Below are 57,557 nucleotides of genomic sequence, written 5' to 3' on the forward strand. Positions count from 1 at the left end.
TTTAAAAAAAGGCTTGGTTTGGCTTGGTTTTGTTTGGTTTCTTACATTTTAATTTTAAATTTCTAAAAGTAATAAATATAACTAATTCAAGACTTTTAACTCCAAAATGTCTCGACTTTCAATAAAAAAAAACGTCTAAAACTCAAAGTTAACAAGAAAACATATATAAAACGAGCAGCTAGAGTTTAAATTTGAATTTTAAAGTCAACACAAAATAGGAAAATTTCAAAAACTATAAAAAAAATACTTAATATATATATATATATATAATAAATAATTCAAGCAAAAACAAATCGAACCGATCGAGGCTTTGCTCGTGCTTGGTTTGTTTTCAAACCGGACCGAGCCAAACGACTAATTTCCAAACCGAGCTGAAATTGAACGAACATTTTTCGAGCAATTTTTAAGCGAGCGACGAGTAGTTTAGGCAGCCCTACGTAGGAAGGGTTTAGTGTGTTACATGTATTTACATGTCCTTAAGGGAGTATCCTGACGATGAAGTGTTATATCTTAGTAGTTTCAAATCCTGCACTTTACGGGTTTTAGTGAACTTATTCTAAAAAATTTAGAAATTGATGTTAAATAAATGTATATGTACGTGAGTTTAAGAACTAAGGTAATGAAGAAACACTAAGTGACCCGGTACAGATTATAGATAATCTGGGGGTTAAGTAATGTTTCCCACGGATGAGGTCTAACTGAGAAGGCTGTTCTTCAGGAGACCTGCAAAACAAACACCGTAAGCTCGTCACTGAGAAGGGGGGGAGTTCCTCCTTGTGACCACCCTCCGGCGTGAGAATCAGACTAGGTTGCTCTGAATATAAGTGTATATTAAGAGATTGCTAGATAACTGGATATCAGATGATCTTACCATTCCAAGATATTGGAGTATTTATAGCCGAAGGTAGGTTTCCTAGAAGGTACAGCCGGCTGAATAGTATTCCTGTTCAACCAACAGTGGACTATGCATAGGCCATACTGGTTGGTGGGTAGGTTACGGCCAACAGTAACAAAGTCGGCTGCACTATTCCACCAACTGTAGATTATGCACGTCCTACTTACTGTGGATTGTACGCAGGCCATGCTGGTTGGTGAATAGGTTACGGCCAACAGTAACACTATTCCACCAACTGTAGGCCGCGCATGCTCCTCAGTAAGGGTTGGTGAGTAGGCAGCGGCTAATAGTGACAAACAGTACTAGAGGGTGCTCCTCCTCGCCCTGTTGTCGATGAGCTGTCACCCTGTGATTGGCTCATGGGCTGTTCTGGTCAGATCGTCTGTCCTTTCCATACCTTGGTAGGTATGGTACAAAAGATCTTTCAGAATCAGACTGGCTCATTTAGGCGGGATTGTTCCCGCCTTGCTCATTCCTTCATGTGACTACTGAAGTAGCTAGTGTCTTGTGCGTGTAGCCCTGCTGTCTGCGGGTAGCCTTCCCTGATGGCTTGTATCCGCAACTGCGGGAACAGGCGGGGTACTTCACCATTGGGAGGCTTTCCCTGCGTGTTCAGCTTGTGTACTGCGCGTAAGATCCTATGAGCATGGTGGGTCCTGCGGGAGCAGATGGCCTTTGCGCAGACGTCCCTGTTCAAGGTGAGTCTTGCGGGACCAACTGATCTCTGCTGGGACCTACCTCTTCAAGTCCCCCCAGTCCAATGTTCTTCTCATGAATGTTTAATAAAGTGAGGTGAACTTTTGGACTAATGTCACTTGCAAAGGGGTTTTGAAAAGGGGTTTCTAGTTTTAAGGTTCTCCGTGGGGATTCTTCCCGCGGGTTTCCTAATGTCACTTGCAAAAATTCCCGATTTTTTTGCTTGATCTTTGGGTATGATGCGGGTAGGTATGTAACTTTCTCGCAAGTCAGGAGCGTTGAGTCTCACTTGTGTGGATTCTCCTTGAGGTTTTAGTGGTTTTGAACATAGTGATCAATTATGTTTAAACCACCAATTCCATCCTGGAGCCTCAAACAATGTATTTCTCGACGTTCCCGCTCTGCGGGGATGTTATTTCCGTTTCCACAAGCATTGACCAGAAGATCCTTCCTGGTTTCAATTCCCTGCCGGGCGCTAGGTATGTTAAGGGTTTTGCCTTAACACTGTACCCGCGCTCGTCTTACGGTTACTTTACTTTCAAGGTACTCCTGGCGTCAATTCCCTGCGGGTGCTAGATACGTGAAGGGTTTTGCCTTAACACTGTATCCGCACCCGTCTTATAGTTACTTTGTTGCCGGGGTATTCTTGGCTTCAATTCCCTGCGGGTGCTAGGTATGTGGAAGGTTTTGCCTTAACACTGTACCCGCATCCGTCTTATGGTTACTTGGTTGCCAAGGTAAGGGGTATTTTCCCGCTTACCTTTGAATCTTTTTGAATTTTGAATTTTGAAATTCGAAAGGTTGGTGAGGATAAGAACAGTCCAAACATCTGAAACGTCGTGTGACGGTTTCTTCTGACTGTGTCAGGACGTGCAGGAAGTTATGGTGACGTGACAGAACATGGTCGTTCCAGTCGCTTTTTCAGGCGCGTGGGCATGATTTTTCGGGCGCGTGGCCGCGAAATTACTGGCACACGTCCTTTCAGCAGCTGTTGCCATCTTGCTTTTTGCCACGTGTCATAGTTTCATTGCACCCTTGATTTCTCTCTCATCCGCATTAAATTCACCGCATTAATTGCGATTACTATATAAAGGGGGAGAGGGTTATTTGCAATTCACACTTTTCACTCTTCTTCTTAGTGATTTCCGGCAAATACTCCCCTTTTTCAGGCAAGCATTTTCCCGAAATCACTCTTCTTTCTGCAATAATGTCCTCTCGTGATGCTGAAGCTATAGCTGACGACAGGGGTACTGCTGGTGAGTGCCAGTGTGCTCTGCCCGGCGATCAGTACCGGTATGTTGTCAGGAAGTTCATGCTCGATCATCTCGAGCCTGAGTTTCCTGAATCCCACCAGACCGTGTACGATGCCCCCAGTGGCAAGATCGGGGTTTATGCTGCATTTTTTGTCTATGGGAATCTTAGATTCCCATTGACAAAATTTGTTTACCGTGTCCTTGAGAGGCACGGTGTCCATTTGACCGAGCTGCACCCCATGGCGATCGCCAAGATTCGCCATTTTGAGTGGGTGTGCCGGATTTTGGGCATCGAGCCCCATGTGGACCGCCTGATGACCTTCTATACCTGGAGGTGCATCCAAGGGTGGTACACCCTGACGACCCGTATTAAGGGTCTGAAGATTTGCGACACCGAGCGCAGTCTTCGCGCGTGGAAGCAGGAATTCTTCTACATTTCTGCCCGCGCCATCCCCCTTGCCATGAAGTTTAAAAATGGCCAAGCGATACCGAGCCTTCACGCCCCCAACTACCAGGAGGCGGAATGGTTTTCGAAGATATCCCGGATCCAATCTCCGGTTTACCGGTTTGCGGAGTCCGGGATGGTCATGTTAGGGATGAGCCGGGTGTGGAAAGATGCATCTCTGGTTCTCATCCTCCTCGAATACGGTTTGAACTCTATTCCCTATGGTATGTCTTGTTTTTCTTTTTTGATACAAGTTTGTCTTCTAACTGTTTCTTTTTTTTTTTTTTTTTTTTTTTCAGAGGGAAATGATTTGGAGTCGCTTCTGTTTCCGCGGGAAGCCGACGGTCCCGCGCGGATGGGTACTCGTGCTTTGGACGAGGGCGAGTTGCCCATCCTGGAGCAAACAGCGGATCGGTTTGTGGAGGTCTATCCGCTGGGCCACGAGATCCTGAGCCAACGGCGGCCAGGTAAGGCGATATTCCTTCCTCAACCCCTTAATGTTGTACCCGCTGTTGGAATTCTTGACCTGTCTTCTTCTGAGGAATCCTCAGATGCTCCTCCATTGGTGCGGAAGAAGAAAGCTGCTGCCGGCGGGAAAGGGAAGGAGAAGGCCTCCACGGCTGGTCCGGTGGTTCTATCTGACTCGGAGTCAGATAGTGAAGAGGTGGCGGGGAAGCCCGGTGGTGAGGAGACCACTGTTCCGGAGGCTACGACCGTTACCTCCGGAGAACCAACGAAGACGACGGTGACCGGGACCAAGAGGCCGGCTCCATCGGGTTCCTCCCCGCCCGTCCGTACGTTCAGGGTCAAGAAAACCCGTAAGTACAATCATAATGTCTTTGCAGATTTATTACTTCTTAAATTTAACATTGTGCAGGCGTGTATGTTGACGCATTCCGGGGTGAAGCGCAGGGGGGTACCTCCCCGCCAATGACGGTAGGCTCGGTCAGCCTTCCTGAGGCGTCGACCCAGGCGCCTGCATCCGTTGGTCCAGTTGCTCATTCATTTGGGCCAACTGTTCCGGTCGAGATGACGTCACCGCCGGCCGTGAGTGCGATTTTTACAGCATCCTTCACGGAGCCGGCGGTTACTGCTGCTGCTGATGAGGCGGCGACCGCGGCGGCGACCCCAACGGCGACCACGGCGGCTGCCACCATGCCCGCGCCACCGGCACCAATGGCCGGACCATCAGGTACGCGCAGGGCTTCCCGCCGATCTTTGCCACCTTCCCGTCTGCCTGACCTGTTGGATGGATTTCCTTTAGGTTCAGGTGATGGGTTTGGCGGTTATCGGCCTGTCATTGACCCTACAGGTGCGTAGGGTTCCTTTCTTTTTCCCTTATGTTTTTTATCATCTTTTCCTTACTGCCTTTGTTTCTTTTGCAGTGACGGATTCCAATGAAGTGTATGTTCCGCGATGGAACATACGCCGAGGAACAACCCTTCGCACACCTGTGGAGTGCGTGGACTGGGTTCGCCACGCTGCTCCCCCGGGTGCGTTGGGGGAAGCCATGGTTAGCTACCAGGAGGGTAGGCTAACCAATGAGCTTCGGGTTCTCCAGGCCCAGATGCAGCCGCGCGTCGAGCTGCTTTGTCGTGAAAACGACAAGTTGAAAGCAGCTCGCGCCAAGGACGTATCTGAGGCGCGTGCTCTTCGGGAGGAGAACCAACAGCTGGCGGCAGCTGCCGCCGACAAGGAGAAGGCCTTCAAGGCCCTCGAGGTTGAAGTTCAGGCGCGACTCGAGGCCCGCTCCAAGGCTGCCCAAGCTGTGAATGAACAGCTTCGGCTGGCCAGGGAGACTGCGCGAAACGCAACCGAGAGGGTTGCCCAGGCTGAAGCCGTTGCTGAGCCTCTGCGTGTGGAGAATGAGGAGCTGAAAGGCAAATTAGAGGCTCTCCAACGCGCTCATGATGCCTTGGCAATGGAAGATGCCAAGAAACTCCAGGAAATCCTGGACCAGAGGGGGGTGCTTGACCAGACCCAGCGGAAGCTTAAGGGCGTCGAAGAGGCTGCCGCAAAGGAAGTTTTACTTGCCAACCTTAACAAGAGCGAAGCCGAACGCGCCCATAACGAAGCTCAAGCTGCCCTCCAATGGCTTCTTCGAGAAGCGTTGCCTCAGGTATGTTTAACTTTGTCTTCACGCTTTTCTTTTGTAAGAAAAGGTTCTAACACTTGTATATTTTTTTTTTTGTAGGTTGTGCGTCGGGTCTTTTCAGAGACCTCTTACGATGATGCTATGACCGCAGCCCTCAACGCTTCTCATGAGGATGGGGAAAAGGCCGGCTTCCTGCTTGGTCTAGGGTTTGTTGAGAAAGGCGTCCCGCCTTCCAACTTCCCTTTGTTCGATGTGGATACCGAAGCCATTTATGACCAAGCATTGAACCAATACGCCGCCTTCCCGCATCCAGTGGTGGAAAAGGTGGACGAAGTAGCTGTTGCTGATGATGGGTTAGCTGTTCTCAAAGCGTTCCTCGAACCACCCCGTTCTTCTGACGGAGCGGGTCCAAGTGGAAGCGGCCCTGAAGCTTGATCCTGAAGATCCCTTTCCATTGCTAAGATAGACTTGTATAGATTTACTCTTTCAGGCGGGTAGTAACCCGGCCATTCTTGTAATATATCATTGAAATATAAATCTTTTTGCGGATAAGATTGTTATTTCCTTCTTTGGATTCCTTGCTTTATAAACTCATAACTTGCATACTTAGTTTTAGCAATTTTCCAAGTGTTTTAGAATAAGTTAACCTGTTGAACGTGGTTGATGATGGGTTAAAGTTTCGCTTCCTCCTTCGTGATTGTGCGGGTAGAACCGTCACTTGCACTTGGTAGGATGGCTAAATTTTAACTGTCATCTGACCTGCGTGTAGGTTTTCCTCATTTTTCCTCGAAATTTCTAAGTATTTAGGATAAGTTAACCTTTGAACGTGGTTGATAGTGGGTTAAAGTTTTGCTTCCTCTTTCGTGATTGTGCGGGTTGAACCGTCACTTGCACTTGGTAGGATGGCTAAACTTTACCCATACCTGACCTGCGTGTAGGTTTTCCTTATCCTTATTTCTAAGTATTATATATTTTTTTTTTTTTTTTTTTTTTTTAGGATAACCTTTGAACGTGGTAGATGATAGTTTGAAGTTTTGCTTCCTTATTTGTGATTGTGCGGATAAGACCGTCACTTGCACTTACAAAGATGGCTAAACTTTACTTACATCATACCTGCGTGTAGGTTTCCCCTATTTTTAACGTTGTGTTTATGCGGGTTTTGCCGCCTTCCACACGCAATGACTTACTTCTCCTCATTTATGCGGTAAATACCGGCACCAGTGGGGAGTTCATAAGGATAAAGGTAAACACATTATGAAAGGAGAATCATTTCCATTAGAAGTGGCTCTTGGCCTTTTCTTTACAAGTTTTGGAATTGATCTACATATAACATTTGCGTAATTGAGCTCCATTCCATGTTCTTGGGATGGGAGTGCCATCGAGCCTTTCGAGCCGGTATGCGCCCTTTCCCAGAACCTGTTTGATAACGTATGGCCCTTCCCAGATCGGGGCCAACTTTCCTGGGCGTTCTTGGTTCGAAGCCTCGTTGTTACGCAGTATGTAGTCTCCTTCCTTGAAGTTGCAGAGTTTTACCCGCGTGTTGTAGTACTTTTGCATTTGTCGTTTGTAGTTCTCTTCACGCACTGCGGCTAAGTCTCTGCGTTCCTCGGTTAGCATAAGATCCAACCGTCTTTCCGCATCATTGTCTTCTGGCTGACTCAAGACCCTTGGTGAGGGTAGACCAATTTCGACCGGGACCATGGCTTCAGTGCCATAAGTGAGGCTGAACGGGGTTTCTCCCGTACTGGCCTTCTTCAACGTTCTGTTTGCCCAAAGGACGTGCGGAAGCTCGTCCACCCAGCCGGATCTGTGTTTCAAGAGTCTTTTCTTTATGCCTTCAACGATGCTTTTATTTGCTCTTTCCACCTCACCATTTCCTTGCGGGTGTGCCACTGAGGTAAAGGTGTGGGTGATTTGAAGTTCTTTTAGCCATTGTTGTAGCTTTTTGTCAGCAAAGTTGGTGCCGTTATCGCTCACCAAATTCTGTGGAAGTCCAAAACGACAAATTATAAATTCCCAAATAAATTTTTTGATATGTTTTGCGGTTGTTTGGGCTAAAGGTTTTGCTTCTATCCACTTGGTGAAGTAGTCGATGGCTACCACTAGGAACTGAACATTTCCTGCTGCTGTAGGAAATGGGCCTGTCACATCGATGGCCCACTTCTGAAATGGCCATGAAGAAGTGACTGGAACCAGTTCGTTTTTCGGGCGATGCGTGTTAGGTGCGTAAAGCTGGCAAGACCTGCATTTTCTGATGTATGCCAGTGCATCCGTATGCATCCCCGGCCAAAAGTATCCCGCGTTGTTTAGCTTGGCTACAACAGCGCGGGGACCTGCGTGTACCCCACAGATGCCTTCGTGTACTTCCCTTAGGAGGTAGTTGGCATCTTGGTTGTCCACGCATCTCAAGAGTGGGCCAAGAAAGTTACGTCTGTAAAGGATGTCATTGACGAGTTGATAATTCAGTGCTTTACAGCGTAGTTTTCTTGCCTGTGTTTTTGACTCTGTTAGTATTCCAGCTGCAAGGTAATTTATTATTGGTGTCATCCACGTTTCTGTACTGGTTTGGATGACACAAATTTCCTTGTGCGGGACTGATGGCGCTTCGAGGAGTTCAATGCGGATGTCCTTTCCCAGGTGGGTGAAGGCTAGTGATGCAAGCTTGCTTAACGCATCCGCAGATTTGTTTTCGCTGCGCTTGACATGTATGACTTTACAATCACTAAAATCACGCATAAGGGTTTTTGCCTGGGCGAGGTACAGGGCCATGGTGTCGTTCACAGCCGTGTATGTTCCATTTATTTGGTTGGCCACCAGCATGGAATCCACATGGGCTTCCAAGTTTTTCACTCCCATCTTACGCGCAATTCTCAAACCGGCCAAGAATGCTTCATATTCGGCTTCGTTATTCGTACTTGGAAAGTCCAGCCGAATAGCGTAAGTATATTCTTGGCCCGCTGGGTTGGTTAATTTTAACCCTGCGCCTGAACCCTCGTTACTGGCTGCTCCATCAGTATAGAGTCGCCAGACATCATTGACGTCCTGTGCTGGGGAGGGTTGAGCCTCCTCCTGGCACTCTTTCTCCCGCGAAGCGGGGACTTCTGCAATAAAATCGGCCAGGACCTGGCCTTTTATGGCTGGTCTTGGCTTGTACTTAATTGCATATTCTCCCAATTCAATTGCCCATTTGGCTAGACGTCCCGATAATTCGGGTTTGCCTAGAACGTTTGAGAGTTTGAAGTTGGTGAGAATGGTGATTGGGTGGCCCTGGAAATATCGTCTTAACCTGCGTGAAGCATGTATAAGTGCTAAGACTAATTTTTCGAGGGTAGAGTACCGGGTTTCTACGTCTGTTAGTACACGGCTAACATAATAGATTGGCATCTGGACGCCCTTTCGTTCTACTAGCAGGACTGCCCCGGTTGCTCTATCTGTTGCGGAAAGGTATAGGATTAACTCCTCTCCCGCTTGTGGTGCTGTAAGTGTTGGGAGTTCGATCAGGCGTGACCGAATCTCCTGAAAAGCTGCTTCCGCTTCTGGTGTCCAGCGGAAGTGCGTTTTCTTCAAGCAGTTTCTCAATGTTGACACGAAAGGAAACGACTTATCTGCATGGTTTGCCAAGAAGCGATTAAGTGCGACTAGTCGTCCATTCAGTGTCTGAGCCTGTTTGATGGTGGTAGGTGATTCCATTTTAACAATGGCTTCAACCTTTTCAGGGTTCGCTCTAAAGCCATCTTTAGTAACAATGACTCCCAAGAACTTCCCTTCTTCCATCCCAAATGAACACTTGCTCGGGTTGAGCTTCATGTTTATCTTTCGGAGCGTGTTGAAAGTTTCTTCAATGTCTTTCAACATCGCCTCAGGCTCGAGGCTTTTGATGACCAAATCATCCATATAGACTTCCAAGTTTCTCCCGATTTGGGCATGAAACTCTTTGTCCATTAGTCGTTGGTACGTGGACCCTGCATTCTTAAGTCCGAATGGCATCATTTTATAACAAAATGTACCATCGGGCGTCCGAAATGCGGTTTTGTCCTGGTCATCAATGGCCATGTGGATTTGGTGGTACCCCTTATACGCATCCAAGAAGCATTTAAGGCGGAATGGTGCCAACGAATCCACTTTGAGATCAATTTCTGGTAACGGATAACAATCTTTGGGGCATGCTTTGTTCAAATCTTTGAAATCTATGCACATGCGCCATTGTTTGTCATTCTTCGGTACCATTACGGGATTTGCAACCCATGTTTGATATCTACTAACGCGTACGATGCCTGCGTCAAGGAGTTCCTTGACTTGGGTTCTACACGCGTTAGTTTGCTCAGGCCCCATCACTCTGCGCTTTTGTACGATCGGCGTAACAGCCGGATCGCATTTGAGTTTATGCTCCGCCTTACTTCGGGGTACACCAGTCATGTCAGCTGGTGCCCACGCAAAGATGTCAGCGTTTTTCTGCAGTAAGCGTTTGAGTAAGGTGCGGGTGGGATCAACGATTGTTGGTCCAATGGTAACGGCCTGGTCGGGGTATTTGCCATTGAAGGCCCATTTTTCTGGTTCAGTGATGGTTGGTTTAGCCTTTTTTGGTTTGGGTTTAGATGAAACAGATGCAATGCATACCTGGGGAATGCCAGAGATCATTGCTACACCCTCAGCTGTTGGCCATCCCATCATGCCATGGACTGAAGATACCACGGCGTTGAATCTTGCCATCCCGTCTCTTCCGAATAGGATGTCGTACGTATGATGTGGCTTTTTCATTACGACAAAATCCACGTCTTCTGTGCGTGAATGATTCCCATCAGTAAGAGTAACGGGGAAAGATAGGATACCCAGGGGTGTTTCTGTACTTCCGTCAAACCCTTCCATTGAAGCGTTGACCGTTTCCAAGCGTTCTTTGTCTTCATCATCCAGCTTATCAAAGAACTGTCTGTACATCACTGTCGACGAAGCGCCGTTGTCAGCAAGAGTGCGTGAAGTGATGTAGTGCCCCAGCTGGCTTCTGATGACGATGGGGCCTTCTTTGCTGGGGCCTCCTGGCACTCGCGGGAAGCGCACCTCAGCTTCTTTCCACGCGCATGGTTCTGCCACCCGTCTTTTTCTTCCTCTGACCTTGCCATGAACCATGTTGATGCTGATATCGACGGGCTTTCGTCCGTTACCTCTGTACCGGTTGTCATTCCTTCCTCCCTTCCTGATCGATGCCACAAGATGTGCAAGCCTTCCGTCCTTGACAAATGTCTCAATAATATCCTTCAAGGATGTGCACTCTTCAGTACCATGACCCTTTGTCCCGTGGAAATCACAGGATTTGCTTTGATCCGCATTAGGTTTCTGCCGGATCAATGGGGCTTTAGGCCATGGTAATTTTTCCGTGGCAAATATCTCCGTGACGCTCTTCGTGAGTGGCGTCCACCGGTGTTTTCGGTTTGAAGGGTGTGTGTTGTCCCTTCCGCCAACAAGAGGGCGAGAGCTGGATGAGGTGTCAAAGTTTACCCTTGACTGCCTAATACCTAGCCTCCTCTTTTTGTTTTGCCGGGCGATCCGGACATTGTTCTCTCTGGTCCTCTGCGTGTAGAGGTGTGTACTCTGGGGAAGATCTCTTCCCAGTTGCTTTTCCGTCTCGGCAAAGCGCTTTGCCGCCGTCATGATGGCATCCCAAGTTGATGGCATGCCATCCTTACCCGTCAATGTGCGGATAAGTTCTGGGTATTCGGCGCCTTGGATGAAGGCGGCGCGAACCAGATCTTCACTTATGTTGCCGAGACTAAGCTTTTTGGAGTTGAAGCGAGTGATGAAGTCTAGTAGAGATTCATCCTCCTCTCTCACGCAGTTAAGGATCGTCCACTGCTCTTCAGTGTACTTCCTCTGTTGGCTGAAATGCTGGCTGAACTTGTTCTGAAAGTCCGCCCAGTCATATATGTGGTGGATCGGTAAACGATCGAACCATGCCCTGGCCGCTCCGACCAGAGTCATCTGGAACATGTAGCACCACGTGGGTTCCGTCCAGTTGCTGACGGTAGCCCCCGCAATGAACCTGTTCAAATGGTCGTCTGGGTCGGATAGACCATCGTAAGTGCCAATGTTGGACATTTGTTTGGCACTTCTCGGGGCGATTGCTTCCGCAATGTCCCTTGCGAACTTTGACTTCCCTGCATTTGTAGCAGTTGGTCTAAAGGTTTTGGAAAAGTCACGCGGGTTTCTCTCCACGATTGGTTTAAAGGCTTCCCCAAAATTCCTTTTTGGTTGGACGTCCGTTTCCTTACGCTTCCCTTTCGCCTTATGGCGAGGGTTCGCGTCGGTGTCGGACTCCAACTCGTCGTCTGAGTACTCGCAGTCACTGCTCATATTGAGGTGTTGGCGAGTACTGGCGAATTCGTCAGCCTGTTGAACTGAACGCAAGCGTTCGTCCAATTCGGCTTGGAATTCTCTTTGCCGTGCTTCGGCCCATGCCTTCACTTGATCTAGTGTTTGGCGAGGAACCTTCGTTCGTTTTTCCAGTTGGGTATCGGAGAACCCCAATGGAATATTTACTCCACTTGCCCCGGCTTGGGTAGTCGGGGTAGTGTTCGTAAGGATTGTATAACCGCCGGTGTTTCCCCCAGTTGCTGGGGTTGTTACCGGGGTTTCTTGGTCGGTTACTGGCCTTTGAACCGGAGTAACGTTAACCATTTCTTCAGAAATTGTGAAAAAAACTAAAGTAGTTCTAGCTTTTGTCCCACGGATGGCGCCAATGAAGAAACACTAAGTGACCCGGTACAGATTATAGATAATCTGGGGGTTAAGTAATGTTTCCCACGGATGAGGTCTAACTGAGAAGGCTGTTCTTCAGGAGACCTGCAAAACAAACACCGTAAGCTCGTCACTGAGAAGGGGGGAGTTCCTCCTTGTGACCACCCTCCGGCGTGAGAATCAGACTAGGTTGCTCTGAATATAAGTGTATATTAAGAGATTGCTAGATAACTGGATATCAGATGATCTTACCATTCCAAGATATTGGAGTATTTATAGCCGAAGGTAGGTTTCCTAGAAGGTACAGCCGGCTGAATAGTATTCCTGTTCAACCAACAGTGGACTATGCATAGGCCATACTGGTTGGTGGGTAGGTTACGGCCAACAGTAACAAAGTCGGCTGCACTATTCCACCAACTGTAGATTATGCACGTCCTACTTACTGTGGATTGTACGCAGGCCATGCTGGTTGGTGAATAGGTTACGGCCAACAGTAACACTATTCCACCAACTGTAGGCCGCGCATGCTCCTCAGTAAGGGTTGGTGAGTAGGCAGCGGCTAATAGTGACAAACAGTACTAGAGGGTGCTCCTCCTCGCCCTGTTGTCGATGAGCTGTCACCCTGTGATTGGCTCATGGGCTGTTCTGGTCAGATCGTCTGTCCTTTCCATACCTTGGTAGGTATGGTACAAAAGATCTTTCAGAATCAGACTGGCTCATTTAGGCGGGATTGTTCCCGCCTTGCTCATTCCTTCATGTGACTACTGAAGTAGCTAGTGTCTTGTGCGTGTAGCCCTGCTGTCTGCGGGTAGCCTTCCCTGATGGCTTGTATCCGCAACTGCGGGAACAGGCGGGGTACTTCACCATTGGGAGGCTTTCCCTGCGTGTTCAGCTTGTGTACTGCGCGTAAGATCCTATGAGCATGGTGGGTCCTGCGGGAGCAGATGGCATTTGCGCAGACGTCCCTGTTCAAGGTGAGTCTTGCGGGACCAACTGATCTCTGCTGGGACCTACCTCTTCAGTACCCTTTTTTAGCAATATGTGTATGGTGTGCCTTCATAATAGAAAGGGAAAATGCATATTCAAACTCATTAGATTAGATTTTATAAACGGGTCACGCAGTGTTAGTGTCAGGTTAAATGCGTGCATCACTATATGTTCCTGCTGATACCACCCTCCTTGCCTCATCCATACGGCTCACCCTTGATTTTGACTTTGTACTTGATCCCTTTGTTATATGTGTGTGTGTGAATTAATTACAACTTTGGTTAAAGTATGATAAAGATTGAATATACTTTGGCATTGTTCAAATTTGAATAAAAGTTTTCTAAAGTTTCTTTACTAGTATTCTTTGTTTTGTAACTTTAATGAATGTCAATTCTTTACCAAAAAAAAAAAAGAAAATAATAAATAGATAATTATGCACCACTCGAAAGGTAATACATAATTGTTTCTTGAATACAAAGTAATAATTACTGGAAAAAAAGGTGCTTGTTTTGATTGTTCTTTAAATAAGCAAGCCACTCAACATTATCCTTTCTTTTAAAAAATGTAACAAATTTTGTGATAAAAGATAAAGTGTTACTTATTGCCTCCACTGATTTCAAATTTTAAGTGTTCTGTATATGCTTTCCCTCTAATACTTCATAAAAATTGAAGTTTTATTCTAGGGGTTTGGATCATATATAAATAAAATTAATTGAGGAACCGTACGAATAGAAGGATAAACCAAATTCGCTTGGTGGCTACCTGTAAATTAATGAATTCGATCAGTTCCTACAAAACGATAGCGATAGTAGTGGAATCGATTAACTAAAACATAAATGAATGCCAATATGAATCAATCAATTGGAATTTTAAGCGATCAATTGAATTAAGCGAGTGTACCAAATCAATTGAAGAAATTGAGTCATGTTAACCAAACGAAATTAATTGAACAATTGAAGAAACTAAGATTCTGCAAAAGACGAACATATTGTGAGTTAACATATAACTAGAGTAATCGTGTTTCATAAGTAGAGTAATTGTATTTCAATAATTACTCTAGTTATACACCATAGTTACTCTAGTTATAAAACAGCCATGATGTTAATCGTGGAACGAGATAATTGAACAATTGAACACATAATCAAAGTAATTGTGTTTCATAAGTAAAGTAATTTGTTTTAATAATTACTCCAAGTTAAACCTTGATTGCTCTTTTTATACAACAACACGCTATAATTACTCTACATATAAAACATCTATTTTAAGTAGAGTATTTTTGTGTTTATTCGTGTAATTATTCTTATAATTTGAGTAAGTATTTTTATAAATAGCGTAATAATTTTATAACTAGAGTAATTATTTCATCATCAGAGTTTTAAGTTGATATATTTACCGTAATGCCACCGTCATTTTTCCCGTATTTTTTTAGTTTGCATGTTTAACACGTTAAGATTGTTTGTGCGTTAACGCTCCCCTTATTTTAGACCATCCAATTTTTTTTTTTTTTTCATGTACTTATGTTTGATATCGTAGGCATTAGAAACTTAAGTTTTCAGGCTCCTTGATGTTTAGTTTAAAGCATTAACATCACATCTCGATTAATTTATTTTATACAGCAATCAATGGATTTGTAACCCTTTGCCACTAATCACTAAAATGGTTACATGGTTTGGCCGGATATGAACTTAAATATTATGTTAAAAAAATTGTAATTTAATTATATCAAAATACATCGAACATCATTGAGTTTGTCATTATATGTAGTTATTCCTAAGAGTTTCATTTCAGTGCACATGAAAATGGTCAATTGTGATGGATTCAGGACTTTTCATATAACCATGGGAGACAATATGTGGATAAAAAATTCCTTTAAAGCGTAAAAACAATGGACATCATGAAATAAATATGTAGTCAAAAGAATACTAAAAAGTTTAAACATAAGGCTATATCCAAAGTTCTTGTCAATAGACTCGATAGGATAATTAGTTTGCTGGTAAACCATGCTCAATTAACTCTTTTTGAATATCAGAATATTTTAGATGGGCAACTGATACATGACGAGGTTGTATCATGGTTGAAGAAGTCTAAAAAGTAAAGCATTGATGCTTTAAGTGGACTTCGTATAACCCTTTCACACGTTGAATTGGATGTCTATCTTCAGCTTGTTCATCGGTCTTGGTAAATGGAACTCCCACCAAGAGTTTGAAATTCATAGGGGGTTAGACAAGGTGATCCACTATATCCATTCTTATTTATTCTAGCAATGGAGGCGTGACGCGTAGTCGCCACCAGTCACCACCAAGGCAAGTTCACTATATTTACTGGTGATTGGCCACTCTTCAAATTGAACAACTTGGCTCGAATACTTAGATATTTTTGACTTTTTTTTCTTGGTGTCCGGTTAAAAAGTTAACTTCACCAAAAACAAGTTTTTCAGTATTGGTGTTGAAATACCTGAAATAAACGGAACAGCCAGCATCTTATATCGTCGAAAGGGTTCACTTCCTTCAACATATTTGGGTCTTCCAGTTGGTGCAATTATTAACTTATTTAAGTATACGAAACTTGTCATCGACAAGTTTAACTCCAAACTTTCCAACTGGAAAGTAAAGAATCCTTCTTTCGGGAGACATATTACACTGATCAAGTCCCTATTGAGGAGTATCTTGATATGCTATGCATTATTTAGAGGCAAATGATGGTGGAGGTTCAAAATAGATTATCTACAATTATGAGGTCAAGTTGTTTCTTCAGTTCACCAGAGTAACAAGATATGTAAACCGATTCCATTGAAAAAAGAAAAGTGTATGTTGGGTGTGGATTAATATCTCAAAAATCAATCTTGAATTGGTGAAGAAACACTAATTGACCCCCGGGCAGATTATGGACAATCTGGGGGTTAAGTAATGTTTCCCACGAGGGTTAGGTCCGGCAAAGAAGGATGTTCTTCAGATGACCTGCAAAACAGACACCGTGAGCTCGTCACTGAGAAGGGGGGGGGTTCCTCCTTGTGACCACCCTCCGGCGTGAGAATCAGACTAGATTGCTCTGAATATAAGTGTATATTGAGAGAAATAGCTAGTGAAGGTAAGATACGAGATGATGATACCGTTCCAAGGTGTTGGAGTATTTATAGCCGAATGTAGGTTTCCAAGCAGGTACAGCCAGCTGTATAATATTCCTGTTCTACCAACTATGGGCTACGCACGTGCCATGCTGGTTGGTGGGTAGGCAGCGGCTGATAGTGACAAGGCCGGCTGTGTACTGTTCCATTTCCACCAACTGCAGGCTATTTGCGTGCCACGACAAGGGTTGGTGAGTAGGCAGCGGCTAATAGTGACAAACAGTACTAGAGCATGCTCCTCGTACTGTTGTCGGTGAGCTGTCACCCTGTGATTGGTTCATGGGCTGCTTTGGTCAGATCTTGTCTATTTTGTCCATACCTTGGCAGGTATAGTACAAAAGATCTTCCAGAAGCATACGGACTGGCTCATTTGGGCGGGAGTATTCCCGCCTTGCTCATTCCTTCAGGTGACACTGAATTATTTATTGCCTTGTGCGTGTAGCCTTGCTATTAGTGCGGGTAGCCTTCCCTGATGGCTTGTATCCGCAGCTGCGGGGACAGGCGGGGTACTTCACCATTGGGAGGCTTTCCCTGCGGGAACAGCTGGCGTACTGCGCGTAAGGTCTTCATCTCTGAGCATGGTGGGTCCTGCGGAACCAGTTGGTCCTTGCGCATACGTCCCTCTTCAAGGTGAGTCTTGCGGGTCCAACTGGGCTCTGCTGGGACCTACCTCTTCAAGTCCCCCCAGTCTAATGTTCTTCTCATGAATTGTTAATAAGTGAGGTGAACTTTGGACTTAAGCAAGGGGTTTTGAAAAGGATTTAGTTTTTAGGTTGTCCGTGGGGATTCTTCCTGCGGTTTCCCTAATGTCACGTGCAGAAATTCCCGACTTTTCTGCTTGATCTTTGGGTATGATGCGGGTAGGTGTGTAACCTCCTCGCAAGTCAGGAGCGTTGAGTTTCACTTGTGTAGATTCTCCACGAGGTTTCGGTAGTTTTAAACATAGTGATCAATTATGTTAAAGAACCAATTCCATCTGGAGCTTCAAACAATCTAGTTCTCAACGTTCCCGCTATGCGGGGATGTTATTTCCCTTTCCGCAAGCATGGCCCAGAAGATCCTTCTTGGTTTCAATTCCCTGCGAGTGCTAAGTATGTGAAGGGTTTCGCCTTGACACTGTACCCGCACTCGTCTTATAGTTATCTTACTTCCAAGGTATTCTTGGCGTCCATTCCCTGCGGGTGCTAAGTATGTGAAGGGTTTTGCCTTGACACTGTACTCGCACCTGTCTTATAGTTACTTGGTTGCCAAGGTAAGGGGTATAGTCCCGCTTACTTTTGAATCTTTTTGAATCTTTTTGAAATTCGAAGAGTTGGTGAAAGGATAAGAACAATCCAAACTGTTGAAAAGTCGTCCGACGGTTTCTTCTGACAGTGTCAGGACGTGCAGGAAGTTATGGCGACGTGACGGTATATGGTCATTCCAGACGCTTTTTCAGGCGCGTGGGCGCGATTTTTCGGGCGCGTGGGTGCGGATTTTACGGCGCGCGTCCCGTCAACAGCTGTTGTCAGCTTGCTTTTTCCACGTGTCATAGTTTCATTGCACCAGCTCTTTTCTCTCTCCTCCGCATTAAATTCATCGCATTCATTGCGATGAGTATATAAAGGGGGAGAGGGTTCACGGTAATCCACACTTTCACTTCTTTCTTCTTCTTCTAAGCGATTTCCGGCGAATACTCTAACTTTCTGTCGAGCATTCTCCTGAAATCGTTCTTTACCTCCAAAACATGTCGTCTACTCATGATCCAGAAGCTACCGTCGAGGAGTCTGACTTGTATGTCGAGAACCCGACGTCTACGTCCGATAAGGACGATAAGAGCACTGCTGGCGAATGCCAGTGTGCTCTTCCCATCGAGCTTTACCGGTACATCGTCCGGAAGTTCATGCTCGAGCCGTTCGAGCCTGAGTTTCCGGAGCCACACCAGACGGTGTACGATGCCCCCAAGGGCAAAATAGGGGTATATGCCGCCTTCTTCGTCTATGGGAATCTTAGGTTCCCGTTGACGAAGTTTGTATACCGTGTTCTGGATAGACACGGTGTGCACCTGACCGAGGTACACCCAATGGCGATCGCCAAGATCCGCCATTTTGAGTGGGTGTGCCTCATTCTTGGCGTGGATCCCCACGTCGACCGCCTGATGACCTTCTACTCCTGGAGGTGCATCCAAGGCTGGTATACCCTGGTCACCCGGATCAAGGGTTTGAAGATCTGCGCTACCGAGCGCAGTCTTCGGTCTTGGAAGCGGGAGTTCTTTTACATCTCTGCCCGTGTCGTCCCTATAGCGATGACATTTAAGAACGGGAGAGCTCTCCCCAGCCTTAACGCCTCCAACTACCAGGAGGCGGAATGGTTCTCCAAGATTTCCCGGATCCAGACTCCGGTTTACCGCTTTCCGGAGTCCGGGATGGTGATGCTCGGTATGAGCAGGGTGTGGAAGGACGCTGGGGCGGATGCGCCACAGATTCCCATCGTACTTGAATACGGTTTGAACTTTATCCCTTACGGTATGCTCCGTCTTCTTTGTTGATTTAAGGTTTTCTCTAACTGTTTTTCTTTTTATTTCAGAGGGAAATGACTTGCAGTCCCTCCTGCATCCGCGGGAAGCTGACGGTCCCGCTCGGTTGGGTACTCGTGCTCTTGACGAGAACGAGTTGCCATCCTTGCGCAGACTGCGGATCGGTTTGTGGAGGCCTACCCGCCAGGCCACGAAATACTGAGCGCCACGCAGCCAGGTAAAAGACTATTTAACCCTCGCCCTCTGAGTGCTGAAACCTCTGCTGGAATTCCTCTAATCTTGTCATCTTCTGATGAGGAATCCGCAGATGGTCCTTTTCTTGCGCGGAAGAAGAAGGCTGCTGGCGGGAAGGGCAAGGCGAAGGTAGCCTCCACTGCCGACCAGGTGAACCGGTCTGAGTCGGAGACCGAGAGTGAAGAGGCGGCGGGGAACCCGGGTGGTGTTGAGACCACTGCTCTGTAGGTTGAAACGGCTGTCACCTCCGAGCAGCCCAGGACAACGACGGTGACCGGTACGAAGAGGCCGGCTTCATCGGGTTCGTCCCCGCCCGTTCGCACCTTCAAGCTCAAAAGGACCCGTAAGTATACTTATTTTATCTTAACTGCATAACTTTCCGCCATTATACTTATATATCTTCTGTGCAGGCGTGGATGCTACCGCATTCCAGGGTGGAGCGGGGAGGAGCACCTCCGGACCCATGACGGTAGGTTTGGTCAACCTACCTGAGGCGATGACCCAGGCGACTGCGCCTGCTTCAGTTGGTTCAGTTGCTCACCCGGTTGAGCCAACTGTTCCAACTGTGAAGACGTCTCCGCCGGCTGTCAGTGCCATATTCACTGATTCCTTCACTGAGCCGGCGGTGAGTGTTTCTGTGGATTCTTCCACAGCCGCGGCCGCGGTTGTGAGTTCACCTCCGTTGGTTTCTACCACGGCGGCCTCCGCTATGCCTCCTCCGGCGCCGGCGACTACGGCCGGTCCTTCAGGTATGTCCGGGGTTGGGGCGTCAAGCCAATCTTTGCCTCCTTCCCATCTGCCTGACCTCTTGGATGGATATCCGTTAGGTTCGGGTGATGGGTTTGCGGCTACAGGCCTGTCGTCGACCCTACAGGTGCGTAGGGTTATTTTGGCCTTTTATTATTTTATTTTATATATATATTTTTTATCATCTTTTCCTAACTGCTTTTTGCTTTTGCAGTGTCGGATTCCAATGAAGTGTATGTTCCACGATGGAACATCCGCCGAGGAACAACCCTTCGGACGCCTGTGGAATGCGTCGAGTGGGCGCGCCACGCCGCCCCAAGTGGGGCGCTGGGGGAAGCAATGTCAAGCTACCAGGAGGGTAGGTTGACAAATGAGCTCCGCATTCTCGTAGCCCGGATGCAGCCGCGCGTCGAGCTGCTTTGTCGTGAAAACGACAAGTTAAAGGCAGCTCGTATCCAAGAAGTAGCTCAGGCGCGGGCTGTCCGGGAGGAGAACAGGAGGCTCTTCGCCGTTGCTGCGGAGAAGGAGAAGGCCTTCAAGGCCCTTGAGGTTGAAGTTCAGGCTCGTCTCGAGGCCTGTTCCAAGGCCGCCCAAGCTGTTAATGAACAGCTTCGGTTGGCTAAGGAAACTGCACGGAACGCAACCGAGAGGGCCACCAAGGCTGAAGCTGCTGCTGAGCCTCTACGCATCGAGAATGAGGAACTTAAAGCCAAATTAGAGAGGCTCCAGCAGGCTCATGATGCCTTGGCCATGGAAGATGCCAAGAAGCTCCAAGAGATCTTGGACCAGAGGGGGGTGCTTGACCACACTGAGCGTAAGCTAAAGGGCGTCGAAGAGGCTGCAGCCAAAGATGTGTTGCTTGCCAACCTTAGAAAGAACGAAGCCGAACGCGCCCGTAATGAAGCTCAAGCTGCCCTCCAGGAGGCTCTGGTTACCAAGGAATGGCTTCTCCGAGAAGCGTTGTCTCAGGTATGCGCAGTTTCACAATTTCTTTACGCTTTTCCTTAAGAGTTTTTGATATACTTCTGTTTTTTAGGTTGTGCATCGGGTGTTCACGAACACATCATATGACGATGCGATGAGCGCAGCCCTCAACGCTACTCATGAGGATGGGGAAAAGGCTGGCTTCCTGCTTGGTCTAGGGTTTGTTGAACAAGGCATTCCGCCTTCCAACTTCCCTCTTTACAATGTGGATACTGAAGCTGCGTATGACCAAGCAGTGAATCAGTATGCCGCCTTCCCGCATCCGGTGGTGGAGAAGGTAAACGAGATTGCTGCTGCTGATGATGGGCTAGCTATCCTCAAAGCTTTCCTTGAACCGCCACACTCTACTGATGGTGCGGGTCCAAGTGGGAGTGGTCCTGAAGCTTGATACTTTAGATCCCTTACCACCATTAGAGTAGATTTTTATGTTTGTAGACTTCTAATCTTGTATGCGGGTATGTACCCAGCAATTCTTGTAATGTTTGAATGTTGATGGAATAAAGATTATTTGTTAATGCCTTGCCTTGTTTATTTCGCGCATATTTTGTTTTAACTTAGCAATTTCTTGAGTACTTAGATAAGTTAACTTTCAACGTGGCAGATAATAAGTTAAAGTTTTGCTTCCTCTTTCGTGATTGTGCGGATAAGACCGTCACTTTCACTTAGTAGGATGGCTAAACTTTACCTATATCTGACCTGCGTGGAAGTTTTCCTCATCTTTTCCTTTGAAATTTTCTAAGTGTTTTGAATAAGTTAACCTTTCGACGCGCGGTTGCCAATAGGTTAATGTTCAGTTTCCTCTATCATGATTGTGCGGGTAGGACCGTCACTTTCATTTATTGGGGTGACCAAACTTCACCTATAGCTGACCTGTGTGAAGGTTTTCCTTATCTTTTCCTTAGAAATTTTTACCGTTTTATGTGTTTATGCGGGTTTTGCCGCCTTCCACACGCAACGACTTACTTCTTCCCCTATTTATGCGGTGAATACCGGCATATCAGTGTGGGAAGTTCATAAGTATAAAGGTAAGGCTATCAACACAATGTGAAAGGAGAATCATTTCCATTAGAAGTGGCTCTAGGCCTTTTCTTTACAAGTTTGGAATTGATCTACATGTAACATTTGCGTAATTGAGCTCCGTTCCATGTTCTTGGAATAGGAGTGCCATCGAGCCTTTCGAGCCGGTATGCGCCTTTTCCCAAAACTTCTTTGATAATGTACGGTCCTTCCCAGACCGGTGCCAGTTTTTCTGGGCGCTCTTGGTTTGAAGCCTCGTTGTTACGCAATATGTAGTCTCCTACATTGAAGTTGCAGAGTTTTACCCGCGTGTTATAGTACTTTTGCATTTGTCGCTTGTAGTTTTCTTCACGCGCTGCGGCTAAGTCTCTGCGTTCCTCGGTTAGCATAAGGTCTAACCGTCTTTCCGCATCATTGTCTTCTGGCTGAATCAAGACCCTTGGTGAGGGTAAACCAATTTCGACTGGGACCATGGCTTCAGTGCCATAAGTGAGGCTGAACGGGGTTTCTCCCGTACTGGCCTTTTTCAGCTTTCTGTTTGCCCAAAGGACGTGTGGAACTTCGTCTACCCAGCCGGATCTGTGTTCCAGGAGTCTTTTCTTTATGCCTTCGACGATGCTTTTATTTGCTCTTTCCACATCACCGTTACCTTGCGGGTGTGCCACTGAGGTAAAGGTGTGGGTGATTTGAAGTTCTTCCAGCCACTTTTGTAGCTTCTTGTCAGCAAAGTTGGTGTCGTTATCACTCACCAAAGTCTGTGGAAGTCCAAAACGACAAATAATAAATTCCCAAATAAATTTTTTAATATGTTTTGCGGTTGTTTTGGCTAAGGGTTTTGCTTCTATCCACTTGGTGAAGTAGTCGATGGCTACCACTAGAAATTGAACGTTTCCTGCTGCTGTGGGAAATGGGCCTGTCACATCGATGGCCCACTTCTGAAATGGCCATGAAGAGGTGACTGGAACAAGTTCATTCTTCGGGCGATGCGTGTTGGGTGCGTAGATCTGGCAAGCCCTACACTTTCGAATGTATGCCAGCGCATCCATATGCATACCTGGCCAAAAGTATCCCGCGTTGTTTAGCTTAGCTACAACAGCACGTGGACCTGCGTGTACTCCACAGATGCCTTCGTGTACTTCCCTTAGGAGGTAGTCAGCATCTTGGTTGTCCACACATCTTAAGAGTGGGCCAAGAAAGTTACGTCTGTAAAGGATGTCATCGATGAGTTGATAGTTTAATGCTTTACAACGTATTTTTCTTGCCTGTGTTTTTGACTCTGGTAGTATACCCGCTGCAAGGTAATTTATTATCGGTGTCATCCACGTTTCTGTGCCGGTTTGGATGACACAAATTTCCTTGTGCGGGACTGATGGTGCTTCAAGGAGTTCAATGCGGATGTCCTTTCCCAAATGGGTGAAGGCTAATGATGCAAGCTTGCTTAACGCATCCGCAGATTTGTTTTCGCTACGCTTGACGTGTATGACTTTACAATCATTAAAATCACGCATAAGGGTTTTTGCTTGTGCGAGGTACAGGGCCATTGTGTCATTCACGGCCGTGTACGTCCCGTTTATTTGGTTGGCTACTAACATGGAATCCACGTGGGCTTCCAAGTTTTTCACTCCCATCTTACGCGCAATTCTCAGCCCGGTCAAGAATGCTTCATACTCGGCTTCGTTATTCGTACTTGGAAAATCCAGTCGAATAGCGTAAGTGTATTCTTGGCCTGCTGGGTTGGTTAGTTTCAACCCTGCGCCTGAACCCTCGTTGCTGGCTGCTCCATCACTGTAGAGTCGCCAGGCATCATTGATGTCCTGTGCTGGAGAGGGTTGAGCCTCCTCCTGGCACTCTTTCTCCCGCAAAGCGGGGACTTCTGCAATAAAGTCGGCCAGGACCTGGCCTTTTATAGATGGTCTTGGCTTGTACTTTATCGCATATTCCCCCAACTCAATTGCCCATTTGGCTAGACGTCCCGATAACTCGGGTTTGCCTAGAACGTTTGCGAGTTTGAAGTTGGTGAGAATGGTGATTGGGTGACCTTGGAAATATCGTCTTAGTCTGCGTGAAGCTTGTACAAGTGCTAAGACTAATTTTTCCAGGGTGGAGTACCGGGTTTCTACGTCTGTTAGGACACGGCTAACATAGTAAATAGGCATCTGGATACCTTTTCGCTCTACTTGCAGGACTGCCCCGGTTGCTCTATCTGTGGCAGAAAGGTATATGATTAATTCCTCCCCCGCTTCTGGTGCTGTGAGCGTTGGGAATTCGATCAAGCGTGACCGAATTTCCTGAAAAGCTGCTTCCGCTTCTGGTGTCCAGCGGAAGTGCGTTTTCTTTAAACAGTTTCTCAATGTTGACACGAATGGGAACGACCTATCCGCATGGTTTGACAAAAAGCGGTTAAGTGCGACTAGGCGTCCATTCAGTGTCTGAGCTTGCTTGATGGTAGTAGGTGATTCCATTTTGATAATGGCTTCGACCTTTTCAGGGTTCGCTCTGAAGCCATCTTTAGTAACAATGACTCCCAAGAACTTCCCTTTTTCCATCCCAAAGGAACACTTGCTCGGGTTGAGCTTCATGTTTATCTTTCTGAGCGTGTTGAAAGTTTCTTCGATGTCTTTTAACATCGCTTCTGGCTCAGGGCTTTTGATGACCAAATCATCCATGTAGACTTCCAAGTTTCTCCCAATTTGGGCATGAAACTCTTTGTCCATCAGGCGTTGGTATGTGGACCCTGCATTCTTAAGTCCGAATGGCATCATTTGATAACAAAATGTGCCATCGGGAGTCCGAAATGCGGTTTTGTCCTGATCATCTACAGCCATGTGGATTTGATGGTACCCCTTATATGCGTCAAGGAAGCATTTAAGGCGAAACGGTGCTAATGAATCCACTTTGAGGTCAATTTCGGGTAACGGGTAACAATCTTTGGGGCATGCTTTGTTTAAATCTTTGAAATCTATGCACATGCGCCATTGTTTGTTAGCCTTCGGTACCATAACGGGATTTGCAACCCATGTTTGATATCTACTAACGCGCACGATGCCCGCGTCAAGGAGTTCCTTGACTTGGGTTCTACACGCGTTAGCTTGTTCCGCCCCCATTACTCTGCGCTTTTGTATGACTGGCGTAAAAGCCGGGTCACACTTGAGCTTATGCTCTGCCTTACTTCGAGGTACACCAGTCATGTCAGCTGGTGTCCACGCAAAGTTGTCAGCGTTTTTCTGTAGTAAGCGTTTGAGCAAGGTGCGCGTAGGATCAGTGATTGTTGGGCCAATTGTAACAGCCTGGTCAGGGTATTTGCCATTGAGGGCCCATTTTTCGGGTTCGGTGATGGTTGGTTTAGCCATCTTTGGTTTGGGTTTAGATGAGACGGATGCGATGCATACCTGGGGGATACCGGTGATCATCGCTACACCCTCAGCAGTTGGCCATCCCATCATGCCGTGGACTGAAGATACCACGGAGTTGAATCTTGCCATCCCGTCTCTCCCGAAGAGAATGTCGTATGTGTGATGTGGCTTCCTCATTACGACGAAGTCCACGTCTTCTGTGCGGGAGTATTTCCCGTCCGTGAGAATGACGGGGAAAGATAGGATACCCAGGGGGGTGTTTGTGCTGCCGTCGAACCCTTCCATTGAGGCGTAAACCGTTTCCAGGCGTTCTTTGTCTTCGTCGTCTAGCTTGTCGAAGAACTGCCTGTACATAACCGTTGACGAGGCGCCGTTGTCAGCAAGAGTGCGGGAAGTTATGTAATGCCCCAGCTGGCTTTTGATGACGATAGGGCCTTCCTTGCTGGGTCCTCCTGGCACTCGCGAGAAGCGCACCTCAGCTTCCTTCCATTCGCATGGTTCTGTCGTTCGTCTTTTTCTTCCTCTGATGTTGCCACGAACCATGTGGATGCTGATGTCAACGGGCTTTCGTCCGTTGCCTTTATACCGGTTATCATTCCTTCCTCCATTCTTGATTGATGCCACAAGGTGTGCAAGTCTTCCATCCTTGACGAATGTTTCAACAATATCCTTCAAGGATGTACACTCCTCTGTATTGTGACCCTTTGTTCCGTGGAAGTCACAGGATTTGCTCTGATCCGCATTAGGTCACTGCCGGATCATTGGAGCTTTTGGCCATGGGAGTTTTTCGGTGGCAAATATCTCCGTGACGCTTTTGGTGAGTGGCGTTCACCGGTGTTTTCGGCTTGAAGGGTGCGTGTTATCCCTTCCGCCAACAAGAGGGCGAGAGCTGGATGAGGTGTCAAAGTTTACCCTTGACTGCCAAATACCTAGCTTCCTCTTTTTGTTCTGCCGGGCGATCCGAACATTGTTTTCTCTGGTCCTCTGCGTGTAGAGGTGTGTACTCTGGGGAAGATCCCTACCCAGTTGCTTCTCCGTCTCGGCAAAGCGCTTGGCCGCCGTCATGATGGCATCCCATGTGGATGGCATGCCGTCCTTACCCGTCAACGTGCGTATAAGCTCTGGGTATTCGGCGCCCTGGATGAAAGCGGCGCGAACAAGATCTTCACTTATGTTGCCCAGACTCAGCTTTTTGGAGTTGAAGCGAGTGATGAAGTCTAGTAAAGATTCATCTTCCTCTCTCACGCAGTTGAGGATCGTCCACTGCTCTTCAGTATATTTCCTCTGTTGACTGATGTGTTGGCTGAACTTGTGTTGAAAGTCCGCCCAATCATAGATGTGGTGGACCGGTAAACGATCAAACCACGCCCTGGCCGCTCCAACCACCGTCATCTGGAACATATAACACCACGTGGGTTCCGTCCAGTTACTGACGGTTGCCCCCGCTATGAATCTGTTCAAGTGATCATCTGGGTCGGATAGACCATCATAAGTGCCGATGTTGGACATCTGTTTGGCACTTCTTTGAGCGATTGCTTCCGCAATGTCCCTTGCAAACTTGGATGTTCCCGCATTTGTAGCTGTTGGTCTAAAGGTTTTGGAAAAGTCGCGTGGGTTTCCCCCCGCGTTCCTTGGTTTGAAGGTTTCTCCGAAATTCCTTCTTGGTTGGAAGTCCGTTTCTTTACGCTTCCCTTTCGCCCTATGGCGAGGGTTCGCGTCAGTGTCGGATTCCTCCCGATCATCGTCCGAGTACTCGCACTCACTGTTCATGTTGAGCTGTTGTCGAGTGCTTCCGAATTCGTCAGCCTGTTGGAGTGAACGCAAGCGTTCATCCAACTCAGCTTGGAATTCCTTCTGACGTGCTTCGGCCCACGCCTTAACTTGATCGAGTGTTTGGCGAGGGAGCCTCGTCTGTTTCTCCAACTGGGCATCAGTGAACCCCAGTGAAATATTGTTTACTGCACTTGCCCCGGCTTGGGTAACCGGGGTAGTGTTCGTAAAATTTGTGTAACCGCCAGTGTTCCCCCCAGTAGCTGGGGTTGTGGTTACCGGGGTTTCTTGGTCACTTACTGGCCTTGGGACCGGAGTAACGTTAACCATTTTTTCAGAAGTTTTGAAAAAACTGAGAATTAGTTCTAGCTTTTATGCACGGATGGCGCCAATGAAGAAACACTAATTGACCCCCGGGCAGATTATGGACAATCTGGGGGTTAAGTAATGTTTCCCACGAGGGTTAGGTCCGGCAAAGAAGGATATTCTTCAGATGACCTGCAAAACAGACACCGTGAGCTCGTCACTGAGAAGGGGGGGGTTCCTCCTTGTGACCACCCTCCGGCGTGAGAATCAGACTAGATTGCTCTGAATATAAGTGTATATTGAGAGAAATAGCTAGTGAAGGTAAGATACGAGATGATGATACCGTTCCAAGGTGTTGGAGTATTTATAGCCGAATGTAGGTTTCCAAGCAGGTACAGCCAGCTGTATAATATTCCTGTTCTACCAACTATGGGCTACGCACGTGCCATGCTGGTTGGTGGGTAGGCAGCGGCTGATAGTGACAAGGCCGGCTGTGTACTGTTCCCTTTCCACCAACTGCAGGCTATGTGCGTGCCACGACAAGGGTTGGTGAGTAGGCAGCGGCTAATAGTGACAAACAGTACTAGAGCATGCTCCTCGTACTGTTGTCGGTGAGTTGTCACCCTGTGATTGGTTCATGGGCTGCTTTGGTCAGATCTTGTCTATTTTGTCCATACCTTGGCAGGTATAGTACAAAAGATCTTCCAGAAGCATACGGACTGGCTCATTTGGGCGGGAGTATTCCCGCCTTGCTCATTCCTTCAGGTGACACTGAATTATTTAGTGCCTTGTGCGTGTAGCCTTGCTATTAGTGCGGGTAGCCTTCCCTGATGGCTTGTATCCGCAGCTGCGGGGACAGGCGGGGTACTTCACCATTGGGAGGCTTTCCCTGCGGGAACAGCTGGCGTACTGTGCGTAAGGTCTTCATCTCTGAGCATGGTGGGTCCTGCGGAACCAGTTGGTCCTTGCGCAGACGTCCCTCTTCAAGGTGAGTCTTGCGGGTCCAACTGGGCTCTGCTGGGACCTACCTCTTCAATTGGTCAAGACGTCAATCGATTTCCATTGTAATAGACGTAAAAGATCGATGGTCTTCGGGATTGATTAATAGGAAATGCATTATCTGACACATTGGTATCACTGGACCAAACGTCCTTTGGTAACCAAACTTCTACATTTGTTGATCGAAGGAGATTTAGAACGAGTGACTAACAGGCATGTTTAAAAGCCTGAATAACATAATAATAAAATTAAAAATATAAAATAAGAAAAGCATCTTAAAAAAAACAAATTAAACTTTATTTGAACTTTAAAAGTAAAAATTTATTCCTAGTGAGATAACCAAAACTAAGTACTTCCATTTTACTAGAAACATTTTGATATTTCCAAAAGTGTTGTAGTGCCTTTTTAACCCACTAATTATTCACTTCTGCTTTTGTCTTTTAATATTTGAGATTCCCGTCAATGAGATGGTGGTAAAGTGATAAAGAAGAGACTTGGTATTTCATACGATCCAGGTTTAATTTCTGTCACCGGCATTTAGTTTCAGCGGTACAAAGTGAGAGTTTACCCCGGATCAAAAGACGAGTGTATCCCGATGTGGTTAATTTATCCAGTAGCCCATTTAGAGAATTCGCTGGTCGTTAAAAAAATATATATATTTTTGAGATTTCCCTTACTCTTTAAACTCTCACCTATTCAGTAGTGTTTTTCTTTTTTTTTCCTCATAGTTCTTACTCGTTTCAACCTTCTTTTGGTTTCAAGTTTCAGCCTCATTGTTTCCCATTTTCATGAAAGGTAAACTATATAAATACAATGTTCTTATTAAAATTGGTGTACATGCCAAACATAAATTACCTAGTTTCACAATGTTAAAACTCAAAACATATATAGATCAAATGTTAAGATTAATTTCTGGAGGCAAATGTAGTCATTCATTTTCATGAGGCAAAAGGAGGTCATGTGATAGCTCGTTTGACAACTAGAATCTTTTGTTGTTCGGCTTCTCTTGGCCTTTTAAACGGCTCCTGCCTCCCGACCATTTTAACTCTCCTCGTGCAAGTCAAAGTTTAAGTGAAGTCATTAATCAATATCAAACGTCAAGATTGTCGAGCAATGCAAGAGAAGATCTATATATATAGCTCCGAGTCAAATCTCAAATCTAGTCAAGTTTAGCACAAGCACAATACCATTTGTTATCTTCAAGTATTGGTGATCCTTTCCAAGTTAAACATAAGGAATGAGTATAGCCTTATAGATTATCTCTACCTTGTAAACAAAGACGCAAGTTCTCACAACCTAGGGTAGTACGTGAGACATTTATAAAGTTGATGTCTACCTAGTTTAGAGAGATGTTTAGATTGCAAACGACACTTGATCGGGATCTAGGAATGGACATATAATGAAGTATTTAACTTTCATTAGAATCACTATACATCCTGGTGTTCGTGTGGTAATATCTTCCTATTCCTTATCGTTCATTAGATTTGCAACAAAGACAATGTCTTTCTATCTCTAAACGGTATGCTCAAGCAAACCTTAGAATTTAGATCGTGCAAAGATGTCTAAGTGCAAGCCAACCACTATTCTTGTTGGCACCAACTTTTATGTTGGTCTTATAGAACCTCCATATGTATCATCCATTTCTTGTTTCATCGCATATTCATATGTTAATTAGGAAGCTTGTTGGATACTCGCGGCGTGATTGTTTGCTTTTGATTGATGATTTATTATCTTGATCTTCCAACCACCATACTACACGTCTCTATCATCTGTTGTGACAACGCCAGCGTCGTTTATCTTTCACCCAACTCGATAGAACATTAGCGCTCAAAACATATTGAGAATGATATTTACTTTATCTAACAAAAACTTAAGCTTGTAATGCACCGGTATCTTCATATAGGGTTGGTCATCATCTCTTTCATTGTTTTGTATGACACAATATCAACAAATTAAATTTTGTCTTTTAATGTGTATGGGTACTTCTATAACAAGTACATTCTTTAACTTCCATTTGTTATTGTAGGCCACCTAAAAAGTAAGACACATTAAAAGTTTGGTATAACAAAGAGAAAACTTCAAGCTAACCAATTACACTAACTATTTGATTTATGTCATTCATAAAGCATTTTAATATAATAGCATCCAGAATCAAAAACTGATATTAAGATCCTAAATCCACCAAATTAAAATCCTTAAATAGTACACTGTCCACAAACAACCTCTTCAAACACCTACATTTCTTTTTCATAATCTGAACATATAAAATAAAATAAAATAAAATAAAATAAAAAAACAATGCTTGTATATTTATTTCTAGTTTAGGTAAAATCAGGTTCATCATACTCCAAATCAATCTTGAATCCAAAGTTACAAAGAGATCCTTAATCTATACAAAGTCTCCTACACTATAAACTAACCTCCATCCATTGCCATTATCATTTTAACCGCCGCCAAACACAACAAGAGCCACCAGCACAGGCTCACAGCTGCAAAGCTAAATCCGGCTGCTGAGGTGAACCAATCTTCAGTCCAACATAACCCTGTGTCGGCCCCTGAACCCCAACATTTAGGTCGGGCGGCACCACGCCTGCACCCGGAGCCGTAAACTGTCTATGGTTCAGCACCGGTACCTGTTGCCAATTCGAATTTCCAGAACTACCCTTGTCACCCTTTGTACCTTGTGCATCATCACTGGTACCATGAGCATTGATAAACCCGTTTTTACCACCGTGGGCTAACATTTTATCGGTTTTTATTTCATTATCTTCAACTTTTGGGCGTGAAGTGGATGGGGTTTCGGGTATGTTTAGAATATTGGTATTAGCTAACGTGGGGGTATAACAGTAATTTCCAGATGGCAAGAAGGGTATAGATGGGGCCGAAGGCTCGGGCTCGCCGACAAAACCAGGCCCAAATGTGACACCTGGAGGCAAAGCCTTTTTTATTTTCTTTGAAGCAATTTCCCATACAACGGGCCCCATATTAGCAGCAAATTGAGCCAGGCTTCTCGAGTAACCATGCTCCGCATGAACGCCTACCTGCATTGACATAGAAAAAAATCATAACCGTTCAGTAACCAAAATAACAGAACCCAAACAAAAACCGACGATTTGGTTTTATGTTTTAATAGAAACTCAACTTACAGTTTGGTTTCAGTTTGCATGTAACTAAAACCGAAAACAACTAAACCAAACCGAAATTATCGATTATCATTTTTTATTGAGTTTTAAGTAAGAATTTAATAAATAGTGTAACCCAAATATTTTAGCCTAGATGTATAATAATCAATTAATTAAAAATTAACATAATTTCGGCCCAAATTCATTATTTTGAGCCAATACCATTTTGGCCCAAAAATGTCAATCTCAAAATGGTATAAACCAAAAGACTGAAACCGACCGAAACGCACCACACGGTTTCAAAAACTCAAAAGACCGAATTTTCACTATTTTGGCTCGGTTCAATCCCAAAACCGCCCCTTACTTTTTAGTATGGATGATGGATCATAACTTGCCGAGCCAAAATGGGTTGACCCGTAAACCAATTTTTGTAAACATTTTAATACGCTTATATAAATAATTAAAGTTTTCAACTGATTATATGCATTACCTTAATGCATATAACTTACAAAGATTTCATTATTTATTGGTGGCTGTTTTATAAAAAGTAAAATACGAAAAATGCCTTCAATTTTATAAAATTCATACCGCTAATAACTGTTTTCCTTCCCCGCCGAAGTTAGTTAAAAGAGAATTTGTATTATCATAATTCGATGGATGAAACTGTTTGTAGGTGTCGCGTCTGCTCTCATCTATAACAAAATGTTTGTTCCCGTATTTCATGTCAGCCCTCTTAATACGCGCTGCACGTTCAAAACAGTTAATTAATAAATAAAATTTATAATTCAACTAAAGTTAGAACTTTTATACTACAAAGTGTTAAAATTGGTAAAACGAAGTTAAAGAACCTGGAAATTCTTCATTCCAATCTGTTAAGAGCTCGGACTGTTCACCATTACGCGTACGACTTGTTGGAAACAAACCGTCAGCATAACTTTTATAAACATGGGTCCACGTCTTAAATTGTAAGGAGTGGATTCATTTGTGTTGTCTACGGTATGTGCCACAGTGGCGGCTGAGGTGGACTCTGGGGCAGCAACAACTTCCAATGAGGGTCTGCCAGGTGGCTTTTTCAAGTGCTTGCTTGGAGGCCTGCCTCGTTTAACTACCTTCGGTTGCAACTCACCATCTTCACCCTCTTGCCTCAAGTTTTCAAAATCCCTTTTTGCCAATTCTTGTATGGACCTCGCCTGTAATAACCAAAAGTTAATATATATATATATATATATATATATATATATATATATATATATATATATATATCTGAATATACAAGTTTGTATGCATAGAATATTAAAAAGGAAAATAGAAAGACTGAGCCTACCTGGCGAAAGAAAACGGTGTCAGATGAGTTATACTGCATTGCATTTGAACATAGCAAGTACACATCTGCCTGTAAAGATTAAAAAAACAAACACAAAATGGTGAAACTGTTAGCCAAACGTTTACGAACCGTTCTGCATGAATTTCGGTTACATTCATTTATTAAACAAACAAACGTCAACGCGGTTTTTGTTCATTTAGTTAAATGAACGAACATGAACAAATGTTTCGTTCGTTCATTTACATTTGTTTATGTTCATTTGTGGTCGTTTATATTCGTTCGTTATTTACGTATATTTGTATTTGTTCATTCGTTTAAATATTCATTCAAATATTCATTACTAATATTAATTTGAAATCAATTTGATTTGCATATTTTAAAACCCTTTAATTAGACATATTGTTTAATTTTTAAAAAAATCCGATACAATAACGATGGTATTTAAACTTGAACTTGGAAATTCACGATTTCACGCTTACTTTAAACTCGTGTTGGTTTCAGTTCGTTCATATTCACGAACCGTTCGTGTAGAATACTGACAAAAAAATATAAACATACATAAATACGTTCACTTTCTTAGCGAACAAACACAAACAAGAAAATACGTTCGTTTAAGTGTTCTGGTACTTCGTTTGTTCAATAAAGTAAAACAAACGAAACAACAAGCCATTTGTGTTCGTTCGGCTTGTTTACAAGCCTACCTTTGACAGTTTATTAATCCCTTTGATTCTTTTTCTATTTACATATCAGTCTCCTACGAACCCTAAGTTTGACCAATTCTGACCCAAAAGCACGCATTTTTCACACCTTTTAAAACCAACATTGCTAGAACTCACAACCACCATACAAAATCAAGTTTCTTGACACGTTTAAAAAGTCACAAAAACAGATATTCAAGCATAAACAACCAATTACAGATAACCAACCTCCAATTCTTCAAGATTCAAATAAAGCCCCTTGTCAAGTTTGCTTCTAATAGTGCCGAAATCCATAGGTTGCTCTATAATTTCATGATAATCAGGAAGCTACACAAGATTACAAACAAAATATCAGTAACAAATATCAACATTCAACAGCCAATAAAATCGCCAACACAAACTTTCTGAATAAATCACCTCAACAGGATCAACTGTGCGTATCCTTCCTGCAAATACACCCAAAGAACGGTTTTAGTCGATCAACAGTATGATACCAAATATGTTGTAATCTTTTGAATGAAGTGAAAGAAAAAGAAGACTCACTTTTGAAGTCTATCAAGAATGAACACCAACAACTTTTTGTCTGGCAAAGGTTTAGTGGGTCCAGTCTCCAATGGTGATCCTGTCCACATATTAATTGATAACATCAAGAAAATGAACTAAATGCTGGGAATTTCCCAACAACATGTAGCATATAATTTACAAAAATATAAAATATAAAAAGAAACAAAAAAAGGGTGTTTGATTAAGACCATGAGGAGTCTCCTCCATCGCTTTCGGAGCCTTTTCATCCTACAAAACACATCAAAAATTCATTAGCAAGGTCAAAGGGTTGTTGGTCAAAGTCAAGATAGCATCAGCAAGTAAGCAAGCAAAGATAAGATAACAATAACAATTAACAAGATAACAACCACTAGCCAGATGGCATGTACAGTCCACAATAACCATTAAATAAGTGACAAATTTGAACTTTTTCAGGGACATGATGGTGGATCAATGTTCTTTTTGTTCTGCCTATAATAATAATAATAATAACAACAGCAACAACACACAGACTTGACAGATTTACCAGAAACCAACAACAGTTTTACACTTGTTATTATAAAAGCTTAAAAATTCAAACTTTTTACATAAATCCCCCAGATTTTATGCTTATTTACACTTATTAAGTCAACCCCTTGACTTCTGAACTCCAATTTCAAATAAATAATACAAATTAAAAAAAAAACGAATCACGCGCGAATATACACACAAACTGTCCTCGATTTTACTAATTTTACCAGAATTAAACTCCATAAACCTTTAAAAAACCCTAACTTTACCCAATTTTAGAAAATCAAACAAACCAAACAAAACCCTAACAATTGGGGGTTTTCAATTAAAACCCACTAACCTTCCGATGACTCCCGCCAAACCCAGATCCAGTATCCACTTTCCGACCCGCATCATCCGGGTTTGAATCCGACCCGGAATTAGCCTCATCAGACCGTTGCTGCTGACCCAATTGCGGCAGCCTGACAACCAGCTTCACCTTCTTCTGTTTCCGCTCGTCGTCGTCGTCGGACTCGTAGTTTTCGTCGTCGGATGGGTCGTCGGCGACGGAATTAGGGTTCCGGCGAGTGGATCTCCGGTGGGTTTTTGAAGAATCTTGTTGGGGTTGTTCGAGTGCTCGTTTTTTGAGAGTGATGGCCGGCCTTTCTTCTTCTTTGCTGTTGCCGGAGTTGTTGTTCCTGCCTTACCCATTTGTTGTTTTGTTTCTCTCTCTAGGATTTGGTGGTTTCTCTCTCTAACATAAAGTAGAAGGGTTTGTGTCAATTTTTGTTTTCTTGTTATAAGTTTTTTTCATCTTGTGGAATGTACCCTTGAGTTTTCAACTTTTGTAATGTGTACCCCTTGGGTTTTTGATATACGGTTACGGTATTGTCGTACCTTTTTTTTTGGTTATTAGAGCATCTGTAGTGGGTCGGAGGATGGGAGCCATCAAATACGGTTTTCTAGTTAAAAACCTGAACCTTATACGGACTGTTTTCGATTTCTCTATTTGTCTCTTGCACATGACTCGTCAAAAACCTTATACGGGTTTTTGAGCTTTAAGGTTTGGTAATTTGTGTCCCTTAGTTTTTTAATATATAGCTTTACGATAGTATTGTAATTTCTTGGTTATTAGAGCATTTGTAGTGGGTCAGGGTTCTGGAGACATTAGATGAGAGTTTTCCAGTTAAAAACGTTATGCGGATTGTTTCAAAATTATCTATCCACATCTATCACAAATGTTGCACTCATCTTTTACGGGTGACAGAGAAGACTGAATAACACAAAAAAACGGAGATGAAAAATTTATGGTGGCATTAGTAATGTGAGTCTGATATATTAATTGTTAGTGTTAATAACTCTCTAAACTCTAAATCTCTTGAATCTTTTGTTGGAAATGAGTGATTTTGAGGTTTTTAGAAATGTTATGAAAGATATATGCATTTATATTTATGTGTATTAACATCCTAAGCAAAAAAAATGATTTTATGAAAATGACCTTGATTTTAGAATCCATTTAATTCCTCAAACTATTGAGTCGGCTCTGATAGACTTAGACTATGAATGTGGTCACGCAACGTGGACTTGTCTCTCTTGATCTTCTCTCTTCCATGTAAACCTTACCTTTTTTGATTCCAGCATACATAAAGCTACACACCACCCGCTATGGGTTCACAGTTCACTTACTAACACCCTCGTCTTTAACCTTTTCTTTTTAAAGGTTAATATCATTAAAGAAAAAAAAAAGGCAGCTAAGAAGACGCAAGAAGCTCAAACAAACAAAGTAAAAACCAACCAAAACACTAAGCATGACATGCACCTAACACAAACAACAAAGGGAAATTGATCAGGTTAAACATACACCAATCCTCTCAATCTAAGCTTAAACTTCGGCTCCTGTGCTTCACCCAAATAAAGGAGGTTGTTTTGATGTCGCTCACCACCTTATCCACCGAGAACGGCTTATTCTTGAAGATCCAATGATTCATTGTTCATCATATCAGCCAACACGCTATAACTAAAATTGCTTGAATGAGCATGCGTTCAGCCTTATTAGCTTTGTGTAAAATGGGTAATCCAAGAGCTCCTTGACCGAACCAAAGTTATTCAAGACTGGTAGTTTGACCCAAATATGAATAATAACCCCTCGCTTTTAACTACTTATGCTAATCGTATAGTCGTGTAGAATTAATTAGAAAAATATGAATAAGTTATTACCATGTTTTTTTATGAACTGTAACAAAGCTTTCATTCAAAATAAAAGTACAGTACCTCCGGTAGGAAGAAAGAGGAGGTCTATAGCATCATAAAAAACCAACTAGAATACAAAATGACAAACACCCCAAAATAAACAATTAAACCAACACACAAGATAAAGGCGACGTAACCTGAAGAAACACTAAGTGACCCCGGCAGATTAAGGATAATCTTAGGGTTAAGTAGATGTTTCCCACGAGGGTTAGGTCCAGCAAAGATGGTTATTCTTCTGATGACCAGCAAAACAGACACCGTGAGCTCGTCACTAAGAAGGGGGGGGGTACCTCCTTGTGACCACCCTCCGGCGTGAGAATCAGACTAGATTGCTCTGAATATAAGTGTATATTAAGAGGAATAGCTAGATAAGATATGTGATGATATAAGATGATGATACCGTTCCAAGGTGTTGGAGTATTTATAGCCGAAGGTAGGTTTCCAAGCAGGTACAGCCAGCTGTATAATATTCCTTTTCTACCAACTGTGGGCTACGCACGTGCCGTGCTGGTGGTTGGTGGGTAGGCAGCGGCTGATAGTGACATGGCCGGCTGTGTACTATTCCTTTTCCACCAACTGCAGGCTATGTACGTGCCACGATGAGGGTTGGTGAGTAGGCAGCGGCTGATAGTGACATTTTGTACTAGAGCGTGCTCCTCCTCGTACTGTTGTCAGTGAGCTGTCACCCTGTGATGGGCTGCTTTGGTCAGATCTTGTCTATTTTGTCCATACCTTGGCAGGTATAGTACAAAAGATCATCCAGAAGCGTACGGACTGGCTCATTTGGGCGGGAGTATTCCCGCCTTGCTCATTCATTCTTCAGGTGACATTACTGAATTATTGAGAGTTAGTGCCTTGTGCGTGTAGCCTTACTATTAGTGCGGGTAGCCTTCCCTGATGGCTTGTATCCGCAGCTGCGGGAACAGGCGGGGTACTTCACCATTGGGAGGCTTTTCCTGCGGGAACAGCTGGCGTACTGCGCGTAAGGTCTTCATCTCTCTGAGCATGGTGGGTCCTGCGGGACCAGTTGGTCTTTGCGCAGACGTCCCTCTTCAAGGTGAGTCTTGCGGGTCCAACTGGGCTCTGCTGGGACCTACCTCTTCAAGCCCCCCCAGTCCAATGTTCTTCTCATGAATTGTTAATAAGTGAGGTGAACTTTTGGACTTAAGCAAGGGGTTTTGAAAAGGGTTTTTAGTTTTAAGGTTTTCCGTGGGGATTCTTCCCGCGGTTTTCCTAATGTCATGTGCAGAAATTCCCGACTTTTCTGCTTGATCTTTGGGTATGATGTGGGTAGGTGTGCAACCTCCTCGCAAGTCAGGAGCGTTGAGTTTCACTTGTGTAGATTCTCCACGAGGTTTTGGTAGTTTTAGACATAGTGATCAATTATGTTAAACAACCAATCCAATCCTGGAGCTTCAAACAATCTAGTTCTCAACGTTCCCGCTATGCGGGGATGTTATTTCCCTTTCCACAAGCATGGCCCAGAAGATCCTTCTTGGTTTTAATTCCCTGCAAGTGCTAAGTATATGAAGGGTTTCGCCTTGACACTGTACCCGCACTCGTCTTATAGTTTCTTGACTTCCAAGGTATTCTTGGCTTCAATTCCCTGCAGGTGCTAAGTATGTGAAGGGTTTCGCCTTGACACTGTACCCGCACTTGTCTTACGGTTTCTTGGTTACCAAGGTATTATTGGCTTCAATTCCCTGCAGGTGCTAAGTATGTGAAGGGTTTCGCCTTGACACTGTACCCGCACTTGTCTTACGGTTTCTTGGTTACCAAGGTAAAGGGGTATATTCCATCTTATTTTTGAATCTTTGTTTCACGCATATTTTAGTTTAACTTAGCAATTTCTTGAGTAGTTTGGATAAGTTAACCTTTCAACGTGGCAGATGATAGGTTAAAGTTTTGCTCTCTTTCGTGATTGTGCGGGTAAGACCGTCACTTTCACTTAGTAGGATGGCTAAACTTTACCTATATCTGACCTGCGTTAAGGTTTTCCTCATCTTTTCCTTAGAAATTTTCTAAGTGTTTTAAATAAGTTAACCTTTCGACGCGCGGTTGTCAATAGGTTGATGTTCAGTTTCCTTTATCATGATTGTGCGGGTAGGACCGTCACTTTCATTTAGTGGGATGACCAAACTTTACCTATAACTGACCTGCGTGAAGGTTTTCTTCATCTTTTCCTTAGAAATTTTTGCCGTTTCTTGTGTTTATGCGGGTTTTGCCGCCTTCCACACGCAACGACTTACTTCCCCACTTATTTATGCGGTGAATACCGGCATATCAGTGTTTTGAATAAGTATAAAGGTAAGGCTATCAACACAATGTGATAAAGGAGAATCATTTCCATTAGAAGTGGCTCTAGGCCTTTTCTTTATAAGTTTGGAATTGATCTACAAGTAACATTTGCGTAATTGAGCTCCATTCCATGTTCTTGGGATGGGGGTGCCATCGAGCCTTTCGAGCCGGTATGCGCCCTTTCCCAAAACTTCTTTGATAATGTATGGCCCTTCCCAGACCGGGGCCAGCTTTCCTGGGCGTTCTTGGTTCGAAGCCTCGTTGTTACGCAGTATGTAGTCTCCGACATTGAAGTTGCAGAGTTTTACCCGCGTGTTGTAGTACTTTTGCATTTGTCGCTTGTAGTTCTCTTCACGCGTTGCGGCTAAGTCTCTGCGTTCTTTGGTTAGCATAAGGTCTAACCGTCTTTCCGCATCATTGTCTTCTGGCTGAATCAAGACCCTTGGTGAGGGTAAACCAATTTCGACCGGGACCATGGCTTCAGTGCCATAAGTAAGGCTGAACGGGGTTTCTCCCGTACTGGCCTTTTTCAGCGTTCTGTTTGCCCAAAGGGCGTGTGGAACTTCGTCCACCCAGCCGGATCTGTGTTCCAAGAGTCTTTTCTTTATGCCGTCGACGATGCTCTTATTTGCTCTTTCCACCTCACCATTACCCTGCGGGTGCGCCACTGAGGTAAAGGTGTGGGTGATTTGAAGTTCTTCCAGCCACTTTTGTAGCTTCTTGTCAGCAAAGTTGGTGCCGTTATCGCTCACCAAATTCTGGGGAAGTCCAAAACGACAAATAATAAATTCCCAAATAAATTTTTTGATATGTTTTGCGGTTGTTTGGGCTAAGGGTTTTGCTTCTATCCACTTGGTGAAGTAGTCGATGGCTACCACTTGAAACTGAACGTTCCCTGCTGCTGTGGGAAATGGGCCTGTCACATCGATGGCCCACTTCTGAAATGGCCATGAAGAGGTGACTGGAACAAGTTCATTCTTCGGGCGATGCGTGTTGGGTGCGTAGAGTTGGCAAGACCTACACTTTCTGATGTATGCCAGTGCATCCGTATGCATCCCCGGCCAAAAGTATCCCGCATTATTTAGCTTAGCTACGACAGCGCGTGGACCTGCGTGTACTCCACAGATGCCCTCGTGCACTTCCCTTAGGAGGTAGCCAGCATCTTGGTTGTCCATGCATCTTAGGAGTGGGCCAAGAAAATTACGCCTGTAAAGGATGTCATCGATGAGTTGATAGTTCAGTGCTTTACAGCGTATTTTTCTTGCCTGTGTTTTTGACTCTGGTAGTATACCCGCCGCAAGGTAATTTATTATTGGTGTATCCATGTTTCTGTGCCGGTTTGGATGACACAGATTTCCTTGTGCGGGACTGATGGTGCTCCAAGGAGTTCAATGCGGATGTCCTTTCCCAAGTGGGTGAAGGCTAATGATGTAAGCTTGCTTAACGCATCCGCAGATTTGTTTTCGCTACGCTTGACGTGTATGACCTTACAATCGTTAAAGTCGCACATAAGGGTTTTTGCTTGTGCGAGGTACAGGGCCATTGTGTCGTTCACGACCGTGTACGTCCCGTTTATTTGGTTGGCTACTAACATGGAATCCACGTGGGCTTCCAAGTTTTTCACTCCCATCTTACGCGCAATTCTCAGCCCGGCCAAGAATGCTTCATACTTCGCTTCGTTATTTGTACTTGGAAAATCTAGTCGAATAGCGTAATTGTATTCTTGGCCTGCTGGGTTGGTTAGTTTCAACCCTGCGCCTCGTTGCTGGCTGCTCCATCAGTGTAGAGTCGCCAGACATCATCGATGTCCTGTGCTGGAGAGGGTTGAGCCTCCTCCTGGCACTCTTTCTCCCGCGAAGCGGGGACTTCTGCAATAAAGTCAACCAAGACCTGGCCTTTTATGGCTGGCCTCGGCTTGTACTTTATCACGTATTCTCCCAATTCCATTGCCCATTTGGCTAGGCGTCCTGACAATTCGGGTTTGCCTAGAACGTTTGCGAGTTTGAAGTTGGTGAGAATGGTGATTGGGTGACCTTGGAAATATCGTCTTAGCCTGCGTGAAGCCTGTACAAGTGCTAAGACTAATTTTTCCAGGGTAGAGTACCGGGTTTCTACGTCTGTTAGGACACGGCTAACATAGTAGATTGGCATCTGGATGCCTTTTCGCTCTACTAGCAGGACGGCCCCGGTTGCTCTATCCGTGGCGGAAAGGTATAGGATTAATTCCTCCCCCGCTTCTGGTGCTGTGAGCGTTGGGAGTTCAATCAAGCGTGACCGAATTTCCTGAAAAGCTGCTTCCGCTTCTGGTGTCCAGCGGAAATGCGTTTCTTTAAACAGTTTCTCAATGTTGACACGAATGGGAACGACCTATCCGCATGGTTTGCCAAAAAGCGGTTAAGTGCGACTAGGCGTCCATTCAGTGTCTGAGCTTGCTTGATGGTAGTAGGTGATTCCATTTTGATAATGGCTTCGACCTTTTCAGGGTTCGCTCTGAAGCCATCTTTAGTAACAATGACTCCTAAGAACTTCCCTTCTTCCATCCCAAAGGAACACTTGCTCGGGTTGAGCTTCATGTTTATCTTTCTGAGCGTGTTGAAAGTTTCTTCGATGTCTTTCAACATCGTTTCTGGGTCAGGGCTTTTGATGACCAAGTCATCCATGTAGACTTCCAAGTTCCTCCCAATTTGGGCATGAAACTCTTTGTCCATCAGGCGTTGGTATGTGGACCCGGCATTCTTAAGTCCGAATGGCATCATTTGATAACAAAATGTGCCATCGGGCATCCGAAATGCGGTTTTAACCTGATCGTCAACGGCCATGTGGATTTGATGGTACCCCTTATACGCATCAAGGAAGCATTTAAGGCGAAACGGTGCTAACGAATCTACCTTAAGATCAATTTCGGGTAACGGGTGACAATCTTTGGGGCATGCTTTGTTTAAGTCTTTAAATCTATGCACATGCGCCATTGTTTGTTAGACTTCGGTACCATGACGGGATTTGCAACCCATGTTTGATATCTGCTAACGCGTACGATGCCCGCGTCAAGGAGTTCCTTGACTTGGGTTCTACACGCGTTAGCTTGTTCCGCCCCCATTACTCTACGCTTTTGTATGACTGGCATAAAAGCCGGGTCACACTTGAGCTTATGCTCTGCCTTACTTCGAGGTACACTAGTCATGTCAGCTGGTGTCCACGCGAAGATGTCAGCGTTTTTCTGTAGTAAGCGTTTGAGTAAGGTACGCGTAGGATCAGTGACTGTTGGGCCAATGGTAAAAGCCTGGTCAGGGTATTTGCCATTGAAGGCCCATTCTTCTGGTTCGGTGATGGTTGGTTTAGCCATCTTTGGTTTGGGTTTTGATGAGACAGATGCGATGCATACCTGGGGAATACCGGTGATCATTGCTACACCCTTAGCTGTTGGCCATCCCATCATGCCGTGGACTGAATATACCACGGCATTGAATCTTGCCATCCCGTCTCTCCCGAAGAGAATGTCGTATGTGTGGTGTGGCTTCCTCATTACGACAAAGTCCACGTCTTCTGTGCGGGAGTGTTTCCCGTCTGTGAGAATGACGGGGAAAGATAGGATACCCAGGGGGTGTTTGTGCTGCCGTCGAACCCTTCCATCGAGGCGTAGACCGTTTCCAGGCGTTCCTTGTCTTCGTCGTCTAGCTTGTCGAAAAACTGCCTGTACATAACCGTTGACGAGGCGCCGTTGTCAGCAAGAGTGCGGGAAGTGATGTAGTGCCCCAGCTGGCTTTTGATGACGATAGGGCCTTCTTTGCTGGGTCCTCCTGGCACTCGCGGGAAGCGCACCTCAGCTTCCTTCCACGCGCATGGTTCTGTCGTTCGTCTTTTTCTTCCTCTGACGTTACTATGAACCATGTGGATGCTGATGTCAACGGGCTTTCGTCCGTTGCTTTTGTATCGGTTTTCATTCTTCCCTCCATTCTTGATTGATGCCACAAGGTGTGTAAGTTTTCCATCCTTGACGAATGTTTCAACAATATCCCTCAAGGATATACACTCCTCAGTGGTGTGACCCTTTGTCCCGTGGAAGTCACAGAATTTGCTCTGATCCGCGTTATGTCGCTGCCGGACCATTGGAGCTTTTGGCCATGGGAGTTTTTCAGTGGCAAATATCTCCGTGACGCTTTTGGTGAGTGGCGTCCACCGGGGGTTTCGGCTTGATGGGTGCGTGTTATCTTTTCCGCCTACTAGAGGGCGAGAGTTGGATGAGGTGTCAAAGTTTACCCTTGACTGCCAAATACCTAGCTTCCTCTTTTTGTTTTGCCGGGCGGTCCGGACGTTGTTTTCTCTAGTCCTCTGCGTGTAGAGGTTTGTACTCTGGGGAAGATCCCTACCCAGTTGCTTCTCCGTTTCGGCAAAGCGCTTGGCCGCCGTCATGATGGCATCCCATGTGGATGGCATGCCGTCTTTACCCGTCAACGTGCGGATAAGCTCTGGGTATTCGGCGCCCTGGATGAAAGCGGCTGCGAACAAGATTTTCGCTTATGGTGCCCAGACTCAGCTTTTTCGAGTTGAAGCGAGTGATGAAGTCTAGTAAAGATTCATCCTATTCTCTAACGCAGTTGAGGATCGTCCACTGCTCTTCAGTATATTTCCTCTGTTGGCTGAAATGATGGCTGAACTTGTGTTGGAAGTCCGCCCAATCATAGATGTGGTGGACCGGTAAACGATCAAACCACGCCCTGGCCGCTCCAACCAGCGTCATCTGGAACATATAACACCACGTGGGTTCCGTCCAGTTGCTGACGGTTGCCCCCGCTATGAATCTGTTCAAGTGATCATCTGGGTCGGATATACCATCATAAGTGCCGATGTTGGACATCTGTTTGGCACTCTTCGGGGCGATTGCTTCCGCAATGTCCCTTGCAAACTTGGACGTTACCGCATTTGCAACAGTTGGTCTAAAGGTTTTGGAGAAGTCACGTGGGTTTCCCCCCGCGTTCCTTGGTTTGAAGGTTTCTCCAAAATTCCTTCTTGGTTGGAAGTCCGTTTCCTTGCGCTTCCCTTTCGCCCTATGACGAGGGTTTGCGTCACTGTCGGACTCCTCCCAATCATCATCCAAGTACTCGCACTCATTGCTCATGTTGAGCTGTTGTCGAGTGTTTCCGAACTCGTCATTAGCCTGTTGGAGTGAACGTAAACGTTCATCCAACTCAGCTTGGAATTCTTTCTGACGTGCTTCCGCCCACGCTTTAACTTGATCAAGTGTTTGGCGGGGGAGCCTCGTCTGTTGTCTCTCCAACTGGGTATCGGTGAATCCCTGTGAAGGATTGTTTACTGCACTTTCCCCGGCTTGGGTAACCGGGGTAGTGTTCGTAAAAATTGTGTACTCGCCGGTGTTCCCCCCAGTAGCTGAGGTTGTGGTTACCGGAGTTTCTTGGTCACTCGTTGGCCTTGGCATCGGAGTAACCTTAACCATCTTTCCAGAGGTTTTGAAAAAACTGAGAAAATTAGTTCTAGCTTTTATGCACGGATGGAGCCAATGAATAAACACTAAGTGACCCCGGCAGATTAAGGATAATCTTAGGGTTAAGTAGATGTTTCCCACGAGGGTTAGGTCCGGCAAAGATGGTTATTCTTCTGATGACCTGCAAAACAGACACCGTGAGCTCGTCACAAGGAGGTACACTGAGAAGGGGGGGGTACCTCCTTGTGACCACCATCCGGCGTGAGAATCAGACTAGATTGCTCTGAATATAAATGTATATTAAGAGGAATAGCTAGAGAAGATATGTGATGATATAAGATGATGATACCGTTCCAAGGTGTTGGAGTATTTATAGCCGAAGGTAGGTTTCCAAGCAGGTACAGCCAGCTGTATAATATTCCTTTTCTACCAACTGTGGGCTACGCACGTGCCGTGCTGGTGGTTGGTGGGTAGGCAGCGGCTGATAGTGACATGGCCGGCTGTGTACTATTCCTTTTCCACCAACTGCAGGCTATGTACGTGCCACGATGAGGGTTGGTGAGTAGGCAGCGGCTGATAGTGACATTTTGTACTAGAGCGTGCTCCTCCTCGTACTGTTGTCAGTGAGCTGTTACCCTGTGATGGGCTGCTTTGGTCAGATCTTGTATATTTTGTCCATACCTTGGCAGGTATAGTACAAAAGATCCTCCAGAAGCGTACGGACTGGCTCATTTGGGCGGGAGTATTCCCGCCTTGCTCATTCCTTCTTCAGGTGACATTACTGAATTATTGAGAGTTAGTGCATTGTGCGTGTAGCCTTACTATTAGTGCGGGTAGCCTTCCCTGATGGCTTGTATCCGCAGCTGCGGGAACAGGCGGGGTACTTCACCATTGGGAGGCTTTTCCTGCGGGAACAGCTGGCGTTCTGCGCGTAAGGTCTTCATCTCTCTGAGCATGGTGGGTCCTGCGGGACCAGTTGGTCTTTGCGCAGACGTCCCTCTTCAAGGTGAGTCTTGCGGGTCCAACTGGGCTCTGCTGGGACCTACCTCTTCATAACCCAAATAAACCATACAATATCCGTTTAAGTAGATTGATACTTTAGCCATCCAAAAAGGTTTGTCTTGATCTCATCCACGGTGAACTCTGTAGAGAGTGTCCCTTGTTGAATCTTTTCGCATTTCTCTATTTCCAAATAAACCATACTGAGAAGAAAATAATCGAATGCAAGATGCACCCACCCACTTTGTCACCTAGCTCATTCGCCACCTCCAAAAGGTGCTCGAATGAATCCAAACCCGTTAAATCCCAATAGCACCATAGAAAGATCGCCTTCCAAACCTCTTTTTCTCTCAGGCACTCGAGAAAAACATGTACAGTCGAAGTGAACCAAATTAAACCCTCTCACAATTAGAATTTTGTGACTGGAATTTTATTTTGCAACAGTCTCCAAATAAAGCAGTTACCTTTAATTGGAATCAAGGACTCCTAGGTGAAAAAGGGAGATTCATCCCCACATAAATGATCTGTGATCCTGCTTATTAAATTTTGGACCGAAAAAATACCCGAAGAGTCCTCGATCCATCTCCAACCATCAAGTAGGCATGTGATTGATCAAATACTACTCGAAGATTCACCGATCCTTCTTCTCAATTTGGCATGTGATTGATTAAAAAATGAGCTTCGTTTTAAGGTTCTCCCATAAAATATAAAAGATTAGAATATTATAAAATTTCAATCAATACCGATATATCTTCATAGTTTAAATGAAGAAACATCTTGTACTTCTTGATTGGGTTTCTCTATATGCTATGAGTATTACATGACAATGCGCATTTACATGATAATAGATATTGGGTTTAAGCCTTTCGAGGTATATCTTTATTTAAAAAGTGAAACATTTTTAAAGCTAGTCTAAGGAAACTAAAGTAGTGTTTTGTATATAGAAAACTAGAAATGATAGATAGTTTGGAATAGATCATTATGAGGTAAGGATAAGCTTGGTACCGTACCGGTACCGGTACCGAAAATACCGATCCTGAAAATCGTCAAATCTTGGTACCGGTACCGAAATATTCGGTTCGGTACAGGGACGGTATCGGTATTTAAGGTAAAATTCGGGAAATACCGGTACCGTACCGGTCTCGAAAACTCAAAACCTTGGTACTGATTCGATACCGACAGTACCAAATCGGTACCGATTTCGGTACCGGTTCGATACCGAACCGGTTCGGTACCGTACCGATTTTTGCTCATCCCTATTATGAGGACGGAAAAAGAGGAAGTTAGATTGGTCAATTGAATATAATCTCCTATTACATAACAAATTTCATTCTCTCTAAATACATTAAAACCATTAATCCACACTTCCTTACTTTTAATTTTACCCATTCACTCTTTCACCTTTATTTCTATACAAGGCCACCACCACCATCTCCCGGGCTCCTGGCCATCATTGCCGCAATCACCACACCACTATCACCATCTCCACAACTCCCTCCATATCACCACCGCCATGTCGCCACACCACCATTGTTACCACCGCCTTGGTTTTAAATAACGCGCTTTAAGCACACCAAAGTGCAAAGCGAGACAAGGCAACCAACATCCAAAAAACACAATTCAAGCGCAACTTTATGGCAAAAAACACACATGGGGCGCATGCCTTTTGTACATGGGTCATTTTTATGCTTCACACTGCTATAACGCATACTTTTTTGGTTGTACATGTATGTAATTTTTGTACTTTATATATTAAGCTTATTTATAGCTAAATTTTGTGTTGAGAATGCTAAAAACCAATGATATATAAAAAACCTTGTGCCTAACATACGAAAACTTGTGCGCTTTTGCGCTTCGGTTTTAGACCACGAAGCTTTTGTGAACTTCTTGTTTTTTCAATACCAAGACCACTGCCACGCCACAACCATATGATCGACACCATCGTCGCTGCCACCTACGCCAATACCACTACATGACCACCACCACCATCGTCGCCACCGCCGCTACTAACACCACCATTGTCGAAAAACCAACACCACTTGATCACCACGTGTGTCGCCATCACCAACAACGTCGCCATTACTACTTTTTATTATTTTGTTAACTCTTTTTATATTTTGAGGCATGGGTATTGTTGCCATTTGTATTTCATTTCTTTATTCTTTCCTTCTCCCAATCAATACAAAATTATGATTTATTCTCTTTTAATAGGTTAACCAGACAAAACAATATAATGATAATGATGGCTATGCTTGGCATGAAGCTTTTAAGAGCTTCTAGTTTAAGTTTTTAAGAAAAGACTCCTACTTAATAAAAAACTTTGTTTGGTTGAAGGAGCTTGAAACTTTTAGGTTATGAGAAAAAACTTAAAGCTTGAAGCTCCTAATAGTAGTGTTTAGAAAAGTTACAGGCTTTTAGTATTTATAAAAACTTAAATAACCTCCAAGATATGTACAATTAATATTATACTTTTTAATTATGCTCATTTTGGTCATTTTATACATTTTATTAAAATTTCATCTACTCTGCCAAACACCTATATATATCTAAAAAACTATAGCTACCAGCTTCTAGCCACCAGCTAGTTTTGTCAATCATACCCTTAGTTTAATCATTTATCCATTTCACTCACTCGTCGATTTCATTACCTTGTATATTTCATTACATTATACCAAACTTACCCTAAAAATACCTTTTTATTAAAAAAAAAGATGTGTTATAAGTTATAACATGATACTTAATTTACAAGTGTATTTTTTTAAATTTGATGTACCCCAAGTCGTCATTATATTTGTAAAACATATCCCGCCTTAAACATTAAATTTAATAGATAGATACCATAAGACTATGACGTGTTTTAGTTAGAAGTTTAGTTAGTGAACATGAAAAATACGTGTTAAAATGAAACACTTGTGAAAACTTAATGACTTGTGTTATAAAACAATTAGCACGGATCATGAGACAAGCATTCTAGCACAAGATTTGTTCTAAAAAGTTTTTTTTTTATTTGTGACAGGTATGACATTAAGGGATACTTGTCCAATTATTTGGCCCGATTTTCTTGAATCAAACTCAAATATATAATATTACATACAGTTTCATAAAATATGATATATTATGTTAAAGTTATTGAAAATTTGAAATATTTAAAATTGTAAATTGGTGGTTGAGTATATGAAATTTTAACTCCTTGTTAATTTAGGTGAGTTCAGGATTGGGATCCAGTAATGCGGTCTCCCAACAAGCCAACATGTAACTTTAATTAACACAATGACTCGTAAACAGGATACCCGATATCCTTAGGTATACTGCAAATCCGTTGGATAATGTCTAATGACTAACAACAACCTGCTAAATATAAGATTAGGTATGAGAGACAATTATATAACTAGATATATGAGACATGTCTGCTAACAGACGTGCCTTAACCCTAATTAGCATGATAATATTTTGATAGCGAAATTCTTCTATCGTTTTTTATGAAAAATAAAAGATACAAAATCTTGTTGACACGTGATTATTATTATTTTTTTTCTAGAACGGCGACTTTCTTGTATTTAGGCTATCGGACTCTTCAAATTTGGAGAGCTCGGTTGCCCCACTATGGCCAGACTATGTTGTCTTAACCGGACACACGCTGACTTTTAGAGTTTGGCTTGGGCGTTCGCTAGGGAAACCATACCATCGATTGCCACTAGACAATCGTTGTGCCACCACAAGAGCAGAACTCTCTAGCGTAACACACGTTGGGACAAAACCCCGGGCGGGCACGGGGTTCAAGCTAACAACCTTTGCACCAGACCTAGCTCAAATCCTTCATTGCCAATATCCACTCAAAATGACAGAAGTGGGATTCGAACTTGAGTCTCCATTGGAGAACCCAAACCTCCTACCACTCTACCACAAGTGAGGATACGTGATTATTATTATTACTAGCTTTTGAACCCATGTATTACACGGGATTTGTCAAATGATAAAATAAGATCCATTATTTCAATTGTGATTATCAAAATACTTATAAATTAATTAATGTAGATTTAATGGAAAACAAACGGGGTTAACGAAAAGTACTTAAATAACATGATTTTAATGGAAACGTTAGATGTTGATTTGCAAGAAAGTTTAAAAAATATATACTAAAGTTGCGTAATTGGTTAAACCTCAGGTATGAAAATGACACTTGATTCAATAATGTATAAAATCCACACTATGTTATAACCCACTTGGCAAAATAGTTTTTTGACCTATGACCTATGGATAGCTAGAATGAATGAGATGAGAGAATGTATAAAATCCACACTATGTTATAACCCACTTGACAAAATAGTTTTGACTCATGACCCATGGATAGCTAGAATGAATAAGATGAGAGATTAGGAATTAGAATAAATGTAGGCTTGATGCATAAGATTTAACATTTTCTTTTATTAGTATTGTAAGATTATTATTATTATTATTATTATTATTGAAACTACATAAATGATTTAAACAGCTCTTTTTAAGCAAAAACTCAGACCGCTTAAACCGATGTGAATCGAGTGAACTCTCGAGCTTTTTAAATATGCTGCAACAACGTCTCTCTTTAATCAACAACCCCGATCGTTGGGTTTGGCCTGGGGAACCTTTTGGAATTTTCTGTCCTCCATGAAAAAGATCTTGTTCAATAGCTCAATTTTGGAAGTTTAATTTATTTTTAAGTGAAGTAGTTGGGTGCCTAAAAAAGTAAACATTCGTGTTTGGAAGGTGGAAATGAATAGACTATCTACCCTAGTGGCCTTATCCAAATGAAATATTGAGGTGGGTTTGATTAGGGATGAGCTCGGTACCGTACTGGTACCAACCGATACCGGTACCGAAAATACCGATCCCGAAAATCGCCAAATCTTGGTACCGGTACCGAAATATTCGGTTCAGTACCGGTATTGAAGGTAAAAATTCGGGAAATACCGGTACCGTACCGTACCGATACCGGTACCGTACTGATCCCGAAACTCAAAACTTTGGTAATGATTCGGTACCGACGGTACCGAATGGTACTGATTTCGGTACCAGTACCAAGTACCAAATACTCATCCCTAGGTTTGATGACTTGTAGATTATGTGAAGAGTACGAAGAAATGAGTGATCATCTACTCGTTATTTTGCCACATTAGTTTGGCAATTTGTTAGTAGCTAGTGTCACATTCCGCCCATTTATGCCTTTTCGATGCGCGATTTGCTTTAATATCATGAAACTAGCAATTGGGTACTTAGAAAACAAGGTTTTATATGAGATCATTCTCACGACGTGTTGGTACATCTGGAAGACTAAAAACGAAGTTATCTTCTCAGATAAGACAACTTGCTTCTCCAAAATTTTGGAAGATATTAAATCATTGGATTTTCTTTGGATCCTTCAAATATCAGTTGTGGAAAACTGGTGTAATTTTATGTTGTAAGTATGTTTTTTTTGTTCAGTATCTAACTTCATGCCGGTTGGCTTTAATAAAATTTGTCGTTCTAAAAAACATGAATGATTTAGATAGTGAGTTCAACTAGGGATGAGCTCGGTATGGTACCGGTACCAAACCTGAAATCCCGATCCCGAAAATTTAAAATATTTGGTACCGGTACCGAAATGTTTGGTTCGGTACCGGTATTTCGTGCAAAATTCGGGAAATACCGGTACATTACCAATGCCGAAAACTAAAAACTTGGTACCGATTCGATACCAACCGCACCGATACCAAAAACTAAAAGCTTAATACTGATTCGGTACCAAATTTAATACCGGTATCGAAAATGCTCATCCCTAAATTCAACCGTCAAATATTTGTGTGAGAGAATAGGTTAATACAACATAAAAAGCTGCAATTTATATGAGGTGGTAAATGGTAAAGTTTGGATAGTTTAGGGTACATTGTAAACTTCTATGTTTGTTTGTACAAGAGAGAAGTTCACACGACCCGAATGTTTGTAAGGCGCGTGGCATGTTCCAAGTAGCAAGTACCCTCTTAAACGACGTCGTTTGCAACAGATCATTCAGATTTGTTCTTGTTTTCTACAAAAGGAAACTATTAAAGTTGTTTTAAAACTGATTTAAAAACATATTGAACTATAAAGAAGTTAAAATTTGTGACACTTTAGTATATGGATGAATATTTGGTAACAAGTACTAGTACTGGTGTCTATAGCGTCAGATTCGGCAAGATATTCGTTACCAACTTTTTCGGAAATTCGGTATCGTATATTTTTGGTATCGATACCGTATAGAGATGAACATATTGTAACGAATGCTAACACTATACCGAACCAGTAGCTTATCGATAGATTGGTAACGCTGTTCGATATCCACTTTTCAAGTAATTCAGTATCAATATTTCCGGTTCGAATACGGTATAGATCACATGCATGTTTTTGTAACTTTTTACATGAAAAATTGAAAATTCAATTATTCTTGTAGTTTTAATATTATATTCACTTTTTTTTAACATATTTTATATTAATGGAATTTGATACATGTTTGGCTATATTATCTATTATCTATCTAATATAAGTAAAGTTAAATTTGGTGCCGCTTGGCTTGTATTGGGCCAAGTGGATACAAGCCAAGCGGCGGTCCAACGTTGGCCATTTGTTTGTTTTTTTTTATAGTTTTGGTACTGTAAAGAATGTAACCAACTAAACTTTAATTTTTTCTGGTAATTTTTTTGTATTAATCTAGTGAATTCGCGTAGATTCATTGCCTTAACACTCAATACCTACAACGCTTGGGTTTGACCTACACCTGGGTTTTACTGGCCAACGTCACCCCATTGGTCTACTTCAACTTTTATATATTTTTTGCTTTAGTTCCGGTATCGTGACGAATGTAACCGAACGAGTTTTTTTAGTTCTGGTACTGTAAACGAACATGAAGTAAATCGGTCAATTTCCGTAGATTTCCCACCTCAACGACAGAAACCGATAATGCTAGGGGTTTTACCAATGTTGCTTATACTGTAACGACCATAACCGGTACTGACTGAATTCATGTTGACTCACCGTCGTAAAGCTCGGGTGTTACCAACGCCCGGGCACCAATAGCCGGGTTTTGCAGACCGAATAAATATGTTATTGTTTTTTAATAATACATTATACGAATGTCAATTTTTATTTTAAACATGTTAATTTAATAAATTTTTATGTTTAGTTTTCATAACGTAACGAATGTAGCCAATATCCACCGAATTCACGTTTGACTCTCCGCTATTATGCGCAGGTTTTACCGACAGATTTGGCCACGCAACGCACGGTTAATTTAGTAGTTTCAAGTAATTTTAAAAACAATATGTTATAAGTGTTTCCATGTGAAGAGATATCAGTTTCTCATGCTATTTGTTCCACCAAGATAATCGCTGAATTTTTAAATTATTTTAAAGGTATGTTTGGCTGGGGTAATGAAATGGAGAGAATGAAATGAAATAAATCATTACCATTACTTTGTCTTGTTTGGTTAGTTTATAGGAATAGTGTTTGGTATCCATAAATATGTTGAAATGAAATAGAAATAGAAATGATAACGATACTCCAATATCAAAATAATTTTTTTGTACCAAAGTAAAAAAAAATGCAATGGCGACGGTGGTGGTAGCTCCGGCGACGACAATGATGGTAGCGGTTGCGGTGGCGGTGGTCAAGCGACGGTGGTGGCACTAGTGGTCAGGTGGTGATGACGATGGTAGTGGTGGCGACGACAGCTATGGTGGTCAGGCATCGACAGTGGTGCTGCTGGTGGTCAGGTGGCGGTGGCGAAAATGGTTGTGGTGGCTAAGGTAACGATGGTGGTGGTAGGGTAAGGTGGTGGTAGGGGTGGTGGCGGCGGTGGTGGTCAGATGGTGGTGGTGGTGGTGGTGGTTGTTGTTGTCTGGTGGCGTTGTTTTGAAAGTATGGTGAAAGATGAATGAAGTGAAAGGAGGGGGGGAGATGGTTTTGATGGAATGAGATTCGTTTTGTAATAATTGATTTTACACTCTAAACCTTTAACTTTGATATGTTATTAAGGATGTTTTAAAAATTATAATGTACAAACTAGATTCCAAACCTTAAGATGTGTAATAATAAGTTGTAAAGCTTGGGTATTATATATATTACATTTGCAAACTTTATCATCGATTCAAATTTTATGAGGTATGTTATCTGATTTATTGGTTTTATTCTAACATTAAATAGCGAATTTGAAACCTTTAACCTTATATCCTGTTCTGACTAATTGAGATTAATGTTGATCCTTTTTTTTTTTTTTTGAATTTTGGGTGTGTTTGATTTCCAAATATTGAATTTAGTTGAACTGAAGAAATGGCAACTTCAGGAAACCATACAAATTATGTATAAATGTTTGTGTTCCAAGTTGAGGATGTATTTGACAGATTGCTTAATTATCTGTTCAAGGATTGCAGGCTGCAGAATGGTACCAATTTAAGGGTATTTTTGGTATTTTCATGATGAACGGGTTTTGATGCCAAAAGACAAATCAGCAGCCATTGAGGGACTTCAAAAAAATATTAATTAGAGACTATGGATCAAAGAAGCATAACAAGGTCTCTAATAAATTGGAAACCTTTGGAGCTGCTTATGAGCTTTTTAATGGCTTGAATTGTACCTAAGCAACTGTGTGACTGTATATCACAGTTTGACTTTTAGAGTCAAATAAGATGATTTTGAAATTAACATATATATTTTTTAGCATTTTTGGAAAAAAAAACTCGACCAACCCATTTGAGTTTTAATTAGTTTCATTTAATTTGGTTTTAAATTTGCTATATAAGTAAGTGTAACTTAAAAAACATTAGAATAAGTCACACTTAATGTTTTTGTTGGGTTAAGAATATGTTTTTGTTGGGTTAAGAATATGACCAAAACACCCCTTTGGATTAAAAGGCTTAGAACACGTCTAGAGTAAAAGTGACAACTTCAAGATAGTTAACATGTTCAAATAGTTCCTTCATGATAGTCAACACGTTTTGAGGAAAGGTGACAATTTCACACCGGTTACTAATGAACGGCACAAATTTGTAATGGTTCAACCTAACATAATAAATATCTTTAACTATCATTGTTTTTAAATCCATTAGAATCTAACCATTCAACATTGGGTTGGGTTCAGTTATTTGGTTCGATTATGTAGGTTATTTTGCTTATAGATTTGTCCAATCATAATTAAATAGATTAAAAACTTAAAATATTCTTCTTTGTTCACTCTTTTTTGCAATATGTTTTTCATAGTCTTAGATTAATCACCTATGATGATATCAACATGAAATTACGGGGAATTTAACTTTCAAATGGTTCGGAAGTCTTGGTTGAAATTCCCTGCTCAAGGAAGTATACTAAGAATTGTGAATTGTTTATTTATGCTACCATCTAATATTTAAATTAATGTTATATGGATTATTTTTTCAATTTTATTACTTTGTATTTCTTAATTTTAGTGTACGAATCAAATATGTTTATAATTATTTGTATTATTCTATTTATTTATTTTTTTGTTGTTTTTATTTTATACCGGCCCATGTATTACACGGGTTCTAACCTATGTATGTATATATATATATATATATATATATATTTATTAACAAAATCGAAAATATAAAATGAGTCGGATTTTCGGATTTGAAAAGTAACGAATGTCATGGAGGCTTTTTTGTTCATCGTCGAGTAGCCGAAAAAAAAAACTTTTCGCCTCTTGTGAGTTCAACTTCTTTTCAGTAGACGTTGGTTGACTTTTGACTTGGTCAACTCATTTGGCCAATTTCCTTCTAATTTTGTTAATTCTACCAGTTTGACCCGTTAAAGAAAAACCTTAACCTGAATCAACGCAATCATAAAGTTAGAAAATTTGTGTTTTATGTGATAACAAACATTTTTTTTAATAGGATTTTTCCATACAACCGCCTGCACAAAAGCTTGTGGCCTGAGATTTACATGACAATGCATGAAGTGGCAGAACTTGAACAATTACATAGAGGGGGCCAAAAATATTAAGATTAATGATAAGTTCAAACACAAAAAAAAAATCAAATTTTGCCGATATACATCATACTCAAACTAATGAAATGATAGTATGATTAGATAAATAATTAAAGTGAACGATAGTATTTTTGTTTTTATAATAAAATATTTTTGAGCAAAACATGTCTTTATGAAATAAAGACGGTATGTATATATATTAGAAAAACCGTTATATATAAAGGATAAATACTTCATCCGTCCCATTGGAAGTGTCGATATTTCATTTTTTATTTGTCCCATTACAAATGTCCACTTTTAAACTTTATTAGCCAATTTTCAAATTTACTCTTAATCACACAAAACTAGTATTAATAAACAATATTGATGGACCCAATTTTCAAGGGCATTATTGTCATTTGGTTTACAAGAAAAGTAATCATTCAATCCATCTTAAACTTTATGTTTTTCAAACCATGACACTTTTAATAAGACGAAGGGAGTAAAGTATAACAAAAACGATTATTACAAATTCATTTCCATTATGTAAACTTTGTAGTGTTCTGTCATTTCATATTAAAATATTAAAATAAAAGTACACTATAGTTAGATGTAAAGTGATTTAAAAGTCATAATGTTGTATCTTTTAGTCATCTTCTCTATACTTCATCTTTTTTACACAGAGCCTTCCATATAATACAGTTGTCAATCTTTTGTTTTTCAGTGCTATATAACATACTATTAAACTCAAAACCTGAGGGGGCAGAAACCCCTCCCCGCCCCTTCAATGTTTCACCCCTGAATGTATGGACATTTCGTCATATTTATCGCGGTAAGTAATAAAAAAACTAAGGTACATTCTTACGTATATTATTAAATTTAACTTTTTTGTTTACTTTTTAACCACCCGTGTAACACAGGGCTCTATCCTAATAAACATATACGTTATTATTATTATTATTACTTCCTCTTCCTCAATAAACAATTCGAAGTCCACAAAACCCTAAAAAAACCTTGAGATCAGTCTCTTCAATTTCACAAGGTATATTCGATATTCCTCAACCTTCTTTCCTTTTCGTTTTTCCAGCGAGAACTCCGGGGGTCGGAAACGCCACCGGAAAATCTTAAAACCTCCTTAAATCTCACCTTTGACCCGTAAATTTGGCATAACGTATTTTTGGCAACGATAATAAACATCGATTAAGAACTTAATTATATTATAACGACCGGGAACCGTGATTTAATCCCCGCAACATTCGCCGAAAAATCGGCCAAATCATTAACGACTAATTAACGTGTTTACGTTGCAATTACTAGTATAAATAGGACCCTAACCTCAAGCTAAACTCGCTCATCACCTTAAATCTCACTAATATACACTCTATAACCTCCGATTGATCATTGAAAATTCGTCTCTGGCGAGGCCTTGTTCTCTGTCAAAATCACACCAAACTAGGTAATCTCTATATGTATTGTGCTAGTTTGGAACCGACAATTAAAACCCCTAACATGAATTGAACAAACATTGAACAGATTCCACAAATCAGATCTTAGGGTTCTTATGAAGATGATGAACATGTTATTGTAATTTTTATATTTAATTTCTGCTTAAAAATATAAAAGAACCAGCTTGGTCTTGTGGTTAATCCTTTGAGCTAATGAACCACAGACCCAGGTTCGAACCCGGGTCATGGTGGTTTTGTTTCTTTTTTTTTAGGCCTTTTAATTATTATATAAAAACCATTTAAATCTTTTAAAAATTATAATAAATCAATAGTTATTTTTTGTATTTAACCAAATAAAACAAAAAAATTTTATAAATTAAATATAAATTATATTTCATTGTTTTCCCACTTAAAAACCAAACTTACATTCTCGTAACCTCATGATTTAAATCCATCCGTTAACATAAACCGTAAACTTTAAGTGTTTAATTTATTCCATTAAGACCTTTAAATTTAATTTCGACTCGTAAACGTTAGTCCAAGTTTTACGAATATCATGTCTTGTATATTTTCCCGTTAAGATAGTAATCAAATAATAATAACCCAAAATTTCGTTAAAACGTAAAACATTATTAAAATAAAATGAGTAAAAATAATAATAAAATATTAATTTGTTCGTTAGCTTTAATCCGTTAACCTTAATTCTTTGGAGTTAAAATTCGTTAACATCAGTAGTCTTCGAGATATAATCCTCATTTAAAACGTACATTATAATATCGTAACTCTCATATTAGTGTTAAAATTATAACTTAAATAATAAACATCGCTAAAATT

At 42.7% G+C, this 57,557-nt stretch overlaps 1 protein-coding gene across 1 annotated transcript; it reads right to left on the reverse strand.

The window, feature by feature from the left end:
- Window positions 1–30,479: 30,479 nt before the first annotated feature.
- Window positions 30,480–33,631, reverse strand: LOC143589171 (uncharacterized). Its single transcript, XM_077070008.1, has 5 exons — window positions 33,522–33,631; window positions 32,596–32,664; window positions 32,120–32,461; window positions 31,860–32,014; window positions 30,480–31,190 (listed from the first exon to the last, which is right to left on the reverse strand). The coding sequence occupies exons 4-5, from the start codon at window positions 31,992–31,994 to the stop codon at window positions 30,633–30,635; spliced, it is 693 nt and encodes a 230-aa protein (XP_076926123.1). The 5' UTR covers window positions 31,995–32,014; window positions 32,120–32,461; window positions 32,596–32,664; window positions 33,522–33,631; the 3' UTR covers window positions 30,480–30,632.
- Between the last annotated feature and the right edge of the window lie 23,926 nt (window positions 33,632–57,557).

The sequence above is a fragment of the Bidens hawaiensis genome, unplaced genomic scaffold, assembly GCF_021521415.1.
Source record: "Bidens hawaiensis isolate Kalapana, Puna unplaced genomic scaffold, B.hawaiensis_p1.1 tig00037261_1, whole genome shotgun sequence".
Lineage (NCBI taxonomy): Eukaryota > Viridiplantae > Streptophyta > Magnoliopsida > Asterales > Asteraceae > Bidens > Bidens hawaiensis.

What these genes read in the sequence shown, in the direction of transcription:
- LOC143589171 (XM_077070008.1), bottom strand. Translation starts at nt 31,994, where the DNA reads ATGAAATACGGGAACAAACATTTTGTTATAGATGAGAGCAGACGCGAC. An exon ending in AAGGAAAACAGTTATTAGCG is followed by an intron (nt 31,191 to 31,859) that starts GTATGAATTTTA and finishes ATGTCAATGCAG; the next exon opens with GTAGGCGTTCATGCGGAGCA.